Raw genomic sequence first — 72,089 nt, 5'->3', positions numbered from 1 at the left:
TGGCCATTGTTCCTGCCAAAGGATGAAGCCACCCAGAGGAAAACAGATTTAAAGATGGAAAGCGTTAGATCTCTGATGTTATGAATTGAATTGTGTGCCCCAAACTTCATGTGTTGAAGGCCTAACCCCAATGTGGCTATATTTACAGATGGGCCTTTAAAGAGGTGATTCAACTAAATGGTCATAAGGGTGGGGCCCTAATGTGATAGACTGGTGTCCATGTAAGAAGAAGTAGAGACACCAGGAGTGTGCACACAGAGAAAAGGCCACGTGAGGACACAGCGAGAAGGCGGCCGTCAGCAAACCAAGGAGGGAGGCCTCCAGAGAAACCAGGTGCTGACATCTTGATCTTGGACTTCCAGCCTCCAGAACCACGGGAAAATGAATTTCTGTTATTTAAGCTGCCCCATCTGTGGTATTGGTTATGGCAGCCTGAGCTGACTAATGCACCTGATGATGTCATTTAGTGCCTGGGCCAGCCGTGACTGGCATCTGACGAGCTTCCTCTGAACACTTCAATCATGAGAGCCCATCACTTCCCTTCTGTCCTCAGCTGGTTTGGGTCAGGGTTTTCTTTACTTGCAAATTGTAAATTAAAGAATTCCCCATAATATAAAATATTAACACTGGTAGTCTCAGGTGTGGGGTTAGGGAGCTCTTATTTTCTCTGAATTTTATAAAATGACCTTGGATTACTTTTATAATTAAAAAAAAAGGTAGCATAAAGAAATGTTTGTGGGTGCTGGCCCTGTGGCTGAGTGGTTAAATTTCTGCACACTCCACTTCAGTGGCCTGGGTTCGTGGGTTCAGATCCTGGGTGCAGACCTACTCCACTCATCAGCCGTGCTATGGCAGCGACCCACATACAAAACAGAGGAAGACTGGCACAGATGTTAGCTCAAGGAGAATCTTCCACAAGCAAAAAAAGAGGAAGATTGGCAACAGATGTTAGAGCAAATCTTCCTCACCAAAAAAAAATATATATATATATTATATGTTTGTGTGTCTCTGCCATGCACAGGAGCCAAAGCAATTTCTCCCTCCTGACGGCCAAGAAGGGCCCAGTAGAAAAAGGTGAGAGAGGATGAGAAGATCAGCACCTGTGATCTTCTGTAAAGGCCATTCTGCATGTCTGGGCTGAGATCCCAGTGTACATTATCCTATCTCAGGTTCACAAAGGTCCGACCAGGTAGATGGTGTTTGTACCCCCTAGTCACAGATGAGGAAACGGTGGCTGAGGAAGACAACGTCCTCACCAAGCTCACACAGGTCATAAGTTGCGAGATGGGGATTCAGTGCTAGATTCTCCCAGTGCCTTGGTTCCCTTTTTGCTGCCCAGCCCTGCAGCGGGTGAATGAGGCGGAGTCCTGATCAGAACCCCTGGAGGGCTGACCACCCTTGAAGTGAGCCCTACTCTGGGGGGGCCCCTAGACTACATCAGGTCTCCATGCTTGGGGTGGGGGTCGGGGGTACAGAGGGCAGAGCACAGGTCAGCGAGATCTGTCTGGGCCAGCTCAGGAAAACTGATTAATTCAATGATTACTGTGTCACTTTAAAATACATGTTTGTATTTGTATGTCTGTACCTCTATATCGATGTCATCATTACATTTATATCCTTATAACTACAATTGTTGGGTTGAAATCACATGAAATTGACAGTATTAGTCCATTTTTGGTCTATAAAAATGGTTCTTTCTAATGGTTCAACTCTATACCTATACGGATCTATATAATCTATCTCTATATCTCCTTTTTCCACACAAAAAACAAAGATTATTCTAATTCTGAATCTGGGGGTACCACCCATCATCCCCACTAGGAACCTGGCTGCCCTGAGATGGAGAGGAATCAAGGCCTTGGGAACCTGAGGGTCAAAGAGGCCCGTGGAGAGTGCCTAGCTCTCCTGGGCTCAGAGAAATTGGCTCACTCCATCCCTGTGCTGACCAGGGGAGCACTAACTAACCGGCCACTGCCCCCTCTGCTGCAGAAGGGAGAGATCAATGGACCGTTTGACACTGAGTTGCTGTTGACAGGCGAGGCAGAGGCAGCTCACGGGGGAGGGCCCCAGGCCTGCATCCTCTGGGATGAGGTTGGAGGCTGCAGGGCAGAGGTGGGGTGGAGGGAGGCAGGCCTACTCTAGGCCCTGCTCTGAGCCAGTCCAGCCTCTCCCTTCCTGTCCCCCGACTTCTGCAAGGGGAGCTTGCCATGACCAGCCCACTCCCTCGCGTTCCGCCTGCCCACGGTGCCAGTCCCCATGCAGGCTGGGTTAGCCTGGCCTCCAGGCGCCCCTCCTCGGTCCTGGCGGCCTTTGGCTGCCCGGCTGGGCCCCGGCCACCTACCCTGGCCGCGGGGCTGTTTGTGGAGCCATTGCAGGCAGCCCTGAGCCTCTGTCTTCGTTTTCAGACAAACAAACACAAACCGGTTCGGTTACCACGGGCGGGCTGTGAGGCATCCAACACAAACCGAGGCCGCCCGCCTGGCGTCTCCAAGTGCCCTGGGTTCAGTTCAGGCGGTCCCGGGACATTTGCCTCGTTCCCACTCTGGCCTCGTTCCCCAACTCTCCACGCCTCAGTGACACATGCCTCCCCAGCCCTGTCATAGAGGCTGTGTGAAATGGGACCGGGCAACAATAAGGCTGCAAAAGAAGACGGGAACCCTACGTCCCTGCGTCCTAGTCGAGGCTAAGACTTTCTTGAATCCTCAAAGCCCTAGAATGTCTGGCTTCAGAAGGGCTTAGAGAGGTCCTTGTCCAATACCCATTGAACAGATGGGAAAACTGAGGCCAGAGTGAAGGGAATTTCCAACGTTACACAGTGAATTTCGGATAAAACCTTTAAAAGCCCTAAGCAGGGAACTACCTACCTGGTAGGATTTGAGGAGTACTTCCTAAGGGATTTTGTCTTCCATGGATCTCTTCCCTCCGGGCCTGAATGTGCTGAACTTCTACCCCTAGAGCTGTGTTCTTTGAGTCCAGATGTGCTGGTAAAAATCTCCTTGATAGAGAGTTAAGGTAAGAAAGCAAGGTACGGACAAGTGTCTAGAAGTATTCAGTATTCTACAAGATATTTATGTATGTATATCATATATATAATTTTTAAATTTACACACACACATACAGAAATGCTTGGATGAACATTTCTTTTTTTGTTATTTTATTGAGGTCACATTGTTTATAACATTGTGTAATTTCAGGTGCGCATTATCATACACCAGTTTCTGCATAGACTGCATCTTGCTGACCCCCAATTTTCTAGTTTTTATCGGTCACCATACATATGTTCCCTTTTACCTCTTTTGCTCTCCGCCTACCCACTTCCCCTCCAGTAACCCCCAATCTGTTCTCTTTGTCTATGTGTTAATCTTCCACATACGAGTGAAATCATGCAGTGCTTGTCTTTCTCTGTCTGGCTTATTTCCCTTAACATAATACCCTCCAGGTCCATCCATGTTGTTGCAAATGGCACGATTTTGTCTTTTTTATGGGTGAGTAGTATTCCATTGTATATATATACCACATCTTCTTTATCTGATCATCAGTTGATGGGCACTTGGGTTGCTTCCACATCTTGGCTATTGTGAAAAGTGCTGCAGTGAACATAGGGGTGCATAAATCTTTTTGTATTGTTGATTTCAAGTTCTTTGGATAAATACCCAGTAGTGGGATAGCTGGATCATATGGTATTTCTATTTTTAATTTTTTGAGAAATCTCCATACTGTTTTCCTCACTGGCTACACCAATTTGCACTCCCACCAGCAGTATATGAGGGTTCCCTTTTCTCCGCATCCTCTCCAGCATTGTTATTTTTTTGTCTTGTTTGTTAATTGTAGCCATTCTGACATGTGTAAGGTGATATCTCATTGTAGTTTTGATTTGCATTTCCCTAATGATTAGTGATGTTGAACTTCTTTTCATGTGCCTTTTGGTCATCTGTATATCTTTTTTGAAAGAATGTCTGTTCATATCCTCTGCCCATTTTTTGATCAGGTTGTTTGCTTTTTTGTTGTTGAGTTGTATGAGTTCTTTATATATTGTGAAAATTAACCCTTTGTCGGATATGTGATTTGCAAATATTTTCTCCCAGTTAGTGGGTTGTCTTTTTGTTTTCATTTTATTCATTGGATGAACATTTCTGGCAGTGGATCCAAGAATCTACTAGTAGAGGTTGCCTCTGGGGAGAACGGCAGAAGACACACAATTGTAGGGAGACCGACTTTCCCCTGTGTGCTCTTCTGTACAATTTTTACTAGGTGCATTTTCACTTTGCAGTAATAAAAACGAAGCTGGATCTTCACAGAGCCCAGACTATGAGCAGATGCTGTTCTTGGTGTTTTACCAAGGCTTTTTATCAACTCACTTCATCCTCATAACGGCCCGACCAAGGGTGGATTATTATTATCTCCATTTCACAGACAAGGAGACTGAGGCATTGAGACATTAAATGACTTTCCCAAGGCCACAAAGTCAGTAGATGGCAGAACTAAAATGTGAACCCCGATAGCCTAGCTCCCAAGTGCAGACATGTCTCCTCTGTATTAATCTGCCATTCCATAAAAAGATACTTGACAAATGACATCAGAAATGAAAATGTATATGCTGAGGTGGGATAGGGAACGGATGTGACACTGAGGCACACACAGCCTCCTCTTAGCTGTGGAGCCTTTGGCTGGCTCATCATCAGACTCCTTCACCATTGCTCTGGGAGCAGGGAGCGGGGCAGGGCAGGAACCCCCACACGTGAGGGGGTGGGCACTAGTAAGGTGGGGCATAAAAGAGACATGTCCCTGGGGACAAAAGTCTGCCAAAACCTGCTCATCACCTTCCATCTGACCAGTCACAAGGGGGTGGGTTGGAGGCAGGGCCCCCACTACAGACAAAGGAAGAAGCTGATTGTCAGGGCCTGCTCCCTGAGCAAGAGCGAAGGGAGGGTCTTGGTGCCCATTCTGCCTCTTCACATTTCTAACCCTGGGACAATAATAAAGAAACAAGAATAATAGCAATAATAATAATCATAGTGGCATGGCAGATTAAAAGTGGCCACAGATTCTTTGACATCCTCCGGTGGAGAGGTGGGGTCCCTGTTCCCTCTTCTTGAAGCTGGCTGCTCTGTGATGTCTGTGATGAATAGAATATGGTGAAAGTGCCATGTGTGAGTTTCCAGGCCCAGGCCTTCAGAGACCAGTGGCTTCTACTTCTGGTCCCTGGGAGCATTCACTCTTGGAGCCCTGAGCCATAGTGTAAGAATTCCAACTACCCTGCTGGGGAGACCACATGGAGAGGGACAGGAGCCCAGCCTTCCCAAGAATGTGAGTTGTGGCATCTTAGACCCTCCAAACTAGCCCAGTCACCCGCTGAATACCACCAAGGGGCCCCAGGCAAACCATTTGAAACAAAACAATTGTCCAGCCTAGCCCCACTCGAATTCCCCACTCATGTAACCACCACCTAGGTCAAGAAAGAGAACGTTGCCAGCAACCCTGAGCCCCTGGAGTGCTCCCAGCCAATCACCACCCCTTCTCTGCCCCTAGAGATAACCACCATCCAGGCTTTTTCATAATGTTTTCATGTCTTTTAAAAATTGTTTTATCATTTATGTATGCATATTTAAATATATAGTTTAATTTTACTCTTTTTTGAAGTTTCTATAAAGGCAATCATACAGTGTGCATCCTTTTGTGTCTTGATTCTTTTGTTCAGCATCACATCTGTGAGATTCACCCATGTTGTTGCATAAATCGTTATTTTGGTCTTGTTCATTGCTGTATAGTACTCCATTGTATTGTGCCACAACAATGTATTCATCAGTTCTATTGTTGACGGGCAATTGGTTTGCTTCCAATGTTAGGTTCTTTGGTACAATGCCACTCGTTCTTGACTGTGTCATTCACATTTCATAGTACAGTAGTCCTCCCATATTCATGAGGGATATGTTCCAAGACCCTCACTGGATGCCTGAAGCTGTAGAAAATACTGAACCCTATATATACTATGCTTTCTCCTATACATTCATACTTATGGTAAAGTTTAATTTCTGAATTAGGCACAGTAAGAGATTAACAACAATGACTTCTCTTTGACACATCTGAATTGCCAGCATCACTACTCCCGGGCTTTGGGGCCATTATTAAGTAAAACAAGAGTGACTTAAACATAAGCACTGCGATTCCACAACAGTCGATCTGATAACTGAGACGGCTACTAAGTGACTAAGGGGCGGGTAGTAGATACAGAGCGGATACACTGGACGAAGGGATGATTCACGTCCTGGGCAGGACAGATCAGGTTGGCGCAAGATTTCATCATGCTACTCAGAATGGTGTGCAATTTAAAACTTATGTATTGTTCATTTCTGGAATCTTCCATTTAATATTTTCGGATTGTGGTTGACCGCAAGTAACTGCAACTGTGGAAAGCGAAACTGCAGAAGAGGGAGAAATACTGTGTGAATATGGGCTCACATATCTTAGCATTTGTTAAAGAGTAGAATTTCTACATAAGGTCTGTGCATGTCTTCAACTCTTCTAGATTATGTCTTGCCCTGGCTTTCTCTCCCACCAGCAGTGTCTGAGATTGTGGTATGAACTCGTCCTGGGTCTAATTTGTCTCTCTGGTGACTGATGAGTCAATCACCACTTCATATACTTACTGGGCATTTGGATTTTCTCTTTTGTAAAGGGCCTATTCAAACTTTCCTCCCATTTCCCTACCAGCTGTAGAGCATTTAAAAAATTTAATTTGCTTCCAACCTTTAAAAGTTGAGAGATTCTATACTAAAGTACAGACATCTGGCTACGACAGAGAAAATAGACTCTCTGGCCACCCTAGGCTGGTGTCCCTGCATGGCAATGATCTCTGGGGCTGAGCAGTGGAGAGTTCCTTCAGTCGGGAAGTGGGTCAACAGTGTCCCTCAGTGCCCACTGCCGGGCCTGCTTCCTTCATTGTGTGACATGCCTGCAAGCATTTGTATTTGGGACCTCTGACTTAGTGTCTCAGGGCTGGATCAGCCACCCCTATCTCTAGGCTACAGCTGCTCCGCACCCGACCTGCTATCGTGGGTGAAGTGCAGGCGTGAACCATTAGTTCATGACTCTTACATCTCTATCCTTTGGTAGTGCCTTTCAAATGACTTGCTTTGGACAACAGGACAGTGGTGAATTGATGCAAGCAGAGACTTGGAAGCGTGTGAGCGTGGCAGATTACCCTCCTGCAGCTCTTGAAGCCCTGCGACCTGGAGGATGAGAGCCAAATGGACAGAAGCCCCAGTTATCCCAGACATCTCAGCTGAGACCATCATCCAGCCTCCCCAGCTGGCCCACTAGTTGACTGCAGATGCATGAACAAGCCCAGCCAAGATGAGCCCAATCCGGCCTAGACCAGAAGAGATGCCCAGCTAAGCTTAGCTCAAATGGCTGCCGTGCAGCATTGTGAAATAATAAAAGGTTGTTTTTAATGTCACTAAATTTGGGGATGTTTTGTTACATGGCAAAAGCAGATTGATACACTTGCCAATGGAGTATTCCACAAACCCAGAAAAGTCAGAGAGAAATGCAGATAAGTACTAGGAACCAGCTTCCACGTCTGCTTCTTCACACGGAGAAATAGCTGATACAGGATCCCCTTCTCCAAACGCGTGGGGTCCTGACTTGCCTTTCTGCACCATCCCCACCCCAACTCCCATCCCCCCTTTACCCCCCAGGCCCTTACACGTCTGGTGTATTATGACCTCACCATCCCACAAAGAGCCCAGGCAATAACCCGGCGTAATTGGTTAATATTTTCTCACCTTAATTAAAAGTCCAAATGGCAATATTGGCAGCTTAGGCCCTCATTTGAAAATTGAGCTATATTCCCATTACTAGGAATGTCTAATTAAAACATCCGTTAAAAGTCCATAACATTAAGTTAATGGGGAAAGCCAGAAGGAATTCAATTAGATTTTATTTCTGTAAAATTAATATTAGCAACTTAAAAAAAATGTTCCCCAATGCTGATTGTCATTCATAAAAGGCTCTCTGAGCATCAGACGGGGAGTCTCTTTTAGACAGTCTTAGAGATCAGGCTGAACTCAGATGGGATTCCAGCAGAAGACAGAGAGCTGATGGGTCAGCTCTTGGGCTGAGAAGATGGAATTCTTGGCCTCTCACCCAAAACTTCCTAATAGTCCTAACCCAGAAGGTTCTAGGCTGGGAGTCTGGAGACCTGGGACCTGACTGGGGGATTTCAGCCAAGCCACTTAGCCACTTTGGATCCAGCTTCCTCTTCTGTCAGATAAGCAATTACCATTTGACCTGCTAGTTCACAGGGTGTCTTGAGGCCAAAATATAATGAAGACACAAGGCCTTTGAGGAGGTGAGCTTGGTCCAAAGGGAGGGAAGAGGAGGAGGAAGAGGAAGAAGGCAGGATGGGAGCCACGCAATCTTCAGTCTGCTTTGAGAAAGACTCATCTAGCATGTAGTGGGCACTCAATTAATGACAGCTATTGTCTTTACTTTACTAGCACTTTAGCTTTTGTCAACAAAATATGTAATAACTTTATTTTATTTATAACTTTATTTTTTGGTAAACCAAAAAGTTACCTGCTCATTTAAAAAACATAAAAAATGAAAGTAAAAAGAGCCACTGTTCTAAATTCTATCACTAAGAAGTAACCATTGTTCACATTAGTACGTATCACTCCCGCTGTTCCACTCACAAATATGCTGATGGAAAGGTGGATCCAAACAGAAACTAGTTATAAAAATGGGATCCTGCTACACATGTTACTTTAAATAACTATTGAGTGCCTTTAAGTTGAATTTAATGGAAGAAAAATAAACCTGGGAAACTAAAAATTTTGCTGAATATTTATTTTGAGAGATATTCATTGTATCTCTTGGTAATTAGTCTTTGGGTGGTGAACACAATGTAGTCTACAAAGAAATTAAAATATAATGATGTACACCTGAAATTTATATAATGTTATAAATCCAAATTACCTCAATAAAAAAAATATGACATTTAAGGTCAGTTGACTTTTGAGGTCATGATAAAACCAATGATTGTCATAATAAAATTAAAAAAAAAAATGAGAGATTCATTCCTAAAAGGATCAAGGTTTAAGAAAAAAGACTGTGAAAACGTTAAAAGGCTGGTCTACTGCTATGGTCTGAATGGGTGAATTTCTCCCCAAAATTCACATATTGAGACCTAACTCCCAAGGTGATGGTATTAGAGGTGGGTCTTTTGGGGGTTAATTAGGTCATGAGGGTGGACCCCTTATGAATGGGATTAGTGCCCTTATAAAAGAGACCTGAGAGAGTGCCCTCACGCCTTCTGCCACATGAGGATACGAGGAGAAGTCAGCTGTCTGTCGCCCATAAAAGAGTCCTCACCAGAACCCGACTGTGCTGGCGCCCTGATCTTGGACTTCCAGCCTCCAGAACTGTAAGAAACAGATTTCTGCTGTTTATAAGACACCCAGTCTATGGTGTTCTGTGATCGCAGCCTGAATGGACTAAGACATCCACATCAGAAGGGAAGCCGTGGGCTGCGAGTGATGGAAACATGGCCATACTGGCTTAAACAGGAAGGGATTTGATGTGCTTACAGAAGTCGAGTGTTTGGGGGCTTCTGGTCACACGATCAGATAGTTCAATGATTTCAAAGATCAGATCCCTCCTCCACTCCTCTCTGCTCCCCCAGAGCTGGCTCTGCCCCAAGGAAGGTTTCCTCACTGCTCTAGGACTTCCTGGTGCTAAGATAACTTACAATCTTACGGAGCAATTATTTATCTACCTCTCCTGCTTTAATTGGATCCTCACAACCACACAAAGGAAGCTACCATTAGTATTTCTTTTTTATAGACAAAAACGCTGAGGCTCAGAGACGTTAAGTGACTTGCTCAAGGTCACACAGCTAGCAAGCAGCAGAGCCAGAATTCCAAAGGAGCAGTCTGGGACAGACTGCATTACGGGCCTCAATTTTTCACCCTTTGCCATGTGACTTTACAGTACCTCTCAGTAAAGAGATGGAGTGTATTTCCCATCCTTGACTCTGGGTTCAGTGTTGTGACTTCCTTCAGCCAAGATCATGAGAAGGAAGTGACAGTGTACCAGTTTTGAGTCTAGGCCTTGAGAAGTTTCACATTTCCATTTTCTTTGCTTGGAGAACACTCTCTGGCTAGCTCACTGGAGCCCAAGACAGATAACAGATAAGTGGAACAGACTTCACGGATCTGCACATAAAGCATGGATACCCAGCTCCACAGCCTGATCAGCTAATTCCTAGCTGAACCACAAATACATCACAAGCCCAGCTAGAGGTCAGCAGAGCTGTCTCAGCCCACCCACAGAGACAACGGCCACATTCATTCTAATTGTTACAAGCCACTGGGCTGTCGTCTTTTTGTTTGTTTGTTACGCAGTGTTATTGTGCAATAGCTAGCTGATACAGTCTGACTCCCGAGCCTGTGATGTTAAATACTGCTCCACACTGCTCATGTCTGGAGTGTGCTTCCCCTCCACAGAGGCTGTTCTTCCTGAGTGAGGAGAGGGCTGGGGGCTGAGGGAGATGTCCCAGAGCCGGGCAGCCAGTCCCAGAAGGATTTGGGGCTGGCGAGGGCTGCTTGTCCCAGGCACACGGCTGAGTCCCCAGCCACTGTGGAGCCTCTCAGTTATGCATTGCTATTGATCCACTGGGCCTGCAAAACACTTGGTGCATTATCGTCAGCAAGGCATACCTCTGGCTTCTTCTGGACGCCTTTTTCTTTATTGCCCTCTCAAAGCTGGACTGGCTTGTACCTCTGGAAACCAAGATAGAGCAGAAGGAACAGGCCAGGTCCAACGGGTGCCTCCCCAGGCGTGGGTCAGGAGGGCAGCTGGGGTAGACACTCGGGGCCTCGCAGAGGGGCTGGCAGCTTCAGGGCTCCCATCCTGCCTCCTGACTCCACGGTCCAGTGACCCTGAATCGCAGCTTACAGCTCCCTCGAAATTGCTCTATTCTCCTTGTCTCCAAGGGGCTTTATATGAGCTGTTCTTTCTGCTGGAGCAGTGGGTCACCCAATGTCTCAGGGTAAGTTCCCCAGAAACAGATTGACAACGAGGATTCTTATACAAGTGGCCTTTTGAGGAGTTGTTCCCAGGAGAGCCCCGTAAGAGGGTGAGGGGAGAAAGAGAGGGCAGAGGAAGAAGCCGAGAACGCTGTGGGTTCCCCGAGAGCCCATCCCCAGCCTGATCCTCTGGGGAGCTCTGGAGAGTGAGTGACGCCAGAGTTGTCGCACCTTAAGGCAAGGGGGCTGGGTGTTTGTGCCCCCACACCAGTCACTGACTGAAGTCTTCCCCTTCACGTGGGGACTGGGGAGAACACGGACTCTCTCAGGCATTTCCAAGTGAAGTGGCTCCCCATTGAAGAGTATCTGCAGGGAGGTTAGTGGTGGGTCATTAGAGCCCCGCTTACAGCAGCTGGGGTGGGTACACCAGCATCAACTACCCCTGGCTAACCCCTCCTTATCCTTTAGGTTTCAATTTAAATGCCACCTCCTCCAGGAAGCCTTCCCTGTCTCCTTTCTCTTTGGCTCTGTTGGTTGGTTCTTATCTCTGCTCTCATAGCTTTAACCCTCAGCCTACAGATGGTAAATGCTTATTCACTGCCTGTCTGCCCGTTAGTGTCCACTCCAGAAGGCAGGGGCGATGTCTGCCTTGTTCATTGTTGTATCTTAGCACCAGGTGCACAGTAGTTGCTTAATAAATGCTTTTGGAAAGAAGGGAGGGAAAGAAGGAAGAAGACGGGTTGGGAAAAGTATAGAGAGATGGGTCATTGCCGAGTATTCTTAGAATGAATCCTTAAACACTGAGTTTGGGGGAACAGAGTCATCTCCGGGCTGTGCTTTGAGATGTCTATGAAACATGAACTGAGCCAGAGCATCTGCCCCTCCCCTGGGGCTCTGAAAGCCATCAGTGTCTCGTCCAGGCTGAACTAGGGTGTTAGCCCTGGGAAGCTCTGGCTCCCTCATGCAGGAGGGCCTCCTGTCTCTCATGGCCGTTCTGACCACCGCTTCCCACCTGCAGGGCTTCCTCCAGACCCAGAACCCAGACCTCAGCTTCCCCTCCTATCTTTCTCCTTGACCCTCTCAGGTGCAGTCTGGAGCTACAAAGTCCAGCGCAGATGGTCCTGTCAACTCCCTCCCGGAACAAATGGACACTGGGGTGCAGAGACTGGTCCAAGGTCACCCAGCAGGTCAGAAGCATCGCCAGGACTGGAATCCAGCTCTCCTGGGGCCCAAATGCATGCTGTGTCTTCTGTCCCAGGCAGCCCTTGCACACGCTCAGCCTCGACTCTTTGAGATCAGCCAAACTTAATCTGATCCTAGAGGCAGAACTCCGGGGCAGATGAATCTGCCACTGCAGCGTAGTAGGAGGGACACGCAGAGGGGGTGGCCCAGCCTTCTCCACTGAGTCATGAGGGGCTTCCTCTGCTGAGGGATTCACACTTCAGTCACCACATCCAGGTCACAGCCACAGAGCCATAGACACAGGAAGTGTCCTTAAGATCACTGAGCTCCTCTCTCTCCTGGACAGAGGTAAACTGAGGCCCAGAGAAGGCAGGGACAGAACCTGCAGACACACAGTGCACCTTCAGTGCAGACCCAGGGCTAGAACGCAGCTCATCTTGCTTTAGTCTGTGGTTCTGTGGCAGACCTATCCATTGCCCATCCAACAGCCATCACTCATGCCTCCTTCCTTCCTGCTAATCCAGCTCCGGCCAATGAGAGGTGACCGGCAATCTTTGAGACGGGCTTACCTCACCAAATACAAACAGAAGCCTCATTAGGAGAAAGCCTTTGCCTTGAACCCTTTCTTTGTGCCTTGGATGCAGATGTGAGGTCTAGAGACTCATCAGCCATTTTGGGACCAGGAAGCAAATGCTTGAGATCCAAACTCAACATGCTAAGGATGGTGGACCTGAAAGATGACACAGAACCTAGACCTTGGTCACATCATTGAGCCACTGAGCCAATTCCCCAAACTGCCAGCCTCCAGATGGCTTCTTAGGGGAGAAAAAGAGACCCCTACTTAATTAGATCAGAGAAGTGAGCTTTCCTGTCCTTGGAGCTGGCACTCCTAACCAACAAAGATATTTTCCACACTGTTTCTTAATTACCCTTCCAGGTGGCCAGGACACGTAGCAGCATGCAGATATCATGGATCAAGAAACTGGTGCATCTATGTGGTTTCAAGCTGTCTTCCCTCCAGCCTTGGCAAACTCTAGATTCACAGAAAAGACACGCATGTCATTTGGTCCCAGGCTCGCAGGACAAAGCAGGTTGAACTGTGTTCTCCAAACAAACAGTGTCCTGGTGCATCGTGTGGATCCTGGGTTTGCAGGTATATCAAATAGCCCCAAATTAGGCCATGGTTTGGGAAGCCCTGGCTGCCGCCCCACTGGTTCTTCTGGGGCGTCGTCCTGGGAGAGCGGTGGTGGGGCCAGCGGTGGAGGGGAGGAAGAATGATGGGTCTCAATTACTCAATGGAAAGGGGCTCCATTTTGGAAAAAAAAAATTAAAAAACAAAACAAAAAACCCTACCATTGGCGACTTAGCTGAATAAGAGCTGCTTCAATCAATATGAGATGCGAGAGTGAGGGCATTTGATATAAATCTCCTGCCGGCTGGCTTACACAGACTGCCCGCTCCCTAAAGCCTGTTGTTAAAGTCAGAGAAGTTATATGTGGAGCACGAGAGCTCCTGCCACTTGTGGAGCTCTGGAGAAAGGGGGACCCAACTGCACAGACCCCTCAGAGAAGCCCATCTCCCAGCTCTGGGGTGTAAATGCCTCCTCCTCCTGGGCTCACCTCGCCCTGGCGAAAGCCGGCTCCTTAGAGGAAGATGTGCTGCTGTCTTGCCTCGAGAAGCCTCTCTCAGAAGCCAGGGTTCCCTCTGGAGGCAGTTTTGAGCTTCCCACCCTGCAGAACCTTTCTATACACAGGGATTCGATCCGCACAAAAGCTCCTTGTGTTGGCGAGTTAATTCCATCTGCTGCAACAAGCAAACCCTAAAATGTCGATGGCTTGACACGATAAATGTAAATTTGCTCGTTCTCATGATTAGTCTAAGGCAAGAGCTCCTGGTACATAGATGTCTTCCGCTTGGTGATTAGGGTCTTGAGTTCCTTCTATATTTTGGCTTCGCCCTCCCCAGGGCCTTGCTGTCCTCCATATGAATCCACAGATGATCCAAAAAAGAGAAGGCAGCCCTGTTTCTTTGTTTCCTTGGGAAATAGAAGTTAAGTAACTTGCTCAAAGCCCCACAGAGGCCACAGGCATTTCATGTCCAGCTCCCTGCTCCTCCCACTTCTGTCCACACAAGACCCCAAGCCCTGGGGAAGCCCCAGGGTCCTCTGGGTCTTGCTGTCTCCTCACTCCCCAGATCTCATCAGCCTCTGAGCATCACATTCTGCCCCACCCGCATCGTTCATCTCCTCCATCCCAAGGGCCTGTATGCATGGCCGTGCTTCCTGCCTTCACAGGGCTCACAGTTACATTACGACCCTGAGGCCAGCGCAGCAAGTCTCCATGGTACTGAGCACAGGGCCTGACGCTGAAATACTGGACAATGCAGAAAGCATCAATGTGGCGCTGTGATCCTGATGACGATACAGGGAATGCCCCTCTCTCTCCACCTGAGAGGCGTACAGCAGTGTGCTCAAGGAATCTGGGATTCTGGGTTCAACTCCTGCCTCTACCAGTTAGGGGCTGGGTGATACTGGGCATGTCCATGAGCCTGCCTAAGCCTCAGTTTGCTCATCTGCAAAATGGGGATAATAGAGTTCCTGCCTCCTAGGGCTGATGAGGGGGTGAGACAGTGATACAAAGCATTGCCATGGTGTCTGCTGCACTTTAGAGACACAGAAACTGGCAACTGTTCTCTCCAGGTGGTTCCAAACATCTTCCATTTGCCCCTTCTGATCCTCTCTCCGCTCTTCTGCACTCTGCTCTGTGGTCAAGAGACTGACATCTGTGGACAGCAGCAAGGAGTTCCCTTGCTCTCTTGCTTCTGGTTGGGTTTGGACAATGGAAGGCCTCAACGGGACTGTAGAGGGTGAGAAGAGAAGCATGATGGGATATTTATTCCTCCAGCTTCCTGCCCTTTAAGTCACCATGGGTGGGCTGCACCCCTACTGAAGTCCATCCACCCTCTCAGTCAGCCCTCTTTGTACAGTCACACTCCTGGGTTCCGTAACAGTTACTCCTTTGCTTATAGCTCCATTGATACAACCCCAGGGTGCTGCCCCATCCCTTGTCAGTGTCTTCAAACCTGCCCACCCCTTTGTAAATAGTCCCTTTATTAACTTTGCCTTCTGTTACCCTGTTGGGTGCAGTCTGTTTCCTTCAGGGGCTCTGACCAATCCACCACCGTTAATTTTTTTACATGTCATTATACGTTTTTGAAGATATTTTCTCATCCGCTATCACAATAAATTTTTTCTGAGATGTGGCAAACCCCCACACGACAGCAGAATAGTTGAAAGCCCAGAGAGGTAAAGCATTTTGCCCAAGGTTACGCAGCTGAGAGGGGGGCTGCGTGGGTGGACGTGGAATCCATCACCATTTCCTCTGCTGCTTTTTTCAGGGCTGAGCCACATCGTGGGGTAAAAGGACCCCCTGCTGCGTCGGAAACTTTCCTACACAAATGATCAGAGGAGCTGGCTTGTGGGAGAGGCTTCAGACGAGAGCCAAAAAACTGCAAAGGATGCAGAGCTAAAGCCTGAGTTTTCGATAGTAAATAAACGCCAAGATTGGGCCCTTCCCATGGAAGCCTTGGGGTGCCTGCAGCCAGCATGGGGTACCCAGGAAGCCGCCCGCCCTCGGCCCACAGGACTCTCTGGTTCTCGTCCAAATGGTCAGAGCAACAGGGTCTTGGGGAACGACCTTAAAACCCCAGAGGGAGGAGAAGAGACTATTTGGGGATGATCTCTTTTTTCATACAAGTAAAGAGGCCCTTAGAAGTCATATCGAGTGTCTGAATTTCCTGACCGTATATTAATCTGCTTTCATGTGAATTATGCAATATTGTGGCGGGGGGAAGGAACAGCTGGACATTGGATGGGTAGCCCCTGGCATCACAGGGGACCTGTGCTGTGCTGTCACCTCTGCAGAGAAGCTCACAGAGGCTGCGTTGCTCCTTGGCGCCCCATCTTCCCCAGGCCCGTGGGGCTAATGTGTGCTTGGAGGGGGCCAGGAAGGCCCTGGCCAGTGGTAGGGACTGGGGGGAACCAGACAGTAAGTCAGATGCCCCATCGGAAGGGGCCTCTCCCCAACTCAGGCCGATGGTTGCTATGCTGACACACAGCCACAATGAGAGGAGAGCTTCCGATGTTTCAAGAGAAGCTGGAAACCCAGGTTTCTATGGGAAGTCTTCCAATCTTCAAATATTGGCTGAGAAATTCAGATTTCTAAAAGTTCTTATGCAGGCCAAGCAAAACCCTCCAAGGTGGCCTGCGCGACCTCTGCAGAGAGTGTCTGCTTCCAGGCTCGGAAAGTAGTGTGACTTTTTGACTTGGGCTGAAATTAGGCAAAGACCTTCACCCCCATCCTTCTCCCTTTCTTTTACCTTCCTCGGATGCCTTTCCCTACTGCGTTCAGTTTCCAAGGGTGGTGGAGCGAGCACAGGATGGGAGTCTGTTATGGGTTGAAGGATTTTGTCCCCTCTAATTCATATGTTGAAACCCTACCCCCCAGTGTGGTAGAATTTGTAGACGGGGCCGCCAAGGAAGTAATTAAGGTTAAATGAGGTCCTGGGCTTGGGGGGACTGATCTATAGGATTAGTGTCCTTATAGGAAGAGACACAGAGAGTCTACTGTCTCTCCCTGCACGCACAGAGGCAGGGCCATGTGAGGACACAGAGACAAGACACTGTCTACAAGCCAGGAAGGGAGCTCTCACCAGAAACCGACTGTGCTGGACCCGGATCTTGGCCTTCCAGCCTCCAGAGCCATATGGGGAAATAAGTGTCTGCTGTTTAAGTCGCCCACCCAGTATTTCGTTAGGGCAGCCCCAGCAGACTCACACGGGGTCGAAGCCCTTGGTTCCAGCTGCTCATGTCCTGGAGACCCATATGCCTAATGCACTCGTACCCACCCAGCAGGCTTGCTGATGGGACCAGTGGTGGCAGTGACAGTCCCTTGGAAGTGTCAAGACCTGTGATCAGGTAGGAGCTGCTGACAACCCTGAGGACCCCAGCTACCCCAAACATACGTAGCAGGTATAATGACAGTCTATGTACTCAGGTGCGCAAAGAGGGTAATCTTAGTTTTCCAGAACTGAGTTACGTTTCCATTCTTTTGGGTGGCAGGAACTCACTGTCAGGCAGTTTGGGTTTGCCCCCTGTCTCAGTCAGGGTTTGGCCTGGCAGCCAGCAGCTGCTCTGGGTATCTCCAATAGGAAGGATTTTAATTCAGGGAATTGGGAAATGGTGCAATTCTTGGAAGGTGGTCTGGGGTGGGGTGCAACAAGGGCTGGGAAGGCTGCTGGTGACTTTCAAGAAATCTGGAAGTTCACAAATTGTGAAGAAGCTACTGCCAACGACCTCAGTCGCATGCCGGCCCAGCGTGTGAGTTTGTCAGGAGGAAGTCTGGACAGCATGGGAAGCCAGGCGCTGCTGCTGTTCATGGCCAGGAAATTCTTTCCTGCCCTCTCTCCTCTTACTAATGCCCCTCAAGGTCTATACCTGAGCCCTGAAGCTTCAAAATGGCTCCATGAGCAGCGGCTGCAGATAAAGCGTCAGGTCCAGCCACGTGGCCTGACCCCGGGTCACAGCTATGATCTGGTCCAGTCTCGGCTGGGAAAGGCCAGCGGGAGTCTCTGGAGGGCGATTCTCTCCCAGGGAGCTGAGGAGACCTCTTGCTTTGGGATTTGCTGCCAGACATTCTCTCCAATTCGGTCTTCCAGTTCTCAGCCCTGGGCTCTCCAGCCAGCTGCCACTCAGGGTCTCGCAGTTCTCGCAGTCTTCAGAGGGTCTTCTGCGCCCACCCTCCACTTGTGAGGGCTGTTTCCCCACACAGACTCTCTCCTCCCCCAGCACAGCAGTCTGCAGCTAACCCAGGTGGCTAATTCAAATGATGCCACCCTCCCTCCCCCAATCCCTCTCTGTTTTATTTAATTCTCCTTATCTATAAGGCAATATTTGTAGTAGAAACCACACAAGCCTATGGGGCAGCCAGGCCTGGATTTGAATCCTGGCTCTGACTTTGGACCTCACAAATCTGAGCTTCCATTTCTTCACCTGTATAACGGGGGTCATGACCATGAGGTGGAGGGAAAGGAGATGATGGCTGAAATACCACTATCTCACTGGCATCCTCCCGGTGTTGGGTCCCCTTGGTGGGGCTCAGAGTATGAGAAGACACTGGGAAAATGTGGCAAATACGAGCAGACAACCTGTGTCCCTTTAAGGAGCATCTTCACCCAGCTCTTTGCCATCACCCAAAGGCCTCTTGGCTAACTGAGGCAGGGAGGCTGATGAGCGGAGATTTGGATAACATACTTGCCCAGTAGCATCTCAAATATTTTATGAAGCGCTCTTGCAGACTAAGCCACACAAATCCCACAGCCTCGAAAATCTGCTCTGCCTTCCCCGGCAGGGGTCCTGGGCACTTGGAGTAAGATGCAAGGGCTGCCTTCTCTGGCTCTGAGCTTAAGCTTGTTGTGATTGGATACTCGGGCTGGTGTCTGCATGATAACCCCAGAGCTAGAATACTCGGGCAAGGGGCAGATGGGAAAATCCCCAACATGTGTCTGTTGTCAGATGATGACTAAGCTGCCCTCATCACCACCAGGCCTTGTCACAGCGGAATCGTGTTTGTCAGACATGAATAGTAACCTTAAGGTTATCATCCAAGGCCAGGGGAGAGAGGAGGAGTGTTTGCACTATCACCTTTGATCGCTTCTCCTGGAGGCATGCAGATCTGCAGGGGTAGGGCTCAGAGACAGATCTTGCCAGTTCCAGCCCCGGCGAGAGACCAGTCCTGGAGAGACCAAAGCTCTGCCACGTTTCCTTTCCAGCGAGGGTGATGGATTGAGACATATAATTAATATACGTCGATATATTTATATATAAAAACCCTTACAAATCACATCCCTCGAGCCAGGTCTTTAAATAATGGAAGACTGTAGATTACTGCTTTATTAGTCCCTTCCAAAGCTTATAAAAATTATCTTTTGCCGCTGGGAAGACATTTTATCAGAATTTATGACAACTCAGAGAGTCTCCAGCTATCAGATTCAGAAACTAGGAAGCTTTCTGCAGCTCTTTCTGCTGCAGACAGACCCCGGTCTCCACTCTCCTTGTAAATTAAAATCTCTACATTATCTACTTTATGAAATAAGATACTTGGCTCTCCTGTGTCGAGTCTGCTCTTTAATTAATCTAGCCTCGAGTAGGCAAAAGCCGTAAATGCCTGGGAGTGGCTTTGGAGCCTGGGTGTGAGTGGCAGAGGGGGACGTGGACCCTGGAGAGAGGAAAACTCAAAACACAACCCTCTAGAGGCAAGGTTCTGACTGGGGGGTGAGCATTCCATTAATGGCTTGGGGAGATTTTCCTTGGCACGTTCCCTGGCCAAGGCTGAAGGTCTCCATTATTCGACAGCCAGCCTCCTCCAGGGTCTTGTATCTCCCACACTGAGGGCTGCTGGACTGGGTATTCCCATGTTTTCTTAGGGAAATGCAGGCTCTGCCCACCAAGAGTTTGCAACGAAAGCAGGGCCACTGAAGTGTGCTCAGAGACCAGCGCCAAGCCACAAACCTTTGCAGCTGATCCACCACGAGATAAATTCGGAAATCCAGAGGGGCGCTCAACTTGTATGGAATGTGACATTGCCACCGCATCCGCGTGCTTGATCAACGGACTTGTCTCGTCGAATGGGATTCAGACAAGTTGCGTTGTTCTTCATCTCATTTTCCTAGTAATGCTTTTTTATTGTAATTTGCAAACATTCACAACAAATTACTTGATTTCTTTAGTCGCTAGATTATTTTATTTAGATTTTGTTATTTTCTAGAAAATTTTCAAAATTATTTTATGCTGACTGGGGTATTTTCTAGAACATTTCATCCAGGCTTTTATTGTTGTTGTTTTCTAGGTTCATTTCTAGACTGCTTCACCTCTCCAGTAATTTGCTTTTATCGTATCTTACAAAACTCCATGGCAGGTTTGAGATTAAAAACAGAACAAGTCTCTAGCCAGAGACAGTTTAAGAACCTAGGGATCCTGGCTGGCCTTGGTGAGGCCCCGGGGGTGCTAATGAGACCCTGGGCAGGAGCCATTGGCCTGTGGCGACAGGGTACCGGGCAGGAGATACCTCGGGGCCCGAGGCCAGGTTACATCCAGCAGAGTATGCATTCCAGGTGGTCTCTGCCCCTTACCCCATGTTTGCCCACTCAACAAGTGGCCAAATATTTTCTTTGGCTCCTTCCCTCTTGTCCTGAGCATTCAGGACCCTCATCCTGTCCCATACGCAATTTCAATGCTCCACCATCCCTGCTCCTGATCCCAATAAATGTAGGCCAGAGTCAGAGAAAGCTGTTCTAGGTATCATCATTACAAACAATAATAATTCCTCTTAATCATAGAACTCTCTTGTGGCAGAGACATTGACAGCTCACCAAATATTCATGTGTTACCCTACATTCCCCGCCTCTTTGCCATCAGGTAAAGCCATGCACTAATTCTGACCAATGGGCTGTGAGCAGCAGTGATGAGCACCATTTCAGGGCCACAGCATTTAAAGTTCGGCGGGGGGGGACCCTCCAGATCTCACACCCCTGCCACCGTGACTTGGGAAGCCATGAGTTGAGAGAGTGAAGCCAAAAGATGGAACCAGAGAACCTGACGTGGGAGAGGAATAAGTATATGTTAAGCTACTGAGAATTCAGGGTTTGTTACTGCAGCACAGCCTAACCTAACCTGACTCAGACAACCCCACAGCTTCCAAAGCACTTTCTTAAACCATTATTCAGTATAGTCTTCACAAGAGCCCAGGTATAAAGATTGTTGTTCACAGCGGATATGTAAGGGAACTGAGACTCAGAGAGGGGACATGGTTTTCTCAAGATTACTCAGCTTATAAATGGCAGATTCAGGATTCAAACTCAGGCCTCCGAACCTGGCTTCAACACTCTTCCCCACCTAAGTCACATTGACAGTGGATCTCCTGTCCTAGGGGTATTTCTGTCCTAAAGCAGGTGGCTTGCAGAGAGACAACCCCCAAGAAGAAATGTCTAAGGGTGGAATTAACCCTCTGCTTACCCAACAAGAGAAAACGCCTGCGTGTAGACCTTCCAGGGCTACAGGGATGTAGACGTGTTTTAGGGGCTGCAAACGAGAGGGAGATAAAGCTGCCTCCCGAGCCGCCCCAGGAAGGTCGGCTGTCTGGCCCTATTTGTTGAACAATCCCTGGTGCCCAGGGCACAGCGGAAGGGACTTGGACACAGCTTCTGGAGAGCCAGCTCAGGTGGGGGCGGCTGCTCTGTCGGACGGGCCTCGTGGAGGATTCACAGGCCAACTCCGTCTGACCTTGACAGCACTGCCCAGCGTCCGGTCCCACCTCCTTCCCCAAAGAGGGTGTCGGGCAGCCTTCCAGGATGGGTTTTTATTCCTTTTAATAGAGAAATAGGAAATGAGCCTTAAGAGAAAGTGAGGAGTTATTGCTGCATTTAATCACTCTAAAAATATCTCGCCAGGGCTGGCCATGAGTTCACGCCTGCGTGCTGACCCAGCGTTCCAGGAGAAGTGGCCAGACCCCAGGTGGGGCTCCGGAAACCCGAATGGCTAACCGAGCAGAGAACTCTGACAAGGGAGGGCAGCAGACTCAGGCCAGCTCAGTAAGGAGCAGGGCCCATGCCCCCAACGAGGCTCAGCCCTGGGCATGCCAAGGCTCCCAGGACGGGATGGTGTGTGACCACTCTGGGAGGCGTCTGACGTGGGTCCCAGTCCTGTCTCTGCTCCAATTCACAGTGAGACCCCAGGCACATCTCTCCCATCTTCACCTTAGGCCTCTGCCTATAGGAAGAAGGGGTTTTGTTCTTTCTAAGAGCGCATCTGCAGTAGACACTGCAGGTGGCCTTCCCAGCACCTTGCTCTTTCCCGCCTCCTGACAGCACAGGTCTTGTTCAGGATCCATCCATCCAATTCCCGACTCCTGGAGGGGACTTGGGCTTATCTGAACCAGTCAGCCTGTGGCATTCTGCCGGATTCTTATTGCTCTAAAGGTGGGCATGTGTCTTGGCTGCTCTGAAATCCATCGCCACCTTTGCCAAAGTCGCGCTTCCCGCTGGCGGCTCCCAGCCCGTGGCTGTGTGTAGCAGGGGTGCCATGCCAGGCCCGTTCCTCTGAGCACTCCAGGACGGCCTTGTCAAACCCGCTTAGACTGCCCGGCAATCTAGGACACTTCCCCAGTATCCCTTTCCTCTCTCTTTCCTTGGCCTCTTCTTTTCGGAGACTAACTCCCACGGCACCAGGAGCGGCCTGAGAAAACAGGTGGTAAGATGGGAATTTGGGACTGGCTCCTCCAGCACCTAGGGGGAGAAGAGGACGCCATGCTGGTTGGTAGGTGGAGCCAGACAATCCCTGACACAAAGTGGTGGCTCGGTTGCTAAAGATTTCACCCGCCGGGGATGACCTGGGAAAGGTCCCGGTGGAGGGGAACGCTGTGGCAAGTGCGATGGTGGGCGCAGGCATTTGAAAACAATGAGCAATGTCCACAAAGACAGCGGGGCTGGCTGGTTAATGCTAAGTTGTGTTGACCCCTGCTGCCTGTGGATGGATAATGAGAGACCGAGGGTTACTCATGGGCAGTTAATAGCAAATGTAAGGACCAGAGGGCCTTGGGGGTAGCTGACAAAGAGGCCTTTATCACCTGCCCTGCAAGGGCAGAGCCAGCTGAGCGAAAGGTGGGAGCTCAGTGCTAGAGTCGCCCGGATGCAACAACGAGGTGGTTCTGATTCGCAAAGGCCAGGGTCCTGGTTGGGAAAACCTGAGATCATGAAATACAGAAAGGGGACATCTGGATGGATATCCTTGAGAATGTGGAGTGTGCAACCCCCTTGGGCTACCTCGGGGCTTGCAGGGGGAGCCTCCCTCCCTCAGAAGAGCTAGTCCTTCCTCCACGCTGGGAGATGCCACAGAAGCCCCTCCGCACAAGGCAACAAACGCTTCCCTGGGAGCTCGGCTGCCAGGCTGGTGACTAGAGTGAAATCTTGCATCACCGCTGAGCCTGAGATGGAGGGAAAGGGCATCGCAGCCGAAGAAATGCGGGAATTAGCGGTGTGTCCTGGCTCAGGCAGCAGCCTGGGGCGTGCTCCTGGGGTTGGGTTTAAGGGCTCTTGTTCAAGGAGGCTGGAGCGTAAAACAAGATAAACAAGAATTCATTGACTTGAGGGCACTCTCTTGGGGCATGGGAATTTCACACTCCAGCAAGGACCCTGGGGGATGGGACCAACTCGTAACTGGGGTGGTCATGAGAAGCCTAGAAAAAACAAAGTCTGCTTCCCAGCAAAGTGGAAATTCCCGGGTTGCTCTGGCAGGTGGCAGAGGGAGGAATGAGGCTGAGGGAAGTGGGCATGCTGGAATGGATATATTCTGTGAGGCCAGAAGACCCACCGGGGGACTCAGTCCCAGCGGGCACATAGTCCCCAGGGCCGTCAGGAGTGCCCTGGAGTGCGGGCAGGCAGCACGGCCCAGAAGCTCAGCAGAGGCTCCCCCTGCAGACCTCTAACCACAGGGACCACGGTGAAGGGGCCCAGGGCTGCAGCTGCTGCGCTCTGAAACCGCCTCCACCATTGCACTCCTCCCACGGGCTGCTCCCAGCCAATGAACGAGCCCGGCAGGGATACTAAGACGTCTGGTTCCAGGGAGACACGGGACTCCTCCAATGGAGACTCTGGCGACTTTGGCTCTTGGACTCCCCGACAGCCTTGCTGACCCTTCCGTAGCCCTGCATGGGGGTCCGGGACACTTCCACCCAGCCTTGCCGCCCTCTCTCCCAGCTCAGGGTCAGACTTGCAGTGCAGTCTCACCCAGCTCTCCCCAGGCTCCTCTCCAAGGCGGTTCCCTAATAACATCCTTGTGTGTGTGCTTCTCAGAATAACACACAAAGGAGGGAGCCATGCCAAGGAAGACAGAGCAGAGAGACAGGGAGAACTAGGTTCTTGAAAATATCCCTGAGCTGTTGAAGCCACTGGCCTTGCTGCCCCTCCTGGGAAATTCCCACAGTGCAATGCGAAGCTCCTGCTGAGCCTGCGGCATGGGTTTGTGGCAGCTAAACCAGCCTGCCACAGCTGATATAACATCACGCCGTCATTTCCCGCGAGACTGGGAGCCTCAGACTGTACATTACTAGGTCTCGAACCCAGGTCTTCTGACGTTTACATGATGGCTGTTTTCCCTACAACACAGCGGTTTTTCAAGTGACGAGTGTTTCTTCAGCAAAGGATACACCATTCTATAAACAAAGAGCCACTCACTAACAGACCCAGTGAGTCAACGAGGGCTACTAAAATTTGGTATTTATAAATGAAAATTAGCAGGTTAAGCGAGTGTCCCGAAGACTTGATTCAGCACTTGGCTAAGAAGCCAGGCCGCCGTGCCACACTTGGCAGCACGGCCCACTGCTCCCACATGTTCCCGCAGGCGGAGACGCCGTCCGCGAGATGCTCGGGCACCGCCAGGGCCGCCTCGGGCCGGTTCTGGCTTTCAGGGGCTGCTCTTCTTACGTTCTAATTATGCATCGCCGTCGGTTTGGTTCGCTCGTCATCAGCGCAGCTTGTGGCGGGTCGTTGGTTAACCCCACAGCATGTAGGGATGGGTATTTGCACCAGTGGCATATGGGGCCTATCATTTTCCAATAACTTCCAGACTCTGGAGCATGTAGGTGCCACAGTCTGGTTATGAACCACCCCTAGGCCCTTATTTCTAGAGCAGATGTGTGCAAAAGCGCCCTCAAGAGCTCCCACGGGGCCCTTCAATGTTACCACCACCTTCTCTTTCCTTCTGGCAGGGCAGAGGGTGAGATGGATGGTCTGGGGCTTTCTTTTGGCCTAAGTGGGCTGTGGATGCAATTGTTGGGAAGCCAGCGCCCTGGAAGATTCGAGGCTAGTGCTGAGGTGCTGGGGGATTGAGGAAGGGGAAAGGGAGGAAGGAAAAGTGGAAGGAACAGTGCTCTGGTCCTTCCGCCTCCACGTCCGTCAGAGGATCTCCACGGTAGCTCGCCATCTGCACTCTGGTCCTCTGGGGGCCAGTGGGGGGGGGTGAGGGGGGCTGGCCTTCTGCAATAAGCATCGCTGGTGTCTGCTGGGGAGGGGACCGTGGCCCCGTCCTGTATCTTCGCTGTGTCACCATAGAGTTAGGGGTTTCTGGTGGCAAGCAACAGGAATCAACTTGCGCTGACTTAAGCAAAAAAGGAACTTGTTGCAGGAACACTGAGTAGTTCAGAGGACAGAGAGGGGGATGGAGAGTCAGTTTTGGAGTTAGGATAGGAACCAGGGCAGCTTGGAACACCAAGGCGGAAAGAAATACTCCAGGTGCCATTACTGGGATGATGATAATAATAGGCAGCCTATATTGAGGTGTTCTAAACGTGTCTTTACTTATTTAAGCCTGACAACAATCCTATGAGGTAAGAACCATTATTACGCCCATTTTGCAGATGAGTAAACTGCAAATGAGGCACAGATAAATTAAATAACTTCCCCTAAGTCACACAGCTAATAGATGATGGAGCCAATAGCCTGCCTCAGCCTGGCTGTGTCTCTCCACTGAAGGTCACTGCTCTCAATGGTCCTCTGTACCAACTCTCTCCTTCAACGTTCTGGAAACCACTCCTCCTGCCTCCTTCCTGAGGTCTGAGGTCACAACATCCCCTCTCTGACTAGTCCCAGGTATCTCTCTAGGGCCTGTGGTTTCCCTCCATCCTGCCCACACCTCTGTGTCCCTTTATTAAAAGCCCCTCATATTATCTTCATTTGAATGTGCCATCTGTTACAGCACTAGTCCTAGCATATTTCGTAGAAATAAACACCAGTGATTATGAACCACACCATTATTTTATGTACCATTAAGACAGAGAAAAAATGTGGCCAATGAAACAAGCCACACTATTGATTGTAAGGCCAACGTCAGAGTGTGAAAACGTGTGTCTGAAAAATCAGTGAAATAGAGTATTCCTCGCACTTCATGGCTGAAGGGATAGAGACACAAAGAAGATAAGTAACTCGCTTGAGTAACCCAGCCAGTGGACGGCTGGGCCAGGGATTAAACCAGACAGTTTTGTCCTAGATTCTGTACCCTAACTGCCCCCACGCTGCTCTGGGTGTGTGGATCAGGGCTCTAGAGATGCTGCGGAGCCAAGGGGGCTCGCAGCTGAGGCCAGTTGGGAGAAGAGAGGGCAGGCCTGGACGACACACTGAGTCCGAAGGTCTGGGGGAGCCACGCACAGGGGTGCTGGGCAGCCCCGGGGGGACGAGGAGAGCACAAAGGACAGCTCCCCCTAACGGAGAAGTCAAACACTGCCCTGGGCGGTGGGCAGGCCTGAGATGATGCTGCAGCCGCCCTAAAGAGGCCCCGGTCCCCCCAGCCCGTGCCTTCCAAGTTCAACATGTCATCCGTCGACAAATATAGACCAGGAGAAACCTAAATAAACGAGTGGCTGCTCGAAGCCGCAGGGCAGCTAACCATAATGGGGGTTTTCGGTTTTCTGCTTGAGACACAAACAGCACATTCCTTAGCCAAAATAGCCGGGCGGGGAAACAGGGCATTATTGGCCGGGAACACCCGGCCAGGATGAGCCAAACAAGACAGAAATAGGTCTGAACCACCACATGAAGGGAGCTGATCAGTGTTTGGCCGACTGTGCCGGGCCCGGCCCTGCCCTGCCGGGGGTGGCTGTTACCTGGGGAGGCTCCGCTTTGTCCCCCAGAAGAAGGCAGCTGAGTGCTCGCGGGGCTTTCAGCACACAGCAGCCGGGGCAGCAGCCCCTTCCTCAGACAAGGGTCCTGGGGGTGCAGAGGGGATGTGGATCCTGGTAGCCCTGCCCCCACCACCCACGCACAAACATGCATCATAGACTCGTCAACCCACAGCACACAGCCACTCCCAGACACACACAGACACACAGCACGTACCTGCAGGTCCAGAAATACGTACGTAAGCTCATGCCGCAATGCGCGCAGAACAGGTTATGAGCATCCACGGGAACACAGAGGCATACGCAGGCCATGATGTCATGCACACATCCACAGACACACACACGTATGGACACACACCTGCACTCACACCCACACATGCCTGAGGCGATGCATGGATGCGGAGATCCACACAGCCGTGTCCATTTCTCCTTACAGACACACACAAACACAGGAGCAGATACACGCAAGGCCACAGCATGCATCCACAAACACTCACGTGCACACACAGGCACGCACACACTCACACACACGTGTAGCTCCACACGTGCAAACACCCACGCGTGCAAGTGCACACACATAAGTACACGATCCCAGTCACACTGTTCCGGGCCCCATGGGTCTCCTCTTTCCCTGGGCATGCTCACCCCGGAGGTAGCTGGGAAGGGCTGGTGTCATCTCATCTGAGAAGCATCCAGGGTCAGGTTTAGGGGGCCCGGGGATGGGAGGGTAGGGGAGAAGCTGCCAAGGAAGTCCGGAACCCATCTTGTCCTGTACCCCACCCCAGCTCCCGGCTGGCCTCTCCTCACCTCATCCCCCGGGGCAGCCCCAGAGGGAGCCAAGAGACCAGTGCCAAGCCCTCCCCTAGACGGGGCCTGGGCATGCCCACAACTTGCCGTGAACCTCCAGTCACTGTGGGTCTATGGGCTCGGGTTGGGGCAGGGACCCCAGCAGCGGCTGTCATCCCTTTATGCCCAGACCCCACTGGGGTGCTGTGCTCAGTACACAAATGGATAAATGGGGGAAATAGAAGGGCAGGGATTGACATTCCCACTTAACAGCTAGGGAGACTGAGGCCCAGAGAGGGGCAGCACTTAACCTGCTGTCCTCAGCAAAGCCAGGCCGGTGGCCTCTGTGCGTCTGCCCCCTCCTGCTGCCCCGTCCATGGACCCTCTTATGCCCTCCTCCTCCTGATGCTCAAGCCGGGCAGGGAAATCCAGACAAGGCAAGCAGACAGAAGGGTGTCCTGGGAGCCCCTGGGCTTCCCTCCCCAGGTCTGCACTGCCCCTGGCCCAGTGCCCAGAGGGGGCTGGAGGCTTCAGGACAAAAGTCCAGTTCCAGCACCTTCCCAACCCCTAGAAGCACTGGACACCAGCTCTCGTCCCAGCTCAGCTCCCCGCCTCCAATCCCCAGGCTCCCCCAGACCTAGGGGTGGACCACAGTTTTGCGGCCCCGAGACCAGGCTGGAGGGAAGGAGGAACAGAGGAGACAGCAGGGGTCAGTGTTCGTTCAGTGGAGGCCACGCAGGGGCGGCGTGGGGACCAGCGTCTCCAGGCAGGGTCCCTGCAGACACTCGGACGCAGGGTGTCAGACCCGCAAACCAAGGCCCTGGCCTCAGCTCAGAGTGGGGAGGGCAGCCGCGGACTCTTCCCAGGCACCCACACGGGGTGGGGTGGGAAGGCCCTGTAGACTGCCCCAGTCTGGCCAGCTCTTGTTTTGTAGCAACAGGATCTTTTCTTCAGATGACTTTTTTTTTAAGTTTTAAATTAAGGTATAATTTACATTCAGTATAATTCACCCTTAGAGCAGACAATTCTGCTAGTTTAACAAACACAGTTGTTACTACAACCACAATCTAGATATAGAAGAGTTCCATCGTCCCCCAAAGTCCTCCCAGTCTCCTTGAGCTCGGCCCTCCCCAACCCCGGCAACCACTAATCGTTTTCTTTCTATGGGGTTTTGCTGTTTTCAAAATGTTATGTCAATGGCATCCCACGTCATGCTGCCGTTTTATTTAACATAATGCATTTGAGATTTATCCATGTTGCTATTGGTAGTTTGTTCCTTTTTATGGCTGAGTAGTATTCCATTAGCCAGTCCTGGCGGTCTAGCGGTTAAGATTCTGCACTCTCATTGCTGCGGCCCGGGGTTCATTTCCCAGTCAGGGAATCATACCACCCGTCTGTCGGTTGTCACACTGTGGTGGCTGATGTTGCTGTGATGCTGAAAGCTATTGCCAGAGGTATTTCAAATACCAGCAGGGTCACCCATGGTGGGCGGGTTTCAGCAGAGCTTCCAGACTAAGACAGACTAGGAAGAGGGACCTGGCCACCCACTTCTGGAAAGAGTGGCCATGAAAACCCTATGAATAGCAGTGGAGCATTGTTTGATACAGCACCAGAGGTGAAAGGATGGCATAAAAGGACCAGCAGGGTTCCACTCTGCTGTCCACAGGGTCACCAGGAGTCAGAATCCACTGGACAGCACTAACAACACAGTATTCCATTATACGGATGACCCGCAGTTTGTTTATCCATTCCCCCCGTGAAGGACATTTAGGTTGTTTCCACGTTTTGGCGATTACAAATGAAGTCTCCATGAACATTTGTGCACAAGTTTTTGCATAAATATGTTATTTTCCCTCTTTGGTAAATACCTAAAAGTGGGATTGCTGGATCACATAGTAAGTATATGCTGAACTGTCTAAGAAACTGCTAAATTGTTTTCCAAAGTGGGTGTACCATTTTGCATTCCTGCCAGCATTGAGTGACAGTTCTAGTTCTCCACATCTTCACCAGCAATTGGTATTGTTATTCTCCCCACTAGTCTAATAGGTGTGTATCAAGCAATGTCTTACTAGAAAGCTGGATCTATGGAACAGGTAAGTTGAGCTGCCCTGGGTGAAGGCAGTGGCCAGAGTAGGGGCTCAGAGCCCTGTGCGGTGACCCTCACCCTCTCATGGTAGGGGGGCTCCTGGGCATCTCTTTGGATCCAGGGCCAAGGCGAGAGAGGGGAGGAGGATTGTCCAAGGTGACACAGCTCAACGAGAGGGAACTGGTCTAGAACCAGACCTCTGATGCCAGGGACCCATCTTCCTGTCACTACTGGAGAGGAGCAAGTGGAACCCTCACACCATGCTCCAGGGACCCCGGTTGGGCTGCGTTGGGGACCGAGTTGGGTGCAGGGATGCTGGCAGCCCCAGGCTGTTACTGCTTCAGGGTGCCTGGGTGAGGCAACATGGTGTGGGGGAAATCCAAAGCCTTTGGGATCACGAAGAAACACATTTTCGAAACCCAACAATGCTTGCGAGCTGTGTAACCCCAGGCAAGCCACTTCACCTCTCTGAATCTCAGTTTATCATCAATAAAATGGAAGTATACCTCACTCGCAGCTCCTGACATCATCATCTATTCAATACATTCATTTAGTGACCTCCTACTGTGTGCCAGACACTGTTCTGGGCACCAGTATTACAGTAGTGAGTAAAATAGACCAGGTCCCTACTCTCAGGCGGGAGCAGGGGAGACTGACAGCAACCAAGTGCACAATATCTCAGGTGGGGATACAGGCTTCAGAGAACAATAAGGCAGAATGACAGTATAGAGACAGAAAGGGGGTGCCGTCTTAGATGGGGTGGTCAGGGAAGGCCTCCGTGAGAGGGGACCTTTGAGCAGAGACCTGGATAAAGTAAGTAAACCAGCCATGAGGATCTCTGCATTACTTCTTTGCTGTGTGTCCTTGGGCAAGTTACTTAACCTCTCTGAACCTTGGTTTCTTCATCTATAAGATAGGCTGGATTAAAATCATCCTTATTGCACCGTGGGGGAAGCTTTGGCGAGAGAAAGCGTGTAAGGGGCCAGCCCAACGCCCGGCGCAGGAGGTATGCGCCCTCCACCTTACACTCCTGTCTCTTCAGGGGATTCAAGGTCTAGTTAGAGGTTGAAGTTGCAGGCTGGACACTTAAGACACATATGAAAATGTGGAAAATGCCTCCCTCCTCCACACGTTCCTGCTGCTGGTGGACCCTCCCCACACTTCCAGACCCACCTCTTTCCCTCCACCCTGAAGGCTTCTAGGATTCCGCCACGGGCCACACCCCCTTTCCCCACTGGCAGCCCCTAAGAAGGGAGGCTGGGATTATCTGTTTGCCTAGCTGTCTCCCCACAGGGTCCACCCTCTACCAGGACACAACGTGATTTGGGGTCACAGTTGTTATTCTTGCTTCCTTGCTCCTTATCACTGGCTGACGTGACATTATATACGTGTTTGCTTATTTGTCTCTTCTCCCCACTACAATGTGAGTTCTGTGAGGTCAGGGGCTATGTTTTGCTATCCTTTCTGGATTCCCAGTGCCTAACCAGTACCTGGCACATAATAGATGCTCAATAAATACCTGTGGGACGGTTGAATGATGGCCCCATCCCGTCCCCGGACCTGGCACAAAGTCATGATGACACGAGCTACCATTCGGTGGGTCTTTACCGTGCCCTGAGCCCAGGGACAGAGACTGTAAGCTCATCATCGCTTCTAAGTCTCACGATAGCCTGACGCCACAACACATGTACCACTGTTTTCTATACACACATACATGATGTACATCAATCATATGTGTTAATGTATATGTATTAGTATATACAGTAATATGTTATAAATCAATGTTACATGTATTAAATCCATCAATAAATATATTATATATTTAAATATATAATATGTAGAGATAATGTTTTATATATTATACCTATATACGCACACACACTCACGTATCAGATATTTGTGTAGCACTTATTATGTGCCAGGCCCTCTTCCAAGAACTTCACAAATATTAATTCTCACACGAGTCCTTGTAGCGGGTTGAACAGTGGCCCCGAAAAAGATAGGTCCAAGTTGTAACCTCCGGAATCTGCAAATGTGACCCTATTTGGAAGAGGGGTCTTGGCAGATGTAGTTAAGTTAAGAAATTTAAGACAAGACCATCCTGGACTATCTGGGGGCCTTAAACTCAATGACAAGCGTCCTCGTGAGAGACAGGAGGAGAGCAGGCAGAGAAGCGGGGAAGGCTGTATGAAGACAAAGGCAGAGACGGGGATGATGCAGCCACAAGCCAGGGACGCTGGAGCCGCCAGAAGGGGAAAGAGGCAGGAAAGGATTCTCCCCTGGAGCCTGCAGAGGGAGCGTGGCCCTGCCGACACCTTGATTTCAAACTTCTGGCCTCCAGCACTGGGAATAAATTTCTGTTGTTTTAAGCCACCCAGCTAATGGCAATTTGTCAAGGCAGCCCTAGAAACTAACAGTGCCCTATAAGTTAAGTACTGTTATTATTCCCATTTTACAGATGAGGAAACTGAGGCACCGAGAGATTAAGTAACTTGCCCAAAGCCACACAGCTGGTTAGGGGCAGAGCTCAGAGTGAACTCCAGAGTCTGCGCTCTTACCCTTGATGCCCAGCAGGGAGGGATTACATGACGTGTCCACCGTCCCTCAGCCAGTAAACAGCAGAACCAGGATTTGAACCCAGGACACTCTGACCGCAGAGCACACTAGGTTCCCCCGAGGCTGTGACACCACTTAGCTCTCCAGTCCCTCCCTAAAGGGTCCTCTTTGAGGACTGTGCCCAAGTCAGGTCTTCCATGGAGTGGTGGGGGCAGGGGAGCAGGGCCATGTCCAACCCCCTCCAAATTGGACCATCCTCCGGGCCGACTAGGCCCCCGGTTACACCACAAAAGACTAAAAAGATTTATACAGCGCAACCTGACACGTCCTCGCTTCATCTTCCCACAATTAAGCAGGGCCTGGTGGTGACAAACGGCCCCACGCCCATGGCATCGCTGTTCCCGGGGACCCTGCTCTCATCTGCAGGCCCTGGAGCTAATTCATCCCTTTCCGGCTGCCCAGGTTGGAGTTGATAAATCAAACCAGCTCGAGAGCCAATTACAGGGTCATCGCTCAGTGGGGAGAGGACTGCCTGGAGTTTGGATCTTCATATTTTATTGGAACGGCTGGCAGCGTGGGGCCACCGACCCCCTCCTCTCGGGAAAGGCAGGCTTCCAATCCATCAACACGGCCCACCTGCCCGGAGGGGCTGCCTCCCCTCCCCCTCTCCAGGGCTTGGTGTTCAGCCCTCAGTGAGGGTCCAGGGACACAGGCTGGGAGGGTGGCCCCAGACTCTCCCCTCATCCTCCCCCAAAGCTGCTCCAGGCCCTCTGGCTCTCTTGTCCTGGGGACACAGGTGAGCACGGCCCAGTGCATGGTGGGGTGACTCCAGGCTTAGATAGTTACTCGGTGTGTGGTATTTACCGTTCTAGTCTAGGCTCCATGGCTCACGAGTGCTTTGTGACTATGGATGAGTTACTTAGTCTTGTCAGCTTCAGTTTCCTTGTCTGTGAAATGGGTCATGAGGATTAAATGAGATAATACACGCAGAGCGCTTGGCACTGCACATGATCCCTGCTTGAAGAAGATCTTTCTTATCATGGCGCATACTTGTTAAGTTTCTGGGAAACTCTGTGGAAGAGGAGACGCTATAGGATGGGCCTGGGCATGGGGACCTTGGGACAACCCACACAAAGGCCTTGGGACAACGCAGTCTCCTTTGGGGCTCTTGAGGTCAAGGCCGCCCTTCGGTGGGCTGCACAGGCTGGCCATCACGGCAGCTTTGTCCCCACTTCCAGCCACCTGAGCTTCTGATTCATGCCCACAGCTGGGTCCCAGGGGGGGACTAGGTGGCCCCTCACTACCACATCATCTCTGTACAAAAACGTTAATTGCATTTAATGAGTGTGAAGCCCTTACCCTGCTGTGTAAGTTAGGATTGGGCTCTATTTCATAAAATAGAAAACCTGAGTGATGGTGACTTGAACCAGTGGTTCTCAAAGTGTGGTACCCATACCAGCACCATCAGCATCACCTGGGAACGTGTTAGAAATAGAATTCTGAGGCCTCTCACCCCAGGCCTACTGAATCAGAAACTCTTGGGACTGGAGCACAGCTATCTTGGTTTTAACCAGCCCTCCAAGCAGTTTTAAGGCATGCTCGAGTTTGAGAACCACTGACTTAAACAAAAATAGAGGCTAATTCTCCAGCCCTTAGCAGAAATTCAGAAATAGGTAATCCAGGGCTGGTATAACATCTCCATCTTTTTGTTCCACCCTCTTTAGCATGTGGATCCATTCTCAAGATAACTTCATACTCCACAATGGCTGCTGGAGCTCCGGCCATCATGTTTGCACTCCAGGCAAGAAGGAGAATGAAGCACAGAGGGAAGAGCAGTAGGCTTGTCTCTCAGTTGGGGCAGACCCTGTAATGTTCCTGGAAACTCCACCAGCATCAATAACTTCCACTCACATTTCCTGGATTATCCCTAGCTGCCAGGGAGACCAGGAAACATAGTCTTTTATCCAGGCACTTTGCTGCCCAAATAAAGAATCATGGGCCTGTAGGTAATGAGGAAGGGTCAGATGAACATTGGGTGGGCATCTAGCAGGCTCTTCCGCACAAAGACTCTCTCCTCTAATCCTCCCAACAATCCTCAGCGATAAGCGTCATTATTTCCCCCATTTTACAAATGGAGAGAATGACCTTCAGAGAGACCAGGGTCCAGTAGCTAGAAGGAGCTAATTGGCTGTGGCTGAATACTCCGTTCTCTTGCCCCTACCCCCTGGCCTTGCTCTTAACTTGCAGGGGCAGCCTGGGGGGGTGGGCATGGCCTTCTGTACTTTCTCCCCTTCTCCAGACCCCAGAGATTTACCGCCCTGCTCCCAGAGCCAGAAGGGTTTCCAGGCCTGATTGGGGTGGAGGAGGGAAAGGAGAGAGGGGAGGGGTCAGGCTCTCGCAACAGCCAGGAAGGCCCTTTTCTTCCCAGAGGTAAACAGTAAAACTTAATTAGCAGGCCGTGCCTGCCAGGCAAGTAATCCTCAGGCTTCTCAGCATCTGTTTCCATGTGCTCAGAGGGAATATTACCAGCTCCCTCCACTTGGGCACCGAAGCTCACACCTGCCTGGACTCCCACGGGGCTGGCTCAGTGAGGGCCAGGGATGGGGTTTCTTTTTCCAGGCTGTGTCCACGGGGTGCTTTCCAGGGAATCCCTCTGACCCAGGCCCTTTGGGGAGCCCAAGGCGTGGCCTCCGGCAGTGTGGCAATTCAGGGCACTAACCCCCAGAGGCTTGTCCCTCCTCTCGTATGGAGTCACCAAAATATTTCAAGAAAATCTTTTAGAATTGACTGGGATTGGGGAAAGAAAGCTGGTTCAGAAACAAAGGAAACAGGTTAGAGCCTCAGTGTAGACGGGGGTGGAGAGGGGCCCAGGAGCAGTGCGATGTGGGTTTGGAGCACCAAGGCCCCCACCCTCCTCTGAACGTTCTCCCCCGGCTCTCGGCCTTCAACCCAAGGCAGGCTTTGCTGTTCCTTCCTTTGAATGACGCGCTGCCCTGGCTTTTCGGGTGAAGAATTGCCGGGCTCCCACCTTGTCAGAGCAGCACATCAAGTCCCAGGTGCCCCTGGGGAGTGAGTTTGGGGTCTGTTTTCTGGACAGGAAGGCTTGAGCCCCAGAGTTTCCAGAAGGAGGCAAAGGAGGAGACACAGACACTTGAGATGGGAGGGGTACAGGGGCTTGAGTGAACAAGAGAAGACCGCAGCTCTGGTGTCCCTCTGTCCCTCACCCACTCTGAGCCTGTGCAAAGCTCTTAGCGTATCTGGGCCTCAGTTTCCTATAAACGATGAGGATGCCCCTAAGATCATGTGTCTTAACTGTTCTAAGCTTTGAATACCTGCTTTTAACTAGGGCCTGTGTACTGCATGTGTATATTTTTTTAATTTAATTTATTTTTTACTTTAATTTTTTAAATTTAATTTTTAATTTAATATATAACTATATATTTTAATTTTCTGTATATTATGACGTTTTGACATCTTAAAAAACATTTCTGGCTGGGGAGAGACTGCCTTTCCCTGGGCTAGCCATTCTTAGAGCTGGCAAAGGGCCCACCGGGAATACGACTGATACGCAAACTGACCCATCCAGAGCCCGCCTCCTCTATCTGCCCGTGCCCCCCCGGGAGGCAATTTTCCTCTGCCTTCATCATCCCAGGGCCAGGTGCCAGGCAACTAGAGACGCCCCCCGCCCCCCACTGTAACCCAAAGCCCACCGAAGTGATTCAACCAGCCTTCCTAGGCGGTTCTCCCTGCCCTGCTTTGCTTTTCCCTTCTGAAACCCCAATAAAGTCTGTGGCCTGAGTACTCACCCCGCTCCCATCTTCTCCCTCCTGTGCCCCTCTGCGTGCTGTGACCTGTGACTATAATAAACGTCGTTCTCCTGAGCCTCTCCTGGGGAGAGACTGCCTTTCCCTGGGCTAGCCATTCTTAGAGCTGGCAAAGGGCCCACCAGGAATACGACTGATATGCAAACTGACCCATCCAGAGCCCGCCTCCTCTATCTGCCCATGCCCCCCGGGAGGCAATTTTCCTCTGCCTTCATCATCCCAAGGCCAGGTGCCAGGCAACTAGAGATACCCCCCGTCCCCCACTGTAACCCAAAGCCTCCTCTTGTGGCCCCACCTGATTGACCATCACGTAACGCCTGCCCTGAGAGGGGAGACGGTGGCGTCGCCCAGCTGTCTCCTCCCTGGGTGGTGGGAACAGGAGGGCTCAGAGGGGAGGTGACCGGGCTGGCAGAGCCTTGGGCTGGGGCTTCCTGCTTCTTTAGTCATCTATGGTACCAGAAGGCCCAGCAGGGACTGAAGGCTGGTGGGGCTGGGGGACGTGTGGGGCCCAGTCTCTTCCCTGCAGGTGTGTGCCCCGCCTTCCCGCCCACACTGGACTCAGACGCCCAGTGGGGGCCCAGCCTCAGGCGTAGCCCATCAGGTTCAGCAGCTTGCACGGACCGGAATACCCTTCCATGCAGTCCACCCATGCAGTGGCCCCGCGGACACCACTTCTCTGAGGCCAGCCCTCCAAGCCTCAAGCTCCCTCTGCATTCAAGACTGCCTGTTACTCTATTTCCCCGTCCTCTGCACCTCCACTCCCTCTCTCCTCCTGCGGTAGGCAGAATTCTAAGACGGACCCCCAAGATTCCCGACCCCTGGCTGTTCAATCAAACACTAATCTAGGTGTCGCTATGATGGGATTCTGCAGGTGTAATTAAAGTCCCCAATAAATTGACCTTCAGACACAGAGATAATCTGGGTAATCCTGACCCAGCCACAGGAGCCCTTTAACAGCAGGGGTCTCTCCCACTGGCTGCCGACGGGGAAGTCAGAGAGACGCGCTGGCCTTGGAGCAAGGAAGCATCTGTACTTCGACACGCCGATGGCTGGGGCCCCTCTCGGAGCTGAAAGCAGCCCCGGCTGACAGCTAGCAGGAAATCAGGGAGCTCAGCCCCACAGCTACAAGAAAAGGAATTTTGGCAACAACCAGAGAGCTTGCAAGAGAACCCCGAACCTCAGGGGAGAGCGGGAGCCCCAGCCTGCACCTTCATTTCAGCTGGTGAGACCCTGAGCAGAGAAGTCAGTCATGCCAGCCCCAGACCCCTGACTTACAGACCCGCGAGCTAATAAATGGGAGTTGATTTAACCTGCGAAGGTTGTGGCAATTTGTTACACAGCAATAGAAGATAATACACTCTGCCAGAGCCCCTCTTTCTTCCTCACACCGGCCCTGCCTCCTTGACCTTGGGGCTCTGCCCAGGATGAACCTTCATTCCCAAATCGCAGCATTTTTCAACCTGCAGGAGGGCCCAAGTCAAATACCACCCACATGTGAATTTTCCCCAGAGTCATAAATACCCCTCCAGCCCCGTCTCCTCCATCCCTGCCCCCCATGCCCCGTACCTAAATTTATAGCCATGTGGGGCAAATCCACATTCTCAGGACTCATCATGCATTTCCAGACCTCTGGGCCTTTGCACATGCTGCTCTTTCTGCTTGGAATGTTCTTCTCTTACCCTGACCCCCTTAGTCCAAATTAGAGGAAATCCTTTAGAACCCTTATCACCTCTTCACTGAGGCCTTCCCTAAGCACGAGAAGTGACTGCCATCCCTGGGGTCCCATCACATTTCATATCTCCTTCAACTATAGCAGTTTCCTCCTCTCTTGGGATGATTTGTCTGCAGGAGGTTAGAAGTTCCTCAAGTGCAGGAGGCCTTGTTTCATTCCTCTTTCTGGGCTGGACACAGTGCCTGGCACCACGAGGAGCTGAGTGAGGGAAGGACTCCTTGCCCCACCCAACCAGCCTCGCCCCAACATGTATACCCAGTTCCTGGGGCCTGGGTCAGGATTTGACAATGGAACATCCCCAAACCCTTATAATTTAGCTACGGATCTGAGTCTCATAGGTCCCCATTTATGTGGCCTAATGGAGAACAAAAACAGCTTCCATCAAGCTGCAGGGGAGGCTGTGACAAGGGAAAAGCCATGAGGAGGTGGCTTGTCTCCCTGGGTCTGGGCACCCACGTCCATTGCTGGGAGACAGGCCTTTGGGTTGGCTCACCTCTTTTTCCTGGACACCAGGCCTGCTCGCCTGAGGGCTGAGGCCCTGGTGACAGCCTCAGCCAAGTCCTCCAGCGCTGGGGCAGGACTGGAGCAGTCAGGTTATGAGCACCTAACTCTGGAGATGCCGGGCCCGTGGAGAAGGCGTGGCTGAGGCATTGTTCTCCTGAGGAGCAGGGGCTCAACGTGAGGAGTGGTCTGGGGATTGCTCAGGCTGGTCGCCACCAGCTTCTGCAGGAAAAGCTGTAAATGGTCCCCTCTGGAGGCGCAATGACCTCTTGGAGTTGACACCTGCCTAGCCCAGGGCTTTGGGGACTGTGACCTGCATGCAGCACCATGAGCTTGGGGGTCCGACAGCCCGGGCTCTGCCCAGTATTGACCAAGGGACTGGGGCAAACCACTTAACTTCTCTGAGCCTCAGTAACCAGGGAATTCAGAATAATGACTTCCTCAGAGGGCCATTGAGAGGATAAAGTGAGACAACGCGTGAACAGGTTAAGCACATGCCTGGCATATAAAAAATTCTAAATAAATATTAGCTTTTATTACTATTACAGGGATGGGCCTTCCATCCTCTGCGTCAAGGCTCTGGCATATCCCAGTCCAGCCCTAACAATAGGTTCAGAGGTGGATTTCCCCATCCCCTGAGAGAGTCCTTGAGTCCTCCTAGGGATTATGAGGGTTCCGAGACACGGAGGGGTGGGGGTGTGTGGCAGAGGAATGTCCGGCTCACCCAATACCTGTAAAATACCTCATATTTCCCAGGTCTCTTGCGGTAAGTGGGGACCTGTGGTTAGTCCTGGTCAAGGGGCTGTGAGCAGAGGTGGTGAGTGCTACTTCTGGACCGAAGCGTTCAAGAGCCGATTCTAACCTTCCCTCCGGCTGTCTCCTCAGTGCTCATGGAGGTCGTGTGCTGAGACGGTGGAAGCTGTCTGGGTCACTGAGTCACTGCATGGAGACCAGCTACCCTGGTCTGGAGCTGCTTCACCTGCGCAGGACTTTTCACGGGCGACAAACGAACCTCTGTTGGGTGGAGGCAGGTTGTTTTGTTATCACAGCATAACCTAGCCTACCCTAGGTTATGAACACAGGGCGGACGAACTATTTGACACTATACTGATGATGAGTCCGCGGACTCACCGGTTGGCCAGAGGAGGAGGGTATTTCTAAGTATAATAATGCATTGCAGGAATGCTTTACTAGGCAGACTCTATTAAGATGAGCCAAATTTATCTTAGATGGAGCTTGTCTACCACCAGGTTCCAAAGATGGGGCAAGGAATGGTGCCACCATGGGAGGACCAGGATGCTGCGGAGGGGGGGTTAAGAGGGAGGAGCACCAGAGAAAGCAGAAGCAGCCAAGCCCCCATCTCAGGAGACTGTGTGTGGATGGGAGACCCTCCCAGGGGAGGAATAGCACCGAGTGCTTCGCACCATCTTCAGTCTTGGGCGAGTTTGTGATCAGCTTGTAAGACAGACTGTAACGCCTCCACCCAACACTGTGGGCATAACAGAATTTACACCAGGGTGGCCCCATGCTCTTCTAAAGAGCATTATCTGTCTCTAGGGTCTGAGAAGAAGAGAGGAAAGAAAGGCATCTTCCATCTCCAACTGGCATTCTGCTACAGTACGGCCTATTACCAGGGGCACTGAAGACCCGTCCCGGCGTCCAGGCCAGGCCCCTCCCCGAGGCAAGAACAGCTCTCCGCCATGGCCACCAGCCAACACGACTCATTTGCTTCAGAATCTTAACAACAAACACACAAACCCCCAAACCCATGGGCCTCTGTCTCCCTCCCCCCACGACTGATGGGGGGAGCAGGAAGTGGCTGAGGTTATTGAAATGCTATTTTAAACTCCAGGTCAATGTTAACCAAAACCTTGAGGCTGATTAAACACGACCTTCGGGCCAGGGGGCTCCAGCTCAAAAAGGCAAACAGCTTCCACCCTCCCAGCAGCTCCGGGCTTGTTTATTGGTTTGAAAGCCCTTCAGGGGCCCGCCGAGCGAAGGGGCAAGCAGGGGAAACTTTAATATCTAAAAGGGGGAGATCAAAAGCAGTTGACATTTCTGGCAGAGAGCAAGCGCATACGTATCTTCATATGTAGAATGTTATAGCTGAGCAGAAGGGAAAAGGCATTTTTCCTCTGGGTTAAATCAAATCAGGGCACACGTTCTCGATCTTGCCTCTGTTGTCTTATATTCCAACCACATTTAACTGACACTGAGCGTTTCTGATCTGAAGAGTTAACATGGAAATTTGGCCCAAATAACTTTATATACATTCTGAACAGGAACTTGGTTCAGTCATCAGAATGTTGGGAGTGGGCCCTCCCGGCTCGCCTCCAGGGAGCCAGGCACAGGGGCAGCGGGTGGGTAGTGAACCTGGCTCTGCATTGTCCCTTCTGCCGATGGAGTTGGTGGGAGAGAACCTCCACATGTGGGCATGCTATTTCCACGTCTGACACTGGAGCCTGGGATTTGTTATGGCCACCCCAAAGAGGAGAGACGACCTTGACTTGGCAAAAGCATCTAATGGGGCTAAAGGTTGAGGAAGATCCTGGAAGGTGTTTCTGGGATCTATCTCCCCTAAGGTTCCTGCTAGGCAGTTTCAGTGCGGTGTTGGGTGGGACTCAGGAGGGCCTTGGATGATAAAGTTCCTCTCCCAGCAGCCAGCACAGCACCTGGCACAGAGCAGGTGTTCAGTTAACATTGGTGGAAGAGGTTTTGAATAAATGAATGTGTGGTTGACTCAAGCAGGTGATGACTCAGCATCCACTTCCTCTCCTTCTTCCTTACTGATTGAATCCTGTTTTCATTCCAGAAGGTAACGTACCCAGTCCCAGGTGATGGAACATGATGGATGGAAGCTAATCGTGACAATCCTATTCTGTTTTCCCAGCTTCCCTTGCAGCTAGGGATGGACATGTGACCCGGTTCTAGCCAATAAGACCTAAGTGGTAGTCTGCTGGAGGGGTTCTACAGAAGCTTTTGTGTTCTGGGTTAAAAGAGACAGGTGAGGTTGCAGTGCCCATTCTTCACCCTCCCCCGTCTCCCTACCTTCAGGGAGGACTTACCGTGGCCGGTGGCTAGTTGTATCCAAATTCATCCCTTTCATTCCACACTGAAGAGTTGTCCCTAAGAAGCGTCTCTCTGCCTTCCCCTCTTGCACACGGATTTGGCTACATCACTGGTTCTCATTAATGGGCTATGAAAGGAAGTGATGCATGTCACTTCTGGGCCAAGATTCTAAGAGGCAGGTGTGCCTTCTCATGCTCTCTCTCTCCTTTCACTGGGTGGGTATGGTTGATGGAGATGAGGCCCTAGGGGATAGCAGAGCTGCAAGATGGAAGGAGCCTGGATTCCCAAAGCACCTTGTAGAGGACACCACCCAGTGACCAAAAACACCTGCATTGGAATGTTGGGGGTCTACAGGTAAATTTCACTGTGTGAAGCATGAACATTTTGGGCATTATTTGTTACAGAGCTAGTGCCACTCTAACAAATACACTTACTTTCTGTATGATTTTAAGCAACATACTTAAGCAAGCTCTGTGCCCCATTTTCTCTTCTGCAAGTTGGAGATATCGGTGGTGCCTGCCTCCTAGGATGGTTGGGAGAAATAAACACATAGAACACTCAGCTGTGTTGGTTACATAGTAAGTGCTCATTACATAGTAAGTGCCCATTACATGTCAACTAACCTTAGTACTATTATTATCATTCCTGAATTGGGAGTGGGTTAGATGATCCCTAAAGTCTTTGGTAGCCTTGAGACGCCAAGACTGTCTAGACGGCTCAGCTCCTGAGTGGAAAGAGCGGAGATGTGCATCCGAGGATTTGCTATGTCTCCAGTGGAGGTAAAAATACCTGCGAGGGGAGGGGCAGGTGAAGTATGAGGACAGAGCTTCCTTCCTACCTCGTTCTCTGCCTCACATGCGGGTGGGCTCCTGGAGGGCCTTCATTTCTTAAGCTGATGAAATATTGATTGGAGCTGAGATCTGACCTTCTGTAATCAATCTTTCCTCCTCATTTTTGCATGATTCCTGCTTTGAGACCTGGATGTTTAGTTTAGTTGTGGTTTGCTTTTGTCAAGCATTCTTGGTACCTTCTTACACCCACAGGGCAAGGTAGAAACACTGTTAGGGACCCTCTGAACAATTTTCACCTGACCTTGTAAGGTGGGAGTGATGTCTCCTCTCTGAACAGAGGGACAGAGAGAGCCCCAATGAGGAGTCGGGGGCACAGCCTTCCAGTCTCAATTCTTCCCCTACATAGTTCTTCTCAGGCCTCAGTTTCCTCGTCTGCAAAATGGGAATAATAATATTTCCTACTTAAGAGGATCGTAGCGAGGTGTAAATGAATTAATGCACGTAAAGTTACTAGAACTGGGCTTGACACACGGTAAACACTTGATGTTAGCTCTGTGTAATGTCACTGTTGTTCTTATCAGTGGGCACTCATCAAGGGCAGGCACTGAGCAGGAAGACACAAAGCTGACTCAGTCCTGTCCTCGAGTGTCATTTAATCAGTCAAGAGAGACAGAGGCATAGCAGACAATTACAAGGCAGTACAGTAAGAGCTTTAATGGAGACCAGTAACCCACTCTGGCTTGTGATCGGGGCTGGGTAGGATTCTACAAAAATAGGGAGTTGGACTAGATGATTCCAAAGGTTTTACCCAGATGCCTTCAGTCAGGTTTCCTAGAAGCAGAGCCTAGAACAGGGATTCAGGTGATTCGTTTTCTCCGGAGGAAGAGAGTAAGGGCAGTAGGACAGAGGGAAGGAAGGAGCTAAGCAAGGATTCGGTCTTGGCTGGAGTCTGCCTCGGGGGAGCCCTGGGGCAGGCACTATAACTCAAGGGCTATTCCACCCTGAGGCTGGGTGTTCTGGCTCTTGCCCCCTCCTGTCAGTCAATCACTGGATGCAGGTTGCTCTCAGGAACCGGGGAGTTTAATCTCCCAGGCAAGGGGGTTTACAATTGGCCAAGGACACTTGTCTAGACAATTCCACGGGCACCTGTGAGCCATTAGCAGCCAACACTGACAGTCACTGTGGGTTGAGTGCATCAGCCTAATGAAGGGATGTGAGCAGGACACCATAGGATCCACCACACTTTAGTCTGCCATCTATCTCAGACTGCACGGGCTAAGGGACTCACCTCAATCTTCATCAGTCAGATGGGGAAAACGGTCCCAGCCCTGCCTCCCTTGGAAAGCAAATACGAGGTTGAAATGAACCCGGGAGGGCCACCAATGCTGAAAAGCTGAGAGCCAGGCCAGAGGGCAGGGGTCCGGGAAGGCACCTGACGGCCTGTGCCACCCACCCGCCACCCTCAGGCGTGTCGACAGGGAAAGATGAACCACTCCTGTCCCCAGGAGGAATGGCCGTGCAGGGACAGCCTTCCAGGGAGACCACTGGCCTGGCCTGTGCTCTGGCCACTTCTGCTTCTGGATAGAGGAGCCAGCTGGTCTACTTCAGAATTCATTGAAAGAGTGAATGAATTCAATAAGTTCTCTGACCCTCAGTCTCCTCATCTGAAAAATGAGGATCATAGTATCTATTCCATGATGTCCTTTTGAGGATTAAATAAGAGACAGCTTAGCACAGGGTCTGGAAGATAGGAGGCCCCTGACCTGTGGAAGGACTGAGTAAATAAAGGCGAGGAATAAACTCTAGGAGCCTCAGTTTCTTCCTCTGTGGAATGGGGCTAACACCACCTGCTCGGAGGAGTAAGGAGAAAAGAAATGAGGCAGGAAGTGGAAAGCGTTCAGCACAGGCCTGGGGCCGTGCCCAGTAAAGGACATGGGATGAAGGTGTGAGGAGATGACAATAAGGCCCAGGAAGACAATCTATGACACAACCCACACCGAGGGCATTCCTCTTCAGATCCCGGGAGGGGGTGTGTGTGTGACCAACTAGATCCGGGGCTCTGGGCTCCCAGCCCAGTGCTCTCTGTTTCGAGCTTTCTCCATAGTGGTTGGTCTCCTGTGTCTACCCGCCTCTTGGACCTTCTTCAGCCATGCTTGTGCCCACCTGGCTCAGGTAAGTGGCTTATCCTTCCTCAGGCAAGGGCCTCTATTCCCTGCAAGATGGAGCTGTTTCATTCACCGTCGAATACTTATGATAACCTACGGAGTAAGGACTATTATTACCCCACTTTGCAGATGAGGCAAGTGAGGCTCAGACCTATAGAGACTTGACCAAGGTCACAGAGCAGCTGGCTCCTGGATTTGAACCCAGGCCTCTCTGATTCAAAAGCCACCACACTCTGCTCTTACTCACCATATTGGTGCACCTTACCCACATTGCACACTGGCCAGTGCCGGGCACACTCGCAACATAAGCTTGAGATGAGATTCTGGAATAAGTTTGCATCTGTTAGAGATGTGTGCAACTGCAATGAACAGACAGCCCTTCTACAGTGGCTGAAATAGTAAGAGTTCACTTTTATCACACAACAAAAAGTCTATGAATAGGCACCCTAGAGCTGTAAGTGACTCAATGACCACATCAGGGACTTCAACTTTATCCATCTTTCTGCTCCCCCATCCTTATCACCGTGGTCTTCATCCTCAAGCTTGTAGCCTCATGGTCACAGTATGGCTGCTCTACCTCCAGACTTACATCTACATTCCAGGCAGGAGTAACGTGGAAGGACGAAAGAGAAAGAGGCAGCATATGTACTAGGCCAGCAAAAATTCTTCCAAAACCCTCTGCTGTGTCTTATTGGCTAGAACTGCGTGGTCCACACTAGCTTCAGAGAAATATGGGAAAGCCATTGCTTTTTAGCAAAGCACATTGCTACCCTGAAAAGAAACTGGGGTTCAGTTGGTCAGCAAAAAAGAAGAATAGATTTGAGGTGGGGAGCTAGCAATTCTGCTGTAAAGGTGGAGGGTAGAACATTATTAACCGCTGCGGACAACAGCCCCTCACTCCTGACACCCCGCATTTCAGCTGCAGCAAATGACCAACGAAATCGGACGGAGAGCCAAGTAGCAAACAGTTTCTACTTCTCAATCACACGTCTGAGGAGCAGCTCATTGTTTTCTCTGCCACAAGCTATTTATAGCAACTGATTTCTAATAAACACAGATTGGCAGGTGGGGGTGGGGGAGGTCAACAGTGCACGTGCGTGGTTTTATTGATGCCTTGTCAATCAACGGCTCTTATTTTGTTGTTTAATTTTTTTTAAGTGCATGTAAGCGCTTTCCCTGTTAATAGCAGATTTATTGAACAGCTCCACAATGGAGTTCATCTCCTCCATAGACTGTGGTGGCTGATTATCAACTTTGTGGCTCCGGGTCAGAGGGTAAATTGACCTCGTACCCATGGCCCCTTGCAGGGGAATTGCAGGGGTCTGAACAAATTCAATACTGTCCAATAAAATGTCCCACCTCTCCCACTCCCGGCTCCCCATGCAGGGCCTCAGATTTGCTGTCGAAGCAAAGGATGTAATTTGACAAATGGAACATCCAAGCGTGTGGTCATGTTGGCCATTTTGTTAAGACCAAAGGAGAATTCCCTTAGCTGAGAAGTTTGGCCTCTCCTAGAAAGCAGAGTTGTTCTGTCTGAGCACTCACACTCGCTGCTCTGGTGAAACAGGTCTCCTAGTTTAAAGCAGCCTACCTCTTCTGTCTCATTTTCCCTTCTCTGCATCTCTTCTACCCACTCCAGCCAAATATGTTACTTGCTAACCCCTGAACCCATGTGGGCATCTCTCCTTTCCCACCTCACCTGGCTCCCTCCACCTGGAATGCCTTGCTCTCCTCTTCTCTGACTCGCCACACGCCCCCATGACATTGCTGCTTGTCCAAATTCTTCCCCTTCTTCAAGGCACATCTCCAAACCTTCCTAACTGAAGAAGCAGCTTCCCTCCTTCTCAATAGATGGGGCCCAGTCCTTTTCTGACAGCCTGTTGCTCAGTGTTGGTATTTCTGGAAGCCTGGATGGTGATGATGGTGATGGTGAGGAGGAGGATGACGATGAAGGGCAAAAGCAGATCTCGTTGATCAAGCTCTTACCGTGTGCCAGGCGAGCAGCTTCTCCTGCATTATCTCGTTTTATCTTTACCATAGCTCCATGAGGTGGGCGCTATCATTATTTCCATTTTATAGCTGAGGAAACAAGCTCAGAGAGAAGTTAAGTGGACACCCACCTGGTAACCGTGGGGCCTTGTGCTCTAAGTAACACTCTCCAAGGCCCAGACATTTGGCTTCATGTCTTTTCTGTCCTTGCCCTGTCCCCACCCCCGTCACATCTCTGTGTCACTGCCCACGCCAGAAGGCAGGAACCCTTGGGTGCATCTGATGGGCTGGCCTCCCCCAGTCTCAGTTTACACCATCTGAGAAAGGGAAACAAGATGAGAATGGGCCAGAAAAGGTTCACTCTACCCAGAAAGGCTGCAGTCAGTCCTGACTCTGGCCCTGGTGTGCAAAGACTTGGGGGGAAAAAAAAAACCTCTTGGCTGGCACCTCTGGCAAAATGAATCCCAGAGGGGCTGGGAGGCATGGTTCCCAAAGTTTAAAAGCCCCAAAACATAGATCTTCTGAAAGAGAGATTGTCAACAGGCTCTCTAATCTGAAAACAACAACCCTCTGCATGGGGTTTACGAGACAGAGTCTCAGAATAAAGAACGGCTATGGTGAAGATTAACTTCCCTCTGGGGAGGGCCTGGCAGAGAACTCGGCCCTCTCATTTGTACATATTACCAGCCCTTTGGTTCCAGGAAATGTTGTGGCTACGAGGGCAGATTGGGGCCCATTGTCTGGTGTCTGCCGCTCTTCCTTTGGTCAGCAAAAAGATGCCAGCAAAGATGGAAGTACTTAAAAAGACATCATTTTTAATAACCCAGAGCTGGAGATTTGATTTCGAAAAGGGTTGCTAATCCCTCCCTTCCAGTTAATTCCCCCTGCAACCCGCCATCGACACCAGTTGGCTGGTTAATCTTAGAATGAACAAGAGAGCGGAGGACTTGAGGAATTTAAGTGTTCCAGAAGGAAAGAGCAAGACTGGCTGGCTGGGGGAGGGGGAAAGAGAAGACCCGGGACACTGGTGCTGTCTGCCCATCACTAAGGTCTGCCCCATCAGGGGATCTGAGAGGCAAGGCTGTGCGAGGAGGGTGACTTTCTTGGTAAGGGACAGTGAGCAGCTTGCCTGGCACCTGTCCCCCAGTCCCCCGCACGCGCCGTCGGGCCAACGTCACACTGACCAGGAGCTGAGTCAGATGAGGCTGGGATGAGAGGCGATTTCCCTTTTCGTCAGGGCGGGACGACACGGTTTAAAGCACAGGTAGCAGACTCCACCGTCTTACAGAGGTACCGCAGAAGCCACCAGCGCCCGCCCCTGGGGATGGCCTCACCCTTTCAGGGCTCTGGGCCTTCCAGCTGCCAGGATCCGCCTCTCTCTGCCCCAGGGCTCTCTGGTCACAGGCTCTTCTCCACTTGAGCAGCCTCTGCCTGTGACTGACAGGAGTTGGTGGACAAATACCCCAGCTCCCTCTCCTCTTTGGAGGGAAACTGAGGCCTGTTCTGTACTGACTCTCAGTGACCCCGGCAGGACTGGACTCCAGCCACCCACAATCGTCATTTTATGGGCTTTCTTCCCTCCCTGTCCCACTTCCTCACCCTCGGCACGTGTGTTCTTCCTCCCAAGGAAACTCCTCGCTCTCCAATCTGGGCCTCAGGATCTGCTTTGAGGGCAAGCCACGCTAAGACAAGGGACCAGCTGGTGATGAGACTGGAGGGCAGCACAGGAGGAGAACCATGCCCTTTGGGATGCAGGCCCAGGTGCCCAGATCCGAGTGTTACAGAGAAACTGGAAATCTAGATTCCTGACACGAAATCCCTCATTTTGTTTTGTTTGCTAGTAGAGGGATCACAAAATAAAAATAGCAACACCCTCCTGGTCAAACCAAATGCATCGAGATTAGCCTGTTGGCCACCTCTGTCCTAGGGCAAGAAAGCGAGGAGAGAGGGATGAACTGCACTTTTCGGGATGGCAATATGCACACGGTGGGGCGGCAGAGCGATCCAGGGCCAGTCTAAGTTTTCATGGCAGGGCACTGGGACCTGCAGGTCTGTAATGAATGGACCCTGGCTCTTTTGGCCCAGAAAGTCTGAAGTGACAGGGAAAATTCCCTGTGGCCTTTTCACATGGCGCTCCCTGTGCCGCCTTCTCTGCCTGCCCCTTCAGAGACTCCACACCTCTGGTGTCTCTACCCTGGGGCTCTCCATTCCTTAGACAAGTTTGGTTCAATTCCCCAAACTGGGTGGGAGAAAGAATTAGGGATCTCAAGGAATTGGAGGTGAGGGGGACCTCTTTGAAAGTATGGAGAACAGTCTTTAAAACACTGAAGTGTTTAACCTACAAAGGTGTGTCTGCTTGTTCAGAAGACTGGAGTTTCCATGTCATACGTCTCAGTTCTTGTAGCAAAAAATCAGAATTGGAAATCACAGCATCCAATTGCTGCTCTGGTCACAAGTAGTCACTTGGTTTCTTCTTACATACCTCCAGCCACAGGTGGCTCGCTACCTGACACGTCAATCCATTCCATGCTGGATGGCTCTAACTTTTAGAATGTCTTCCTTTCCATGCTGAAATCTACCTCCCTTGAACTCATCCCCACTTGCTGAACTCTGCTTTGTGGAGTCACATACTTATAACAGCAAAACTCAGCAGGGAGATAAGGAAGCAGGCTGGGCGAGTACATGAGAATCTCCAAAGTGGAGTTGGGGTCAGGGGTGTAAGTGGTTTGAAAACACACAATTCAAGTTGTGATATTTAAACCTGACAAATGTAAAATAAATCCTATTTTCTAGGATACAAATAAAAGCTTGATGAAAATTTGGCTGATGGGAGACACAGAGGGCAGAGCCACCTGTGCCCTCTCAAGGGACGGATACCAGAATCCCCAGGACATGCAAGACTTTTATGTTTATCAAAAGGGGATGCAGTGTTTGGTCAGACTGAAGACCCAGGTTTGATCCATGTTTCAGGTTCCTCTTCTGACATCTGAAGGCAGCTGTCATGCCCGTCCCTCAGCCTCTTCCTCTTAGGGACAACCACCCTCAGTTCCAGCAAACACTTCTCCTGGCCTGGGTCTTGGCTCCCTCCCTTCTGGTCACAATCCTTTAAGCCTCTTCTCAACTTGGCTCCTCATGTACTTTTCAAACCAGGCAAGTGCACCTGGGAAGGTAATTGGAGATAAGGTAGGGATTAGGTGAAACTTCAGGAAAAATGTTATTTTAAATAACAACTATTTTTAATATTAAAACAAACAACGACTTTATTGTCAAGTAAATTACAACATCAGAATAAATTTTTTAAATAGTTGAAGAAACTTCAAAGACGTTCCTTGTACTCTCTTCCTAGCTTCGTCTTTACGTGGCCTTTCCTCTGAGTGCAAGAGAGCTCTCTGTGTCTCTTCCTGTAAGGACACTAATCCCGAAGGATTAGGGCACCATCCTTATGACCTCATTTAACCCTAATCACTTCCTTATAGGCTCTATCTCCACACACAGTCGCATTGAGGGTTAGGGCTTCTACATAGGAATTTGGGGGTGGGGGGACACAATTCAGTTCAGTCCACAGCAGCCCTGCTGGCACTGGTTGCTTCAGAGAATGCCCCTAAATCATGAGGATTATGAGTTCATGCTCCTCTGCCCTTCCTGGCGTTTCAGCTGGCAAGTCTGAGAAGCCCTGGGCTCTCAATGTGTCTCCCGAAAGGGGAACGCCTAGAGGAGGTGCTGAGCGGAGGGGGCAGCTGCCTCCCCCTGCAGGACATATGTGAGGGGCAGATGTCCCACCCGCTCCCCTTTGTTGCTGGCTCAAACTGAGCCAGGCTGGAGCCAGCCTCAGAGCATGCAGAGGGGACAGTTTAGAGCCTGGGAACCTTGAAAGCAAAACCAATAGAAATTCCCCAGCCAAAACCTGGGATTTATGGCCTATGATTCCCCAGGTTCTGGATAGACGCAGGTCAGCTCATTTTTGTTTAGACCTCAAAATATTGCATTTCTTTCAAAACTTTCTATAATCCAAACAGCATGTGCTGACTTCTACAGTGACAATATGTTCATTTATTCATTAATTCAGCAAATATTTATTGAGTCTCTGCCATATGCCAGGAACAGTGTTTGGCAAATAGTGGTCCCCAAGGATCTACTTTAATGACTAACTAAAATCCAATGTATTATTAGCAAACCCACCACTGGGGTGGGTGGGGTGGGTGGGTGTGTGTAGGGTTGGTTCCCTTAAGCAGGCCAAAGGGCTGGCTGTCTTATTTACATCTTTCCTTTGTTGAACAAAGCCATTTCTTCATAGTTTGAGAACATCCATAAATTCTTGTCTTGAGGCCAAATTAATGAAGGATGATGACTGACGAACTTCAGTCAGTCCAAGTTGGTTTGACCTCAGTGGTGACAGGAAACCTCTGAACTCAATTCTGTCCCCGTCTACCTCTTCTTCCCCCTTTCTCCCACCCATCCCAGGTAAGGCGCTCAGTCGGCTCAACAATGAAGATACAGCACTCATCACCTCAATTCATCTCTCCTTTTTCCCAAAAGTAATTCATCCAGCTCAGCAGTTCTCAACCCTGACTGCATCTTAGAAGCATCTTGGGAACTTTTAAAAAAATAGTAATGCCCAGGTCCTAAACCCAGAGACTACAATTCAGTTGGTCTGGAGTGTGGTCCAGGCATCAGATTTTTTTTTTTTTCAAAGAACTTACCAAGTAATTCTAAGGCACAGCTGGTGTTGGGAAGCACTGATAGTCATCTCCCCAAGACAGCTGCAGGATTCCTCCGAGGATCGCAGCTGAGTCACAGGCCTCAATTGGAATTATCAAGTACTAACCTGGTGCCCAGAACTTTTCTAGAAACTGCAAGGAGCAGTCACTTAAGCTCTGAGCCTCAGGCATGTCATCTGTGCAATGGGCCCTCTCCTCCATGTGGCATCCTGTTGACCTAGGCAGAGTGGAATGACTCTAATGATGGGACATAAGACAGGTGGGCAGGGGCTGCTTTTGGTCAGGGCAGCTTTGGGGGAGCCACCAAATCGCACAGCGTCTTCACCCACTTCTCTCTTTATTGGCATCCCCAAATGGGAGACAGAATGAAGAGGTGTTGTATAGATAGTTCCTAAATTGAAGTGAGTAGTAAGAAAATATTGTTGACTAGTCTCATCTACAGGCACTGGGGGCATCTCAGCCCATGACATGGTGACCACCATTTTCTCATACTGTTGGTGTCTTGGTGGCAAAGAGCAAAAACCCAAATTTTCACAAACAATAAAAAAGTGGACTATTTTTCGATGCATCTCTCAAAATCCAAGGAAAGACCATAAAACTGGGTCTCCTGGCAGACAGGAACCAGGGTCCCAATCCAGTTTCTCTCTCAACCCTCATTGCCTTGAATTGCTTCTTTTCTCTGGATCTTCATCTTTCTCTGTAAACTTGCTTCTCTGTGACAGGCAGCCAGCCAGTATTTCCTGACTTCATGCTTCCCCAGTTCAAGTGACAAGTCCAAACTGACTCGCATCTGCAAATGCTAGTTCTAGATGATGGGGGGAGAGAATCTGATTGGCTCAGCTTTAGTCAGGTGACCACGCCTGGTCCAATCGGATCAGGTCTGGGATCTTGTGATTTAAATATGACTAGGGTGGGGAGAGGCTGTTCTCAGAGAAAGGAGCATGAGTTGGAGAAACGCTCCAGTGGTCACACACAAGGTGGTTTCAGTGACAGTCTTACAGATGACCCGAGCTAGTCTGAGAGTGTCCTGGTTTCATGCCTAAAACCAGAAGTTGCCATCCAGCTCACCTCAGGTTAGGGAGGCAGGAGGTGAGGGCTCTGCCCTGCCTTCTCTCCTCACCCTTCATGCAGCTCTTGGGAGCGCTTGGCACAAACATTCTCCAACCTAATTACCAGCCGGAATTAATCAGAAGTATTCCCAACTGCATGAGTGATGCTAGCCAGGAATGTCTCCGAGTTGAAATTCTTAAAATACTTTTGTTTATGAGGAAGTTTTACATGTTAACTTTTTCCAAGAGCCAGAGAGAGGAGCAGTCTCACAGACATCTGAGAGCACTTTGGCTGTCTTAATTCGCTCATGATGTTTCATTAGTATCAATTTTCTCCCTGCGTCCCAGCCTGGCAGGTTCTTTTCACAAGTGTTCTAGTCTCCCAACCTCCTGGTTTTTTTTTGTTGTTGTTGTTTTAGACTTTTTCCTGGAATTCTTTCTCCATTTCCCAAGAAATTCTCCTAAATCTTCTCCATAATGCACACATCTTCTGGCTGTAACAGCTCCATTTAAGAAATGGAGGACATCACAGATTACATGGATTTTTTTTCCCACTTGGAATTTACAAGACAAAGGTTGGAGGGAAAATAATCTAGAGAATCAGACCTGAATCTTGCCTTGGGGTTGGTCAGCGGTACAGAAACTCCATCTTTTTCTCCCCCACCTCTCTAAACTCTGAGAGTCTCAAGTGAGCGCTGTCTTACTTGGTCTTCTCAGTGACCAGAGACAGAGGGCTGGTGAGAAGTTCTGATCCACCACCAGCACCACAGTCAGAAGAAGTCTGTTGGAGGTCATTTCCATCTGGCTACTTTCCTGCTCTCTCTTGCCCCTGTGACAGTTGTTGGCTTATTATCCATTCACTGTCCTTCTCTTGGTCTCTATTCCCAACCTTTCTTGCCAACTGGCTTCTGGGTAGGTTCAACCAAAGGAAAGCACTGGCAGAATACTGGAGGATGGAAGGAGGGAAAAAGTCAGAGTATTTATTTTTCTCTCTCTTTCTTCTCCCGTGGCATCTATGGCAGTGCCTTGGTCTCTTCCACGGCTCCAGCTCCTGCTGGGAAGCCCTGGCCGTGGGTCTGGCTCCCTCTGGACAACCCTGAATCTTGATTTTGCTTGCCTCACATCCTCCTGTTGTCCCTCCAGTTCTAATAGTGGGAGCAGTTTCCTGCTGTAACCAGTCTCTGGGTTGTATCACCGTCTCTTGTTTGGCTTCCCAGATCTTCCATTGCCTGTGTAACCAATCCCCTCTATTAAATTCTCTATGTTTGAACCATGTAGAGCACTTTTTGTTCTCCTGGTGGACCCTGACTGATATATCTACACACTCAAAATTAAAATTCTCTGCCTGCTTATAAAGCAGTGTTTCTCAAACTATCTGTTGCAAAGGACCATTTTTAAATATTTCCAATCCGGCATGGATTCACACATGGTCCTCCTGCACATCACTGGTATGCAGCTTGAGTCACACACAATTAGCCACGCACGTTCAACAATAAGTGAGCTGGTCCTCACCCTGTTCAATGAGACGAGTCTATGAAGCATGCATTTACATTACAACAATGTATAATTGCTATAAAAGTTTCTAAATATTTGCCCTCCACCTCTCAAGTCATCTCATCACAGATCTTTTACAAAGAGTTTGCGAGCTGGCATGGGAGCATGGAGCACATTTTGAGTAGTACTGTTCTGAGATGCTTTTTATTCATATGCAGGACCATCCCATAGTTTGGGGAGTCTGGATGCAGCATGGATCACTCATCCTTTGGGTTAGGTACAACCCCCAATTGGAAGCTGTATTTCTCACACAGGCCATGTTCCCCACAAATTTCCAATGCAAAAGATGTACATAACAAGGAGGGCAACAATGACCATCGCTTACCAGGGGCTGACTTCTCTTTTTAGGCAGTTCATTTAAACCTCACAATGGCCCCATGATGAGGTGCCATTATTATCCCCATTTTACAGAATGGGAAAGTAAAACTTAGAGAGGTTACATAGGTTGGCCAAGATCACACAGATCAAGAGTGACAGTGCTGGGACTCACACCCAAGTCTGTCTAACTCAGTGTCCATGGTCTTAGCTATGACACTGAATTGCCTTCTTCATCTTGCGTCCTTGGCACTGAACACAGAGCTTGATGCATCAGAGGAGGCATCATTAAAGATCTGAATGACCAAGTGAAATGATGCCTGTTCTACTCCTTCTCTCGCCCGGGATAAGGCTCCCCACAAAACACCCTGCCATTGACACCCACTCTTTCCCAGCCAACTCCTCTCCATCGAACACTGTCCTTAGAGAAGCCTTCCCAGCCCTTCCAGGCCACCCTTCTCTGCTTCCCACAGCTCAGACAGCCTGCACTGCCCTCTCAGAACTCATGGTGAATACCACACAATCCTGTTGTCCCCAGACTGTGCTTAGAGGCACTTCTTGTCTCCCCGTGAGTTTAGACATTCTTCAAGAACAGAGGCTTTTGTAATAACAGTGGCTCCTGGCACACAGCTAATATTTATTAAGCACTCCTTGGCGCCAGGCATTGCTTTAAGCACTTTCCCCACAATAACTTGTTTAATATTCACAACAATATGGGCGAGGTACTTTTATTATACCCTTTTGACATATGAGGAAACTGAGATGGAGAGAGCTTTAGAAAATGTCCCCAGGTTCGACAAGTAGGGGCTGGGCTGTGATTTAAACTCTTGAATTGCTGGCTTCCAAAGTCTGTACTCTTAGCCACTGTGCAATTCTCAAATTTTCAAAATGCTTCCGCATCTGGGATCTCTGTATGTCCTCCCAGGGCTGCAGGGAAGGAAGAAGGTGCAATTGTTAAGAGAGCTGAGAAGGTGGAAGTTTCCAAGTAAGGAAAGGCAGCTGAGTGTAGAGTTGTGAGCACTTACCTGGGAGTGAGAAGACCTGGGCCTGAAACCCAGTTCTGATGCGTGAACTTTGGCAAGTTTCTTAACTTCCGTGAACCTCAGTAGTTTCATCTGCAGAATGTTCTAGGTTTTGGAGTGGCCAACGTGTGCTCAAGGCTTGCCACGGTGCCTAGGACTTTAGAAACTGAATCATCTTATTTAACCCTGGAAACAGCCTTATGAGGCAGATCCCAGTGTTATCCTGTTTACAACAGGCTTGGGAAGCATTGCAATTTGCCCAAGATCACACATTTGCAAGTGTCAGAGCCAGACCGTACTCCTAGATCTGACCATCTTCAGAGCTCAGGCCCTTAGCCACTGCAAAATTTACAACATGTGGGAAGAGCTTAGCATAGGGCCCAACACAAGGTTATTATTGAGTCTCTTCCCCTCTCCAGGCCTCAATCTTCCCATCTATAAAATGGGTAGGTCAATCTAGAGCAGGGTCTACAATCTCAGATACTGAAGGGAGGAGGCGATTATGGGGGGGTCATAAATGCTGCTCACCAAATGGCTCCAGCTCGCCCCCTTCTGGGCACACGGTAGGACTACACTTCCTAGCTCCCTTTGGGTGGGGCCATGTGACTAGTTCTGGCCAGTTGAGTTGTGAGCAGAAGTGACATGTGCTGCTTCTGTGCTGGAGCAATTAATTGCTGGTGGGAAACCCTCAGATCTCCCTCTCCTTCTGCCATATTTAAGATAGTGGCCTTTCTGATACTCTGAGACCCAGGGTGAGGACACATGGAGCAGGCCGCTGGCCAACCTGCTGTGAACTCATACCATGAATAAGGAATAAACCTTTGCTTTTGAAGCCAATGAGATTCAGGGGTTGTTTGTTATCACAGCCTAACCCAGCATCTCCTGACTGCTACTGCAGGGAAAATAAATAAATCAAATGGGTCATGCATTAGAATTTTACTAAAAGGTATGACCCTCTTCTTTTAGCTCTTCCTTCTTTTGTTGGAAACAAGAGAGTGATCACACTTCACTGCCCTCTTAACTCTTCTACGAGACAAATGACAGCAGAGCCAGGACACGGGCTCCCAACACTTGTCCTCAGCACTGGGGAGACACAGGGACCAAGAAGAGGGTGACTGTGGTGGACCAAACGGGGCAGCTGCTACTCAGTTCTAACCCTGGCTATGTAGAAATGTGAGCTTGTTTGCAGAGCTTGTAGTTTTTCAAGGGAAAGTGAAAATCCAGGGGTCTATATGAAATCTTCCAATCTGTACAAGTTGATAAATAAATCAGAAAAAAAATAACCGTGCAAGTCAAACAAAATGCATCTGTTGGCTCTGTGGGGCCTATGGGCCACCCATTTGAATCATCCAGACTGGAAGGCCTACCATGCCTTGTCCAGCCCCGACTTTCATGTTACTCTGGCTATAGGTGAGCTCCCTCTGGGCTGGATGTTGAGCATCACTGTCTCACAAACACACATAGTAAGGGCTTAATAAACATGTGATGAATGAATGGATGGATGAATGGATGGATGGATGAATGGATGGATGAATGATTGGATAGTTGGATGGATGGATGGATGGAAGGATGGATGGATGGATTGCTCAATGGATGGACAGACTGATGAATGGATGGATGGATGAATGATTGGATAGATGGATGGATGAATGGATGGACAGATGGATGGATGGATGAATGGATGGATGAATGATTGGATAGATGGATGGATGAATAGGTGGATGGAGGAATGGATGGACAGATGGATGGATGAATGGATGGATGTGTGGGTGGATAGATGGATGGATGAATGGATGGATGGGTGGGTGGAAAGATGGATGGATGGATGGATGGATGGATGGATGGATGGATGGATGAAAGGATGAAAGGCATTCAATTTTGAATGGGGCCCCAGGAAGCTGATGATCTCAAGGCTTACGGCAGGGACATCAGAGACTAACTCTGCTGGCAGCCCAGCTTGGGTGAAAATAAGCATTGAATGGTGAGACCAGAGGGATTAGGAACAAGGCCCTTCTCCAGAACTTTCCCCCAGCCAAGGAAGGTTTCAGGGGCTGGGCCTGCCAATGGTCCTGCTGCCCACAGGTCTGGAGCTCCAGGGCCCAGCAGACTCAGCCCGAGCTGCACTTGACCTGCGGGTAAAAGTCTTCACCAAACCATGAAGCCAGGTGCCATATAGGTTAGGGAAGCCTCACGTCTCCCAACTGGGAGCAAGGCCTGGCCGGGTCCTGGGTCCCTCAGCAACTCCAAGAGGGACACGGTCCTCTTCCTCTGTCACAGGTGGGCACACTGAGTGAGGTGGGCTACTGACCTGTGCAGACAGGCTCTGGACAGAAGTGCTGGCATCAGCCCCACATCTTCTCTTCATCTTTCCTGTGGCCGCTCGTGGAGCCATGGCATCCAGGCACACTCTCTGTCAGCCTCTGTGGGCCTCCTGTTCCTCCCCACCTCACCTGGCCCCTCATCTCACCCACCTCTGCTTTCTGTCTGCTGCCCTGGGACTTTGTTCTCAGTCTCCCCACCCAGAATGTTCTTTCTGCTCTGCTCCCTCCCACCCCCACTTCTCTAAACCCTTGCTCTCATCGGGATATACCTTAAGGCTCACTCACCACATCTGGATGGCTCCTGAATTCCTCCTGAATTCCTAGGATAGAGGACCCCACATAGTTGTTCCATGAACCCTTATTCCAGGAAACACTGATCAAGGCAGTCTAATATCATGGTTAAGAGTTTAAGCTCTTGAGCCAGACAACACAGTTTACATACTAACTCTATCCCTCACTAGGTGGGTGTATTAGTTTCTGATTGCTGATGTAACAAGTTACAATAAACTTAGTGGTTTAAAACAAAGCAAATTTACTATCTTACAAAAGGTGATCAATCAAGAAAGTCTTGAGATGTGAGCACCTACCTGCATATTCCCCAGAAAACCAAGTACAGACCATCCCAAGGAACTTGCAATGTCCTAGCAATGACTCTAACCCACCAACCGCTTAGCCAACAATGAAGTCCTTAGCAGCACAGGGAGGGGTGTGGGATTTCAGAGAGGACTGAGGTCAGCACGGGCTCGGAGTAGCCAAGATCTGATTCCCACGGAATAAACTAGAGGGGTGGCGAGAATATTTTTATTTAGTCGTTGAATTTTTCCCATTGTAAAAAGAATGCCGACTTACCATAGAATGTTCTGAAAGTTCAGCGAAGAACAAATACATCCAGAAAACAAATACGCATAATCCCACCTTCTGGGCAAGTTGGGCGCTCCCTGAGCATCCCTCAGTCTTGTTCCTGGTCGTATTACTGGATTTACACAGGGGCAGTAGAGCACGGTGGCTACAAGTGCAGTTTCTGGGCTTCAACCACCTGTAGTCACGTCCCAGCCCTGGCACACACAGCCTTGTGACTTTGGTCGGGTCACCTGACCACTTGGTGCCTGCTTCAGTTTCCTCGAATTTAAATGCGGATGACAGTACCTGCCTCATAGGGTAGATGTGAGGATAAGTCCAAAAGGACTTAGAATAGTACCTGGCACACAGTAAACATTACGCAGTGTTTTTGCTTAACATTATATTTAACATCTGTTTTAACGTGGTTAAAAGTTCTTCACAGATATGCTTTTTGGAGCTTACACAATGTTCCACTGAGGGATGTATCACTTGAGAAGAGTTCAGAAAACCAGGGAGGCAAAGGACCAGGCCTCCTGTTGGCAGCACAGGCTGCTCCCAGAACCTTCCTTCCAGGGTCTACTCTCCCTTGTGTGGCATCCCACCTTCTGCAGCACCCAGCCGTCCCTCTGCAGTGGGTGCTGGTGCTGCCCCACCCCACACTCCCGCTCCCTTTTCCTGGCTCTGTGACCTTTTCCTTCTCCCTCTGCCTGCCTCGCTGCTGACAGCTAGAACATTCCAGGCCAACCATTATGTAAAAGGTCCCTCATCCGACTTTGTTTGATGTTTCCCTTTGATTAAATTCAGGTTATGCATTTTTGAGAGGAAATCATAGTTTCACTTTTTACATGAAAATATTGAATCCATTTGGAATTAATTTTGGTATACAAGATATATTTTTCTTCACTTATATGAAACACCTCCTTTATCATATAGCAAGTATTTAATTGCGTATATCTTATCTCTCTGTTGTTCAAAAGCCAATGTCACACTATTTTAAGTACCATGGCTTCATAATATGCCCCCATACATGGGAATAAGCAAATTCCCCCTAATTATCCTCTTTTTCTTAAAAACTTCCAGGCTCTTCTCTCCCATTAAGTCTTCCAGGTACACCTTAGAATCGTGTTATCAAATTTCTTAAGAAAAACCTTTGTGATTTAGGTTGTCTTAAACTTCTAAATCATGATGGACAGGATTGACAACTTTATAATATTAAAATTTTTCCCCTAGGAGGATCATTATATGTGTATTGTTCAAGGCTTTTGTGTCTCCGAAAAGTTTTGTATTCTTCTTCATAAAACCCCTGCCCATTTCTTGTTGGGCTGTTTACTATTTTTGAGTCTCTTATGAATGGGCTCATATCTCTTTTTCATTGTTTTTTGTTAGCTGACAGGATAGCATGGTGGTTAAGTTCAGAGTATCTGGAAAAGGTTATTCTGGTTCCAATCTCAGGTCATTCACTCCTTTAGCTGTGCCGTATGAGGCAAGTCACATGACCACTCTGTGCCTCAGTTTCCTCATCTGTGAAATGGGGAGAGTGATGGTATCTGCCTCACAGGCTGTTCTGAGAAGGGACACACAGAAGGGTGCCCAGCACAGCAATTAGCCATTTACTGTTTAGTGTTAGCCATTGCTGTTTCCTAAACAGGCGCCCTACTGACCCCCAAGGCCTTCCTCTGTGATATGGTGGTGAGAGAAGCAGAAGTCATTTGTTTCTTCACACTCCCCTGCCAGGCAGTGGCAGACCCTGGCCGGAGCGGCTTTGCTTAAGAAACTGAGTGGCCCTATTGTAGTGGGTACAGCCAGTGGTTGGAAGGAGGCTTTACTCTTTCACCCTCTTACTCTCCTTCAGGTTATGTGTGGTCTTCCCCTCAGGCATTTCCACGTGTCTCTGCTCCATTTTCCTCTCTCCCCCACCAGTGCCTTCCAGGTCTCATGCTGTGCCCTGTGACTCTGGCCTGAACCTCCCTCATCACTTCTTAACTCAGTATCCCTCCTTCCTCATGGTTGTTACCAGGCGCAGGAATCTGATTGGGCCCATCCACTCTTTCAAGCCAGTCTATGGCCACTCTGTCCTTGAGACACAGGCCAATAAATCTTGGGAGGCAGGGGGATCTGACTTTAGAGAGTTGTCTGGGGGAGGAGTGGATTCCCCAAAGAAGGGGATATTGGCCACAATGGGCATAGCCAATACCCACGGGGATGAGCATTTCGGATGTGGTCCCTGCCTGGCACCACCCAATGGTCCACAGGCAGAGATTATCACACATCCAGGAGCCACCAGCAAAGGCACCTTTGAAGGAGACACTACTGTCCCTCTTTTATAGATGGTAGAAGTGTGGCTCTGCGAAGGTCAGGGACTCGCCCAGTGTCACCAGCCAGCCTTTGACAGAGGCATATCGACGAATGTGGGCCATCAGCCTCTGGGCTCCTTCCACCCCAATGTATCCTCTCCCCCGTGTGTCTCAGATGAGCTGCACCAACGCTTCCTTCCGGAGGCGCTCAGGGCAGGACGAGGGGAGTCAGGCCGAGTCTTGGATGATGTGTCAGTTTGGGAAAGATGGAGGTGAGTGGAATGGCATTGGGGGAAAAAATTGGCTATCCAGGTGGAAGGGATGGTCCAGGCAAAGGCCTGGAGGTGGGAGCAAATAAAAGGGATATACTGAGGGCCAGTAACAGTCCAGCAGGTTTGCTGGGTCCATCTGGGAAGCTCAAGTAGTGGGGCCAGATTGGGACGGTGGAGGGGAGCAACAGTGATTGCCTTTCACGCCAAAAGCTGTGTCTTGCTGTTACACACTACCTTTCACGTCCTCACTGCTCACCACTGCGAGAAACCACCAAACACCCTGCTGGCTGCAGCCAACACCAATGTCAGGCTGGTAGAGATGGCTCTGACCACTCATCATCTCTCATACTGTTCATAAGCCCCAGGTGCAGACCAACCCTGGCTGAAATTTCAAGCTCCAGGCTGGGGGGGGGGTCCCACACTGCCTTCTGTGCGGCTTCCAGTTCCTGCGGGACAGGGAGAGAGGCACTAGGGAAGAGGATCAGGAGACCAGAGGACTGGAGGGCCCCCAGGCTCCCCTCTGCGGGCTCTGCTCCTATCCTGTGTTATTCTACAGAGTCTTATGTGGAATTCAAATGGAAAGAAAGGATTTCAGTGTTCGTTTAAAAAAACAACCCAAATTACCTTCTCCCCATCCTCTTTGCTGAACCAACTCTTACTCGCCCTTCAGGTTTTCCCTAAAACCCCTATGCAAAGAAGTCTTCACTTCACAGTCTCATAAAATAGCTGTGCTTGTCTTTTGTGGAAGTCATCAGAGTTTGTGATGACATATTTATTGTTAGAGACAAGTTGGTTTTCGTCTGTCTTCCTCATCAGAACCGACTGGTTGCGTCAAAACGTGGCTCCATCAGTTTCTAAATGAGTATTATTGGAGAGTTCCTGAACACCTCTGTGCCTCAGTTTCCTCATATGTAAGAAGGGGCTAATAAAATGCCCTGCCTCACAGGCTTGTTGCAAAAATACTATGAGATAATTAGTGAAGGAGCATGGCAGGGGGCCTGGGGCACTCTGAATAGAAGTTAAATAATATTACCATCATTATCCCCTCCACCACCATCTCCGTCATCATCGTCACCATCATCATCCTTATGTCTTTCTTGTATACTGTTGTATCTTTACTTCTTAGCACATAATAAGACTCAGAAAATGTTATTAAATGAATGAATGAGAGAATGAATGAATGAATGAATGCTTCTCTGCAAACACAACTGATCTCCTTTAGGGAGGCATTTCCTTTGAGCCATGAAGTTGATCCTTCTTATTTTTCAAGTTGAAAAACAAAATCTCTCCCCAGGTGAAAACACTTAAACATAGCCTTTGACGGGGTCCCCACTTGTCGTGAGTTCTCCGAGATGTTTTGGCCGGATCCTTTCTGGGGAACATGGTGAGGCTGTGGGGAAGTGTCATTTTCCTTGTGAAATGTCTAGGTTTCTTTCCTCGGTCATTTTTCACGTGCTTGTCACTTTCCCAGACTAATTGGTGGGCTCCTTTCCCCGGCTGTCTGCAGGGGCTCTCGCTCATCTGGCCTTTCCGCCCTCCACTTGGGGTGTCAGGGGAAGCACCCAGGAAAGGAGCCTGATGTGAGTTCTGTGGGGCTTTGGGAAGGTCTCTGCCCTCCCCTGGGCCTCAGTTTCTCTATCTGGAATATGAAATGTTTGACTAGATATTTGCTAATAGAGTTCAAGTTCTAAGGGAAGCCGTTGCTCATAGTTGGGCAATTTCCAATTCTGGGAAGGTCTTTTGGCTTTGCACTGCTCAACCTTTTACACTTCCATCACCACTGGGGTTCAGGGGTCCATAGTCCCCCAAGTCCTCAGGGTGAGATAACTGGTAAGACAGCTCTGCTTATGGTGTGAATGCACAGCCCAGGGCCATAAATCCGTGCACAGGCAGAGTTTTAATTGTGGATCCTGGTTGCAGCACTGCAGGGGGAAACGGAGGCCTATAGTTCAGTTCTTCTGCACTGAAGGGTTAACAGCCAGCCACTTGGGACTGGAAGGAAGGCCAGCCTTCAGCAGGGGTCCAGGCTCCCACTTTTCCAGATAAACTCTGGAGGATCTACCAGGAAATGCATTTGTGGGTCCCAAAGAGCTTCTGGGAGAACATGGAATGACCTGTTGGAAGGGTAGGCCGCCCACAAATGAGGCCTTTGAGCTCATGGTGAGAAAGAAGAGACTCCAAGGGTTCCAGCTCAGCCTGCACATGCAGGCCATTTTTGGGCGCGAGTGGCAATTTTAGCTGGGACATCGAAGGGTGCCACTCATAATGTCCTCTTCCCAAGTCTTCAGGGGATTTCCCTCAAGTTTCTTAAAGAAATGGACAAAAAGAAACAGCAAAGATAACTCAAATAGGAGTTGGTTACAGTGGAAAGTGTGCAGGTATGACAGCCAGAGAGAACCGAGTGCAGATCCCAGCCCCATCCCTTCACACACTCTCTGGAGGCACAGGGACTAGGAGACCAGGGAGCAATTCTCTTTACTGAAGAGTTATTGTAAGGATCAAAATAAATCTTGCATGTAAAAATGCCCAGCACACAATAGGAACTGTGGACAATTTTAAATGCTAACAAAACATGTTTACCCTGAATAGAAAACTCATAAAAAGAATTTAGAAAAAGAGAAGAATGCCTTCCACCCCTGGCATCATGGAAGAAGTAGACAGATCATGGGGAAGAATAATGTTGGTGTAGGTGCAGTGGGCTGACTGGTGGTTCCCAAAAGGATACGCCCATGATCTACTCTCTAGAACCCGAGAATGTGACCTTATTTGGAAAAAGCTTATAGATGTAATTAAGTTGAGGATCTTGAGATGACGACATCCTCCTGGAAAATCCAGATGGGCAAGTGTCCAGTGACAAGTGTCTTTATAAGAGAAAGGCAGAATGAGATTTGAGACAGATGGAAGAGGAGAAAACACAGACAGAAGAGAAGACACAGACAGAAGAGGAAAAGACAATTTGACCAGGGAGCTGATGCAGCCACAAGTCAAGGAATGTCAACAGTCACCATAACGTAGAAGAAGCAAAGAACGCTTCTCTCCTAGAGCCTCCGGAGGGAACACAGCCCTGACAACACCTTAGTTTTGGCCTTCTGGCCTCCAGAACGGTGAGAAGATAAATTTCTGTTATTTTAAGCCACCCAATTTACAGTAATTTGTTACAGCAGCCACAGGAAACTAGTATAGTGGGTGTGTCCAGAGACCCAGCTTCTGCCATCAGAAAACAGCAGAAGAGCGGCCTACGCGGACCCTTGATCAAGGTTAGAGGAGGTTCATCTTGGCTGCCCAAGCAGAAGAATGTGCAGGGCTGTTCCTCCAGTTATGTTCTGGTTTTGACCTCCCACATCCATTTCCCCCTTCTCCTGTCTCCTTTGGTGATCTTCTCTCTCCTCCATGGTGTGGGTCTGTAAATCAAGACCTCTTGAAGCAGCCTACCAAGAAGAGAGCATGTAGCCCGAGGTTGGTCAACCGGACTGTCTCTCCCAGGACACAGAATCTCGAGTGGAAGATGTTTCAAGGTCAGTGCCCCTCACCACCCTAAACTCCTAGAGCTGCCTTTTTCTGAGTCAGTGTTCCAGCCTTCCCATCAACCCAGTGAGCTCTCCCCTGTAGCTTTCCAATCCATGTCTTTGTTGCCTAGGTCAGTCAGTGTTGCTTGCAACTGAACAATGCAACTGCCAAGGGGGAGGTGACAGCTCACCAAGGGAAGAGAGAGGCTCAGGAGACGAGGGGAGTGACCCACCCTCTTCTCCTGGCGTGGATGGAAAATTCAGGGAGATACAGGTTAACTCAGTGCTTTATGCTAGTTGTTGGTTCTTCTGTAAATTGGATGCCCCTCTCCATAGTCCATGCTCACATGAGGCTGCAGCCATGGCTCATGGACCTTTAAATCTACAGTCCCTGGTGCACAGGAAGCATCATTGATATTTAACAACTGACTTACTGGACACAGAGTATGGAATCTATTGTTCTCAGTGAGGTGCCAGTCCAGCCAAAGCTGGCCATAGGGAAGGGTGAGAGATCATACATGGAAGGCCTGAGAAGGCCCTATGAGTCTTAGAGGAGACTATCTGCTCAGACACATAGACCTTTACTCAACCTGTTAGAACAGAAGGTACCTTAGAATCCATTTAGTGCAGGGATCACAAACACCTGGCTCGCAGGATGCCTCACCCATGCTCATGGCAGGCATTACTAATCAACTGCAGCATTCCCTCCCTCTGAACCCAGCCATGGTTTCAGAATCCTTTCCCATGCAAGGCTCCACGCAGTGCCTACTAATTGAGCTAAATTAGCACAAAACCTATTTACCTTCACCAATCTTGTCCAGACTCCTCATTTGACAGATGGGGAGAATACGAAGAGAAAAGACATATTTCAAAGTCATTCAATACATGAGCTGTAGATGCAAAACTTAGGTCCCAGGATCTGAGCCCCGGGCACTTCCCGTCACCCCACGAGGGCTCTGCAGTGGCTGCTTCCTTGAGAAGGATTCTTTGCCCTTACACTTCTGCCTCTCCATCCAAGCCAGCCTTAAAGACTGTAGTGTTTATTTTAGCGAACACACAAATCTGGTCTCTAAAGGATGAACGTTAATAAAATATGTGCTCTAACTCTATGTAACAAGAATATAGAATACATTTTCTATTCCCATTGATCCTCAGGCCACTGGCAATCCACCAACAATTGATTTAGCCATTTGATTAGTTCGGGGGAAAAATATTATATTTTAATGGGGTATATATAATTCTAAGTTACCGCTTTGAAGTTGAACCAAATATTAAAATTACCTCTTTTTATGGGTGCCGCACAGCTATGAAGCTTTATAATTGCAGCCGGGGCTTTTGTAAGTGATCTGAACAGAGGAGGCAATTTCTGCAAAGCTTCTTGTATGGGCCTGGTGGCCGCCGGGCTAGTCAGCCCCTTTGAGGAGCAAAGAGGTGCAGACCACGGGGCCGACAATCACAGCTTGCGCTCGGCCCCCGTTTCACAGTTACAAAGCTCACTGATAACCCTTCTGGGCTGCTTCCCTTCAAAACAGCTCCCAGATCCGTCCCTTCTCTCCATCTCCTCCGCAAGCTCCTGGTCCGGGGCACCACCAGCTCCTGCCTGGACTTCTGCAGTAGTGTTTTAAACAGTATCTGTTTTGATCCACTGCCATCCATTCTCCTCAGAGCAACTGGAGAGATTCCCTTAACAATGTAAATCAGATCAGGTCACACCATGGTCAGGCCTCTGCTTAAAATCCATCCACGGCCTCCCATTCCCTAGAGCAGGGTTAGCAAATTATGTCCTGGGGTCAAATCTGGCCCGCTCCCTGTTCTCATAAATGAAGTTTCATTGGAACACCGTCTCACCCATTTGTTTGCATACTGTCTATGGCTACTTTTGTGCTACCACAGTGTTGTTGAATAGGCAAGTAGGTGCAACAGAGAGCTTATGAGAAGCAAGGTCTAAATTAGTTACTATGTGGCCTTTGACAGAAAAAGCTTGCTCTGACCTAGAGAACAAAAGTTAAGTTTCCTTCCCTAAGCCCACCAGGCCCTCCGTGATCTGGCTCTGCTTACCCCTGGGCCCTCCTTTCGCACCACTCTCTCCTCTGCTCAACTACGTTATTAGCCCTCCTGCTCCTCCCACACCCAAAGCTTGGTGCTGCCTCAGGGCCTTTGCCCTTGCTGCTCACCTGATGCTCATTCACCCGATTGTTACCTGGCTGACTCCTTCTCTTCATTCAGATCGTAGTGAAAGCATCACGCCCTCTGAGTGGTCTTTCTGGCCCATCTAACAATGCTCCTCCAGGTCACTCTTTGCCGTCTTTAATTTTCTTCTGAGTGAAGGTGAGTGTAGAATTTACCTTCCAAACCAGAAGGCTTTTGAGAGTGAAAGGGGGGTCTGTTAGTAGTTGCACTGGGACAGCAGATGGAAGCGGGAGACACGTGGTCAGTCTGCACACTGCACCCCTTTCTATACGGTTCACGGTCTTTCTCCTCACACGGCGGAGCCCCTAGAGCGGAGGGGGAGCTTGTGCCTGGAACGGCACTGGGCACTTTGTGTACAGACCCTCTGACGCCTCACGGCAGTGCTGGCGGAAAGGTCCTGTCGCCATCCCACGTTGCTGGCCCAGGGCTGAACCCAGGGCTCAGCTACAGAGTGGCGGTGCTGGCTCTGCCGTCAGCTATCTTGACCGCTCCTCTGGCCTCTTGCACACACGTTACCTCAACGGACCCCTGTGAGTCAGGCTGGGCATCAGTAGGTAACAGGAGCTCCATTTTACAGACGAGACAACTGAGGCTCAACATGGCGAAAAGACTTTCCTGAAGGCGCCTGTGCCGAGGCCTTCAGACAACGACTCTAGCCTCTCTCACTTGCCCGCGGCCTCTCTCCGAGCTCTCAGGTTCCTTCCTTCCACCCTGACTGTCCACAGTCCTTACTATATCAGAACCTTCTAGAGAGACGATGAGGGGCCTTTACAGTGAGCTCGTTGAAGCAAGCTGGAGCCACAAGGAGCCAGACCCAGGCCTGCTGCGTCCTCTGACACGTCTGTCCACCTGCCCTGTGGCCCGGCTCCCAGGGCCACCCAGACTCTGAATGGATCCTTGATACTCAAGCCTCGTGATGGAGCCTCTCCCCTACTAGACTCTCAGCTCCGTGGGGACGAGGACCGGGAGAGCCCCACCAGTCCATCTCCCCGAGTGCCTCCCACAGCGCTGGCATCAGAGGTGTTCAGGACATGAAGCTGCTGTTGACGACAAAAACAATTCCATCTCAGCAGACGTGCATCCCCGTCCCAGAGCACGTGCACGTCCGCGGTCCCGTGTAACACACGCACACCCGCGAGAGGAAGGCGTTTCTCTTCTTCCCCTGACAATCCTCTTTCCAAGACACCGTCAGTTGACCCTGCAACTAACTCCACTCCCACCCTTGGTCCTGGAACTGGGCTTCTGTACCCTCCTCGGGCACCCCATGTTAACTTCTCGGCCTCTGGATGCCACGATTTACCACGATGGGGCTACGCCAGAGGGTGAAGGAATCCTCCGAGCTACCTCTCTTGCCCCAGCGAGGCCTCTCTCTCATGGGCCGGGGTGGGGAGGGGGCCACAGGGAGCGGGGCCCCTCCTCAGAGCCCGGCCCCCTCCCTGCCCCGCTGCGCCTCTTCCAGAGACCCCACGGCGCCCCCTCCCTGGTTCCACTACCTCACAGCGCCCCGGCGCCCAGCCCAGCCCTAACCGGCTGGCTTTCATCCTCATTCAGATACATATTGTATTGGCTGAGAAACATCAAAGGGGCCATGTCGTTACACATTCTATTTCCGAGAGGAGAAAAGCAGCCCCTTGCTTTATTAACGTGGCAAATGTTGACTCTTGTAATGAAAAATGCACAAACGCTGGGCAATTTTTGATGAATAGGTAATAGAAAGGAGGGCCCCGAATGAGAGAGTTAATTTCTCTCCGGCGCCTCCATCACAAGGATGTGGAATCCCTGTGTGAGGCCCATTTGGGCCCTGAGACCCCGGACCCCCAGACGTGGGCCCAGGCAGGGGGCACTAGGCATGACTGTGAAGGGTGTCCCAGTAACCCCCTCCTGACTCCAAGGCAGCGATCTTTATTACTAATTGCAGTAGTCAAACCATGAACCTCTTAGGAACTAACTGTTGAGTGTGTTCAGCTCTTTGTAGCCATCGTCCCATAAGAACCCTAGGAGCTGGGTTTAACCGTCCTCATTTTTCATAAATGGAAACTAAAGTCAGAATCCCTTTAATAAGTTGCCCCAGTACAAACCACCAGATTGAAGCTGGAACCCAGTCCTGGGAAGACCAGCTGTAGAGAAGTTTGCAAGCTTAAGATGTCCTTTAGCTGCACAGATGTTGTGATGAGGAAAGTCATTTTGATGGTCTTTCTTCCTTCCTTATCTCTGGATCTAATATAACACTCAGCACCCGGCACCCAGCACCCTGTAATATATGCTTGTTGACTCAGGAAGACTGATCTTATCCAACTAACTGAACCCACATCCTTTGACTTGGGTCTACCCAGTGTTATTGGTTTGGCAGCTCAGTGGTGTCAGGGCTCTAGGTCAGCTTCTATGAGATTCTCTTGGTGTTTTCTTCATGGTTGCAAGTTGGCTGCAGCAGCCCCAACCATCACGTCTTCACACTACAGTATCCAACGCGAAATGGGAAGGCTAGAGACTGTGAAATAGATAACTGCTGGCTTGCCCTCCTCTTTTGGTAAGGTGAGAAAAAAACTTCCCCCAAAGCCTCCCAGGGGACACTTTTTTTTTTTAAAGATTTTATTTATTTATTTATTTTCTCCCCAAAGCCCCAGTAGATAGTTGTATGTCATAGCTGCACATCCTTCTAGTTGCTGCATGTGGGACGTGGCCTCAGCGTGGCTGGAGAAGCGGTGAGTCAGTGCGCGCCCGGATCCGAACCCGGGCCGCCAGCAGTGGAGCACGCGCACTTAAACACTAAGCCACAGGGCCGGCCCCCCAGGGGACATTTTGATGTGAGCGTGTATTCAACATTTTCAGATTTGATAATGATAATTTGAAGAAAGGTAAAGAGAGGGGCTGTAGAGCAGGCAACTCACAGTATCCGCCCCAAAGCCTCAGCAGGGACCTCTGTGGACTGCAGAGCCCACCAGTTTAATGCCTCAGCACTCAGCAATACTGACCCAGCCACAGGAGCGTGGAGGGCAGGATTCCAAAGTGGTCGAGATCAAGTTCCCACCCACTCAGTGGAGTGGCGCTTGAAATAGAAATTAAAGTGCTCCATGGAAAATAGAGAAAGGCATTTTCTCTGCCTACCCAACGATTGTTGGTGTTTCCAAAGCCAAGGAGGAATCCCTAGAGGATAACGGATATCCAGGGAATGAGAAGGGGAGAGACAGGATGGTCAGATTCACAGATTTAGGAGGGGGTGGGACAAGTTTGAGGCGGCAGCTGCTGCTGCTGATGATAATATTAATAATTACTGTTTACTGGACATTTACTTCCAGGCCTTATGCTGGGCACTTTATATACATTTTTCTCATCTAATCACTACAACGATGTGAATGGTATTATCCCATATTATAGATGAGAACCTGAGTCTCAGAGGGCATAAGTTGCCCAAGGTCACACAGCTGCTGGGAGGCAAAGTCACGATTAATCCACTGATGAGTTGGTGTCAGAAGCAGCCTGGGCGCAGACAACCCTCTGGAGACCAGCCCTTCCATTCTGTAGCCTCCCTCCCATCCTGCTTCAGTTCTTGGTTTTGGCACATGCTACCATCTTCCCAGATAAAACCTATTTATAGCCTTGAACATTCTGGTACCCACTCCCCACAGGAAGCAGACTCTCCCAGATTACCATGGCAAGTTTTCATGTATGGTTGTGCAGGATGTGCACTGCACAAAGACTTCCAGGTAGGGGCATGAGCAAGACTAAAACCTAGCCCACACTGTGTACACCAAACATGTGCCCTAGCATGAGGCTGCATCTGCCCAGAGGAAGAGGCACCTTCTCCTCACACAAGTCACCATCGGCTAGCCAAGCCATATCCTAGCTACTAGTTCGGGGGAAGGAGGCAGCTTTTTATATTACCTACAAAGGTGCTGTATAGACAAGCATTAATAATGAGTCACACCAGGGTTTTAGAAGACTTGGGTTTAAGTCCTGATTTGTATAAGCTTTTTCTAGAAAAAGATGCATTATCTTTCAGGGCTGCCTCACTTTCCCTGAAAGTCAGCCTTCTCAACACGAGGAGAGTGGGGCTACAGCGTGGGGCCCCTGGCCTCCAAAAGGCAAGGGAGAAAACAGAGCCCAGGCCTCTCTGATTTCAAAGGTAAAAGCCGACACCACAGCCTAATTATTTTCCTGACCTGAGAAGATATTTGCTTTAGACCCTCTTTCAGAGAACTCAGGCTCAAGAGCCGAGAGAGAGAATGAGATTTATTTCTGAGGAAGCCTTGGAAGTTTCTGTGACATCCCAAATGCTGTTGCCAATTGAGATAATTCAAGAGCATTATTTATTCATTATCTGGGTTTTCTGGACTCTGAATTCAGAGGTTTAATTTCCCTCCTCTCTCTCTTTTTCCCCTCTCTCTCATCCTTTCCTGAATATTTGTTACAGTTGCGTTTTTCAAACCATTTACTGTCTAGTGGGTAAGTGAAGTGACACAGCTCATAATGTGCAAATAAATGGGAACTAAGCTCGTCAGCTCGAGTGGAATGAATTACCGTCGCTGGCGAAATGCAGTGATGGGGAGCAGCTGCCCGGAGCCGGGGAGGGCTCGAGCGGGTACCGCACTGGAGTGGCCGGAATAACACTTACGCTGATTTATCAAAGAGCACTTGAAAGCCCCTCGGAGGCTCTAAATAGGCATGAAAAGAGGCTTCGTGGCACTCGGGCACCGGCAGAACGGAGTGATTAGCGGGCTCAAATGCCTGACCCCGCATGCGGCTTCCGGACTGGAGAAGCCGGAAATCTTCAAAGGCACTCAAGAGAGATGGCCAAGTCGGGGCAGAGCCAGGGGAGGGGACTTGGGGCCAAGTTCCCAGAGAGCGACTTCCTAGGATGAGGCAAGCAAGCAGGGGGCTTCAGGAACTGATGTAGGGGCACAGAGAGAGTCTGCGGGAGTTGGGGGGGCATGAGGGCTGGCAAAACAGGAGACAGTGGGAGTGAGGTGTCTTGGTCAAGGGTGCCCGCAGAGAGTGGCCTCATCAGAACTCTAGGCCTGTGGTCTGCCCACTGGTACCGCCCAGAACCATCCAGAAAACTCTCCCTGCCCCAAGTTTCTCCCCTATTTGCTTGACACGGTGCCTACAATGATCCATTAGAGATGATGCTTTTGGGATAAGCAGTGCCCGATCCCAGTGGGCTTTTTAAACTAAAAATTCCTAAAAATCGGTGACACAGCATAGTCACCGATGACGAACATAAATGAATCCTGGGCGGTGTTTGGGCAAAACTGGAGTTCCCCTCTTTCCCGCAGCTGGATGTCCATCCCACTAGTGTAGGCTCTCTCAGCCTTGGCTCTACTGACATTTTAGACTGGATAATTCTTTGTGGGGGGAAGGGAAAAGCTGTCCTGTGCATTGTAAGATGTTTACAGCGTCCCTGGTCTCTACCAACTAGATACCAGTAGCATCCCACTCCCCAAGTGATGACAACCAAAAATGATTTCCAGAAATTGCCAAATGCCCCCCACTCCCACCCCAGGTTTGAGAACCACCCCTGGTGGACAACCACTACTCTGGCGTAACACTTCTCAGGCTGTGCTAGAATTATCTGTCGTG

Source organism: Ceratotherium simum, chromosome 30, assembly GCF_057802395.1.
Source record: "Ceratotherium simum simum isolate JZ-2026a chromosome 30, ASM5780239v1, whole genome shotgun sequence".
NCBI classification, from domain to species: Eukaryota; Metazoa; Chordata; class Mammalia; order Perissodactyla; family Rhinocerotidae; genus Ceratotherium; species Ceratotherium simum.
Note: the sequence above shows the minus strand (reverse complement) of the source record.